We start from the raw sequence: 71,064 nt of genomic DNA, 5'->3' as shown, positions 1-71,064 counted from the left end.
GATCCAGTCAACGTTTTCCGAAATGTCACAAAAAAACGTCATAGTTCAGTATGTCGTCCAAAATGGACAAAATATGTCATAGTTTAGTATGTCGTCCGAAAATGGACAAAAATGTCATAGTTTAGTATGTTGTCCGACAATGTTTTCCTCAACTGCAGTCCAGTCCACGTTTTGCTCAACTCAACTCCGTTCCACTTTTTGGAGCGATCCGGTCCACGTTTTCATCAATTTCAGTCCAGTCCACTTTTTGGAGCGATCCGGTCCATGTTTTCCTCAATTCCAGTCCGGTCCACTTTTTGGAGCGATCCGGTCCACGTTTTCCGAAATGTCACAAAAAATGTCATAGTTTAGTATGTTGCCTGAAAATAGAAAAAAACGTCATAGTTTAGTATGTCGTCCGAAAATGGACAAAAAGTCATAGCTTAGTATGTCGTCCGACAATGGACAAAAAACGTCATAGTTTAGTATGTCGCCTGAATATGGACAATAAAACGTCATAGTTTAGTATGTCGCCTGTAAATAGACAAAAAACGTCATAGTTTAGTATGTGGTCCAAAATGGACATAAAACGTCATAGTTTAGTTGGTCGTCCAAAAATGGACAAAAAACGTCATAGTTTAGTATGTCGTCCGAAAATGGACAAAATGTCATAGTTTAGTATGTCGTCCGAAAATGGACAAAAAAGTCATAGCTAGTATGTTGTCTGACAATGGACAAAAAAACGTCATAGTTTAGTATGTCGTCTGAAAATGGACAAAAAACGTCATAGCTTAGTATGTCGTCCGAAAATGTTTTCCTCAACTCCAGTCCGGTCCACTTTTTGGAGCGATCCGGTCCACGTCTTCCTCAACTCCACTCCGTTCCACTTTTTGGAGCGGTCCGGTCCATGTTTCCTCAACTCCAGTCCGGTCCACTTTTTTGGAGCGATCCGGTCCACGTTTTGCTCAACTCCACTCCGTTCCACTTTTTGGAGCGGTCCGGTCCATGTTTTCCTCAACTCCAGTCCGGTCCACTTTTGGAGCGATCCGGTCCACGTTTTCCTCAATTTCAGTCCGGTTCCACTTTTTGGAGCGATCCGGTCCACGTTTTTCTATAATCCAGTCCGGTCCACTTTTTTGAGCGATCCAGTCCACGTTTTCCCAAATGTCACAAAAACACGTCATAGTTTAGTATGTCGTCCGAAAATGTACAAAAAGTCATAGCTTAGTATGTTTGTCCGACAATGGACACAAAACGTCATAGTTTAGTACGTCGCCTGAAAATGGACAAAAAACGTCATAGTTTAGTATGTCGTCCGAAAATGGATAAAAAAGTCAAAGTTTAGTATGTTGTCCGACAATGGACAAAAAACATCATAGTTTAGTATGTCGCCTGAAAATGGACAAAAAACGTCATAGTTTAGTATGTCGCCTGTAAATGGACAAAAAATTCATAGTTTAGTATGTCGTCCGAAAATGTACAAAAATGTCATAGTTTAATATGTTGTTCGACAATGGACAAAAAAGGTCATAGTTTAGTACGTCGCCTGAAAATGGACAAAAACGTCATAGTTTAGTATGTCGTCCGAAAATGGATAAAAAGTCATAGTTTAGTATGTTGTCCGACAATGGACAAAAAAGTCATAGCTTAGTATGTCGCCTGAAATGGACAAAAAAGTCATAGTTTAGTATGTCGCCTGAAAATGGACAAAAAACGTCATAGTTTAGTATGTCGCCTGTAAATGGACAAAAAAGTCATAGTTTAGTATGTCGTCCGAAAATGTACAAAAATGTCATAGTTTAATATGTTGTTCGACAATGGACAAAAAACGTCATAGTTTAATATGTGATCCAAAATGGACAAAAAACATCATAGTTTAGTATCTCGTCCGAAAATGGACAAAAATGTCATAGTTTAGTATGTTGTTCAACAATGGACAAAAAAAGTCATAGTTTAGTGTGTCGCCTGAAAATAGAAAAAAATGTCATAGTTTAGTATGTCGTCCAAAATGGACAAAATATGTCATAGTTTAGTCGGTCGTTCGAAAATGGACAAAAAACGTTCATAGTTTAGTATGTTGTCCGACAATGGACAAAAAACGTCATAGTTTAGTATGTCGCCTGAAAATGGACAAAAAACGTCATAGTTTAGTATGTGGTCCAAATGGACATAAAACGTCATAGTTTAGTCGGTCGTCCAAAAATGGACAAAAAAACGTCATAGTTTAGTATGTCGTCCGAAAATGGACAAAAATGTCATAGTTTAGTTTGTTGTCCGACAATGGACACAAAACGTCATAGTTTAGTATGTATTTCCTCAACTTCCAGTCCGGTCCACTTTTTTGGAGCGATCCGGTCCACGTTTTGCTCAACTCCACTCTGTTCCACTTTTTGGAGCGGTCCGGTCCATGTTTTCCTCAACTCCAGTCCGGTCCACTTTTTTGGAGCGATCCGGTCCACGTTTTGCTCAACTCCACTCCGGTCCACTTTTGGGAGCGATCCGGTCCACGTTTTCCTCAATTTCAGTCCAGTCCACTTTTTGGAGCGATCCGGTCCATGTTTTCCTATAATCCAGTTCCGGTCAACTTTTTTGGAGCGAACCGGTCCACGTTTTCCTCAACTCCAGTCCAGTCCACCTTTTGGAGCGATCCGGTCCACGTTTTCCGAAATGTCACAAAAAAGTCATACTTTAGTATGTTGCCTGAAAACGCACAAAAAAGTCATAGTTTAGTATGTCGTCCGACAATGGACAAAAAAGTCATAGTTTAGTATGTCGCCTGAAAATGGACAAAAAACGTCATAGTTTAGTATGTGGTCCAAAATGGACAAAAAAACGTCATAGTTTAGTATGTCGTCTGAAAATGGACAAAATATGTCATAGTTTAGTATGTCGTCCGAAAATGGACAAAAATGTCATAGTTTAGTATGTGTCCGACAAATGTTTTCCTCAACTGCAGTCCAGTCCACGTTTTGCTCAACTCAACTCCGTTCCACTTTTTGAGCGATCCGGTCCACGTTTTCATCAATTTCAGTCCAGTCCACTTTTGGAGCGATCCGGTCCTGTTTTTCCTATAATCCAGTCCGGTCCACTTTTTTGGAGCGATCCGGTCACGTTTTCCTCAATTCCAGTCCGGTCCACCTTTTGGAGCGATCCGGTCCACGTTTTCCGAAATGTCACATAAAAAACGTCACAGTGTACTATGTCGTCCAAAATGGACAAAATATGTCATAGTTTAGTCGGTCGTCCGAAAATAGACAAAAAAGTCATAGCTTAGTATGTCGTCCGACAATGGACAAAAAACGTCATAGTTTAGTATGTCGCCTGAATATGGACAATTAAACGTCATAGTTTAGTATGTCGCCTGTAAATGGACAAAAAACGTCATAGTTTAGTATGTTGCCTGAAAATGCACAAAAAAGTCATAGTTTAGTATGTCGTCCGACAATGGACAAAAAAGTCATAGTTTAGTATGTCGCCTGAATATGGACAAAAAAACGTCATAGTTTAGTATGCCGCCTGTAAATGGACAAAAAAAGTCATAGTTAAGTATGTCGTCCGAAAATGTACAAAAATGTCATAGTTTAATATGTTGTTCGACAATGGACAAAAAAGTCATAGCTTAGTATGTTGTCTGACAATGGACAAAAAACGTCATAGTTTAGTATGTGGTCCAAAATGGACATAAAACGTCATAGTTTAGTATGTCGTCCGAAAATGGACAAAAATGTCATAGTTTAGTATGTCGTCCGAAAATGGACAAAAAAGTCATAGCTTAGTATGTTGTCTGACAATGGACAAAAAACGTCATAGTTTAGTATGTCGTCCGAAAATGGACAAAAAACGTCATAGCTGAGTATGTCGTCCGAAAATGTTTTCCTCAACTCCAGTCCAGTCCACTTTTTGCAGCGATCCGGTCCACGTTTTCCTACAATCCAGTCCGGTCCACTTTTCGGAGCGATCCTGTCCACGTTTTGCTCAACTCAACTCCGTCCCACTTTTTGGAGCGATCCGGTCCATGTTTTCATCAATTTCAGTCCAGTCCACTTTTTGGAGCGATCCGGTCCATGTTTTCCTATAGTCCAGTCCGGTCCACTTTTTTGGAGCGATCCGGTACACGTTTTCCTCAACTCAACTCCGTTCCACTTTTTGGAGTGATCCGGTCCACGTTTTCCTCAATTTCAGTCCAGTCCACTTTTTGGAGTGATCCGGTCCATGTTTTCCTATACTCCAGTCCGGTCCACTTTTTTGGAGCGATCCGGTCCACGTTTTCCTCAACTCCAGTCCGGTCCACCTTTTGGAGCGATCCGGTCCACGTTTTCCTATAAACCAGTCCGGTCCACTTTTTTGGAGCGATCCGGTCACGTTTTCCTCAACTCCAGTCCGGTCCACTTTTTGCAGCGATCCGGTCCACGTTTTCCTACAATCCAGTCCGGTCCACTTTTCGGAGCGATCCGGTCCACGTTTTGCTCAACTCAACTCCGTTCCACTTTTTGGAGCGATCCGGTCCACGTTTTCCTCAATTCAGGTCCAGTCCACTTTTTGGAGCGATCCCGGTCCATGTTTCCTATAATCAGTCCGGTCCACTTTTTTGGAGCGATCCGGTCCACGTTTTCCTCAACTCCAGTCTGGTCCACCTTTTGGAGCGATCCAGTCCACGTTTTCCCAAATGTCACAAAAACACGTCATAGTTTAGTATTCGTCCGAAAATGGACAAAAAAGTCATAGCTTAGTATGTTGTCCGACAATGGACACAAAAACGTCATAGTTTAGTACGTCGCCTGAAAATGGACAAAAAACGTCATAGTTTAGTATGTCGTCCGAAAATGGATAAAAAAGTCATAGTTTAGTATGTTGTCCGACAATGGACAAAAAACATCATAGTTTAGTATGTCGCCTGAAAATGGACAAAAAAACGTCCATAGTTTTAGTTATGTCGCCTGGTAAATGGACAAAAAAGTCATAGTTTAGTATGTCGTCCGAAAATGTACAAAAATGTCCATAGTTTAATATGTTGTTCCGACAATGGACAAAAAAAGGTCAATAGTTTAGTACGTCGCCTGAAAAATGGACAAAAAACGTCATAGTTTAGTATGTCGTCCGAAAATGGATAAAAAAGTCATAGTTTAGTATGTTGTCGCGACAATGGACAAAAAAGTCATAGCTTAGTATGTCGCCTGAAAATGGACAAAAAACGTCATAGTTTAGTATGTCGCCTGAAAATGACAAAAAAAGTCATAGTTTAGTATGTCGCCTGTAAATGGACAAAAAAGTCATAGTTTAGTATGTCGTCCGAAAATGTAAAAAATGTCATAGTTAATATGTTGTTCGACAATGGACAAAAAAAAACGTCTTAGTTTAGTATGTCGCCTGAAAATGGACAAAAAACGTCATAGTTTAATATGTGGTCCAAAATGGGACATAAAACGTCATAGTTTAGTCGGTCGTCCAAAAATGGACAAAAAAACGTCATAGTTTAGTATGTCGTCGAAAAATGGACAAAAATGTCATAGTTTAGTATGTGTTTCAACAATGGACACAAAAAGTCCATAGTTTAGTATGTCGCGCTGAAAATAGAAAAAAAATGTCATAGTTTTAGATGTCGTCCAAAAAATGGGACAAAATATGTCATAGTTTAGTCGGTCGTTCGAAAATGGACAAAAAACGTCATAGTTTAGTATGTTGTCCGACAATGGACAAAAAACGTCATAGTTTAGTATGTCGCCTGAAAATGGACAAAAAACGTCATAGTTTAGTATGTGGTCCAAAATGACATAAAACGACATAGTTTAATTCGGTCGTCCAAAAATGGACAAAAAACGTCATAGTTTAGTATGTCGTCCGAAAATGGACAAAAATGTCATAGTTTAGTTGTTGTCCGACAATGGACACAAAATGTCATAGTTTAGTATGTCGCCTGAAAACGGACAAAAAACGTCATAGTTTAGTATGTCGTCCGAAAATGGATAAAAAGTCATAGCTTAGTATGTCGACCGAAAATGGACAAAAACGTCAAAGTTTAGTCTGTTGTCCGAAAATGTTTTCCTCAACTCCAGTCCGGTCCACTTTTTGGAGCGATCCGATCCATGTTTTCCTATAATCCAGTCTGGTCCGCTTTTTTGGAGCGATCCGGTCCACATTTTCTCAACTCCAGTCCGGTCCACTTTTTTGAGCGATCCAGTCCACGTTTTCCCAAATGTCACAAAACACGTCATAGTTTAGTTTGTCGTCCGAAAATGTTTTCCTCAACTCCAGTCCGGTCCACTTTTTGGAGCGATCCGCTTCACGTTTTCCTCAACTCCACTCCGTTCCACTTTTTGGAGGGTCCGGTCCACGTTTTCCTCAACTCAACTCCGTTCCACTTTTTGGAGCGATCCGGTCCACGTTTTCCTACAATCCAGTCCGGTCCACTTTTTGGAGCGATCCAGTCCACGTTTTCCGAAATGTCACAAAAAAACGTCATAGTTTAGTATGTCGTCCAAAATGGACAAAATATGTCATAGTTTTAGTCGGTCGTTCAAAAATGGACAAAAAACGTCACAGTTTAGTATGTCGTCCAAAAACGTTTTCCTCAACTGCAGTCCGGTCCACTTTTTGGGAGCGATCCGGTCCACGTTTTCATCAAACTCAACTCCGTTCCACTTTTTGGAAGGGTCCGGTCCACGTTTTTCCTCAATTTCAGTCCGTTCCACTTTATGGAGCGATCCGGTCCACGTTTCCTATAATCCAGTCCGGTCCACTTTTTGAGCCGATCCAGTCCACGTTTTCCCAAATGTCACAAAAAAACGTCATAGTTTAGTATGTCGTCCGAAAATGTACAAAAAAAGTCATAGCTTAGTATGTTTGTTCCGACAATGGACACAAAACGTCATAGTTTTAGTACGTCGCCTGAAAATGGACAAAAAACGTCATAGTTTAGTATGTCGTCCGAAAATGGATAAAAAAGTCATAGTTTTAGTATGTTGTCCGACAATGGACAAAAAACATCATAGTTTAGTATGTCGCCTGACAATGGACAAAAAAAACGTCATAGTTTAGTATGTCGCCTGTAAATGGACAAAAAAGTCATAGTTTAGTATGTCGTCCGAAAATGTACAAAAATGTCATAGTTTAATATGTTGTTCGACAATGGACAAAAAAAGGTCATAGTTTAGTACGTCGCCTGAAAATGGACAAAAAACGTCATAGTTTAGTATGTCGTCCGAAAATGGATAAAAAAGTCATAGTTTAGTATGTTGTCCGACAATGGACAAAAAAGTCATAGCTTAGTATGTCGCCTGAAATGGACAAAAAAACGTCATAGTTTAGTATGTCGCATGAAAATGGACAAAAAACGTCATAGTTTAGTATGTCGTCCGAAAATGGATAAAAAAGTCATAGTTTAGTATGTTGTCCGACAATGGACAAAAAGTCATAGCCTTAGTATGTCGCCTGAAAATGGACAAAAACGTCAAAGTTTAGTCTGTTGTCCGAAAATGTTTTCCTCAACTCCAGTCCGGTCCACTTTTTTGGAGCGATCCGATCCAATGTTTTCCTATAATCCAGTCTGGTCCGCTTTTTTGGAGCGATCCGGTCCACATTTCCTCAACTCCAGTCCGGTCCACTTTTTGGAGCGATCCGGTCCACGTTTTCCTCAATTTCAGTCCGGTTCCACTTTTTGGGAGGCGATCCAGTACACGTTTTCCTACAATCCAGTCCGGTCCACTTTTTGGAGCGATCCGGTACACGTTTCTTCAACTCCAATTCAATTCAATTCAATTCAATTTTATTTATTATAGCGTCAATTACAGTCAAATCGTCTCAAGACGCTTTACAGAACCCATATGCCTGACCCCCAGAGCAAGCCCAAAGGCGACAGTGGCAAGGAAACACCCTTTTAACAGGGAAGAAACCTCGAGCAGAACCCGGCTCTAATAGGGGGGACCCATCTGCCTGCTGGCCGGGCGGGTTGAGAAGGACAGAAGAGGGCAAAGGGGAGGGATGGGAGAAGAGGAGGGTGAGAAAGCAAGGAAAACACAACACACATTTGAATACATGCATGACAGGATATTGACACAGGACAAAGTATAAGCTAACATTGAAACTGACTCATAGTTTACTCTTATGATGTACGGCTCTGACATTAAACATACTCCTTATATAGCTAGCAGTAAAATTCAAACAGTATGTAAGTTAGCATAACAGTATATTGAAGGCGATGCAGAGTTGACTCGTGGAAAAAGGGAATTTGGAAGCAGAGGGCTGGTGGAAGGTCAGTAGCAGCATCCCACGTGGACATGGTGGAGACTGGACCAGCTGGTGGAACATCGACCGCAGATCTGAAGCATCCAGCTCTGGGACCAGGGACACTCGGGAAATAGGCACAGGGGAAACAGATGTGAATGTACTGCAATAACGGTATACATATTAAATGTAAAGGTAGATAGAGAAGAACTCCACTCCGTTCCACTTTATGGAGCGATCCGGTCCACGTTTTCCTCAACTCCAGTCCGGTCCACTTTTTGGAGCGATCCGGTCCATGTTTTGCTATAATCCAGTCCGGTCCACTTTTTTGGAGCCGATCAGGTACACGTTTTCCTCAAACTCCAGTCCGGTCCACTTTTTGGAGCGATGCGGTCCACGTTTTCCTCAATTTCAGTCCGGTCCACTTTTTGGAGCGATCCAGTCAACGTTTTCCGAAATGTCACAAAAAAACGTCATAGTTCAGTATGTCGTCCAAAATGACAAAAATATGTCATAGTTTTAGTATGTCGTCCGAAAATGGACAAAAATGTCATAGTTTAGTATGTTGTCCGACAATGTTTTCCTCAACTGCAGTCCAGTCCACGTTTTGCTCAACTCAACTCCGTTCCACTTTTTGGAGCGATCCGGTCCACGTTTTCATCAATTTCAGTCCAGTCCACTTTTTGGAGCGATCCGGTCATGTTTTCCTCAATTCCAGTCCGCGTCCACTTTTGGAGCGATCCGGTCCACGTTTTCCGAAATGTCACAAAAAATGTCATAGTTAGTATGTTGCCAGAAATAGAAAAAAACGTCATAGTTTAGTATGTCGTCCGAAATGGACAAAAAAGTCATAGCTTAGTATGTCGTCCGACAATGGACAAAAACGTCATAGTTTAGTATGTCGCCTGAATATGGACAATAAACGTCATAGTTTAGTATGTCGCCTGTAAATAGACAAAAACGTCATAGTTTAGTATGTGGTCCAAAATGGACATAAAACGTCATCGTTTAGTTGGTCGTCCAAAAATGGACAAAAAAAACGTCATAGTTTAGTATGTCGTCCGAAAATGGACAAAAATGTCATAGTTTAGTTGTTGTCCGACAATGGACACAAACGTCATAGTTTAGTATGTCGCCTGAAAACGGACAAAAACGTCATAGTTAGTATGTCGTCCGAAAATGGATTAAAAAGTTCATAGTTTAGTATGTCGTCAACGAAAATGTTTCCTCAACTCCAGTCCGGTCCACTTTTGGAGGCGATCCGGGTCAACGTTTTCCTCATTCCAGTCCGGTCCACCTTTTGGAGCGATCCGGTCCACGTTTTCCGAATGTCACAAAAAAACGTCACAGTGGTACTATGTCGTCCAAAATGGACAAAATATGTCATAGTTTAGTCGGTCGTCCGAAAATAGACAAAAAGTCATAGCTTAGTATGTCGTCCGACAATGGACAAAAAACGTCATAGTTTAGTATGTCGCCTGAATATGGACAATTAAACGTCATAGTTTAGTTATGTCGCCTGTAATGGACAAAAAACGTCATAGTTTAGTATGTTGCCTGAAATGCCACAAAAAGTCATAGTTTAGTATGTCGTCCGACAATGGACAAAAAGTCATAGTTTAGTATGTCGCCTGAATATGGACAAAAAACGTCCATAGTTTAGTATGCGCCTGTAAATGGACAAAAAAGTCATAGTTAAGTATGTCGTCGAAAATGTACAAAAATGTCATAGTTTAATATGTTGTTCGACAATGGACAAAAAAGTCATAGCTTAGTATGTTTGTCTGACAATGGACAAAAAACGTCATAGTTTAGTATGTGGTCCAAAATGGACATAAAACGTCATAGTTTAGTATGTCGTCCGAAAATGGACAAAAATGTCATAGTTTAGTATGTCGTCCGAAAATGGACAAAAAAGCATAGCTTAGTATGTTGTCTGACAATGGACAAAAACGTTAGTTAGTATGTCGTCCGAAAATGGGACAAAAACGTCATAGCTGAGTATGTCGTCCGAAAATGTTTTCCTCAAACTCCAGTCCAGTCACTTTTTGCAGCGATCCGGTCCACGTTTTTCCTACAATCCAGTCGGTCCACTTTTCGGAGCGTCCTGTCCACGTTTTGCTCAACTAATCCGTCCCACTTTTTGAGCGATCCGGTCCATGTTTTCATCAATTTCAGTCCAGTCCACTTTGGAGCGATCCGGTCCATGTTTTCTATAGTCAGTCGGTCCACTTTTTTGGAGCGATCCGGTACACGTTTCCTCACTCAACTCCGTTCCACTTTTTGGAGTGATCCGGTCCACGTTTTCCTCAATTTCAGTCCAGTCCACTTTTTGGAGTGATCGGTCCATGTTTCCTATACTCCAGTCCGGTCCACTTTTTTTGGAGCGATCCGGTCCACGTTTTCCTCAACTCAGTCCGGTCCACCTTTTGGAGCGATCCGGTCCACGTTTTCCTATAAACCAGTCCGGTCCACTTTTTGGAGCGATTCCGGTCCACGTTTCCTCAACTCCAGTCCGGTCCACTTTTTGCAGCGATCCGGTCCACGTTTTCCTACAATCCAGTCCGTGCCACTTTTCGGAGCGATCCGGTCCACGTTTTGCTCAACTCAACTCCGTTCACTTTTTGGAGCGATCCGGTCCACGTTTTCCTCAATTCAGTCCAGTCCACTTTTTGGAGCGATCCGGTCCATGTTTCCTATAATCCAGTCCGGTCCACTTTTTTGGAGCGATCCGGTCACGTTTTCCTCAACTCCAGTCTGGTCCACCTTTTGGAGCGATCCAGTCCACGTTTTCCCAAATGTCACAAAAACACGTCATAGTTTAGTATGTCGTGCCGAAAAGGACAAAAAAGTCATAGCTTAGTATGTTGTCCGACAATGGACACAAAACGTCATAGTTTAGTACGTGCCTGAAAATGGACAAAAACGTCATAGTTTGTATGTCGTCCGAAAATGGATAAAAAGTCATAGTTTAGTAATGTTGTCCGACAATGGACAAAAAACATCATATTTTAGTATGTCGCTGAAAATGGACAAAAAAACGTCATAGTTTAGTATGTCCGCCTGTAAATGGACAAAAAAGTCATAGTTTAGTATGTCGTCCGAAAAATGTACAAAAATGTCATAGTTTAATATGTTGTTCGACAATGGACAAAAAAAGGTCATAGTTTAGTACGTCGCCTGAAAATGGACAAAAACGTCATAGTTTAGTATGTCGTCCGAAAATGGATAAAAAAGTCATAGTTTAGTATGTTGTCCGACAATGGACAAAAAGTCATAGCTTAGTATGTCGCCTGAAAATGGACAAAAAAACGTCATAGTTTAGTATGTCGCATGAAAAATGGACAAAAAAAAGTCATGTTAGTATTGTCGCCTGTAAATGGACAAAAAGTCATAGTTTAGTTATGTCGTCCGAAAATGTAAAAAAAATGTCATAGTTTAATATGTTGTTCGACAATGGACAAAAAAACGTCTTAGTTTAGTATGTCGCCTGAAAATGGACAAAAAACGTCATAGTTTAATATGTGGTCCAAAATGGACATAAAACGTCATAGTTTAGTCGGTCGTCCAAAAATGGACAAAAAAACGTCATAGTTTAGTATGTCGTCCGAAAATGGACAAAATGTCATAGTTTAGTATGTTGTTCAACAATGGACAAAAAAGTCATAAGTTTAGTATGTCGCCTGAAAATAGAAAAAAATGTCATAGTTTAGTATGTCGTCCAAAATGGACAAAATATGTCATAGTTTAGTCGGTCGTTTCGAAAATGGACAAAAACGTCATAGTTTAGTATGTTGTCCGACAATGGACAAAAAACGTCATAGTTTAGTATGTCGCCTGAAAATGGACAAAAAACGTCATAGTTTAGTATGTGGTCCAAAAATGGACATAACGACATAGTTTAATCGGTCGTCCAAAAATGGACAAAAAACGTCATAGTTTAGTATGTCGTCCGAAAAATGGACAAAAATTGTCCATAGTTTAGTTTGTTTGTCCGACAATGGACACAAAACGTCATAGTTTTAGTATGTCGCCTGAAAACGGACAAAAAACGTCATAGTTTAGTATGTCGTCCGAAAATGGATAAAAAAGTTCATAGCTTAGTATGTCGACCGAAAATGGACAAAACGTCAAAGTTTAGTCTGTTGTCCGAAAATGTTTTCCTCAACTCCAGTCCGGTCCACTTTTTGGAGCGATCCGATCCATGTTTTCCTAATAATCCAGTCTGGTCCGCTTTTTTGGAGCGATCCGGTCCACATTTTTCTCAACTCCAGTCCGGTCCACTTTTTTGAGCGATCCAGTCCACGTTTTCCCAAATGTCACAAAACACGTCATAGTTTAGTTTGTCGTCCGAAATGTTTTCCTCAACTCCAGTCCGGTCCACTTTTTGGAGCGATCCGCTTCACGTTTTCCTCAACTCCACTCCGTTCCACTTTTTGGAGGGGTCCGGTCCACGTTTTCCTCAACTCAACTCCGTTCCACTTTTTGGAGCGATCCGGTCCACGTTTTCCTACAATCCAGTCCGGTCCACTTTTTGGAGCGATCCAGTCCACGTTTTCCGAAATGTCACAAAAAAACGTCATAGTTTAGTATGTCGTCCAAAATGGACAAAATATGTCATAGTTTAGTCGGTCGTTCAAAAATGGACAAAAAACGTCACAGTTTAGTATGTCGTCCAAAAACGTTTTCTCAACTGCAGTCCGGTCCACTTTTTGGAGCGATCCGGTCCACGTTTTCATCAACTCAACTCCGTTCCACCTTTTTGGAAGGGTCCGCGTTCCACGTTTTCCTCAATTTCAGTCCGTTCCACTTTATGGAGCGATCCGGTCACGTTTTTCCTATAATCCAGTCCGGTCCACTTTTTTGAGCGATCCAGTCCACGTTTTCCCAATGTCACAAAAAAACGTCATAGTTTAGTATGTCGTCCGAAAATGGTACAAAAAATCCCCATAGCTTAGTCATGTTGTCCGACAATGGAACACAAAACGTCATAGTTAGTACGTCGCCTGAAAAAGGACAAAAACGTCATCGTTAGTATGTCGTCCGAAATGGATAAAAAAGTCATAGTTTTTAGTATGTTGTCCGACAATGCGACAAAAACATCCAATCGTTAGTATGTCGCCGACAATGGACAAAAAAACGTCATAGTTTAGTAATCGCTGTAATGGACCAAAAAAGTCCACTAGTTTAGTATGTCGTCCGAAAATGTACAAAAATGTATAGTTTAATATGTTTCGACAATGGACAAAAAAAGGTCAATAGTTTAGTACGTCGCTGAAAATGGACAAAAACGTCATAGTTTTAGTAATTCGCTCCGAAATGCAGATAAAAACAGTCCATAGTTTAGTTCCTGTTGTCCGACAAATGGACAAAAAAGTCATCCACCTTAGTATGTCGCCTGAAAATGGACAAAAAAACGTCATGTTTAGTATGTCGCATGAAAATGGACAAAAACGTATGTTAGTATGTCGTCCGAAAATGGGATAAAAAGCATGTTGTATGTTGTCCGACATGGACAAAAAATCAAGCTTAGTATGTCGCCTGAAAAATGGACAAAAAACGTCACAGTTTAGTATGTCGCTGAAAATGGACAAAAAACGTCATAGTTTAGTATGTCGCCTGTAAATGGACAAAAAGTCATAGTTTAGTATGTCGTCCGAAAATGTACAAAATGTCATAGTTTAATTGTTGTTCGACATGGACAAAAACGTCATAGTTTAGTATGTCGCCTGAAAATGGACAAAAAACGTCATAGTTTAATATGTGATCCAAAATGGACAAAAAACATCATAGTTTAGTATGTCGTCCGAAATGGACAAAATGTCATAGTTATGTATGTTGTTCAACAATGGACAAAAAAAGTCATAGTTAGTATGTCGCCCTGAAAATAGAAAAAAATGTCATAGTTTAGTATGTCGTCCAAAATGGACAAAATATGTCATAGTTTAGTCGGTCGTTCGAAAATGGACAAAAAACGTCATAGTTTAGTATGTTGTCCGACAATGGACAAAAACGTCATAGTTTAGTATGTCGCCTGAAAATGGACAAAAACGTCATAGTTTTAGTATGTGGTCCAAAATGGACATAAAACGTCATAGTTTAGTCGGTCGTCCAAAAATGGACAAAAACGTCATAGTTTTAGTATGTCGTCCGAAAATGGACAAAAATGTCATAGTTTAGTTTGTTGTCCGACAATGGACACAAAACGTCATAGTTTAGATGTCGCCTGAAAACGGACAAAAACGTCATAGTTTTAGTATGTCGTCCGAAAATGGATAAAAAAGTCATAGGTTATGTATGTCGACCGAAAATGGACAAAAACGTCAAAGTTTAGTCTGTTGTCCGAAAATGTTTTCCTCAACTCCAGTCCGGTCCACTTTTTGGAGCGATCCGATCCATGTTTTCCTATAATCCAGTCTGGTCCGCTTTTTTGGAGCGATCCGGTCCACATTTTCCTCAACTCCAGTCCGGTCCACTTTTGGAGCGATCCGGTCCACGTTTTCCTCAATTTTCAGTCCGGTTCCACTTTTTGAGCGATCCAGTACACGTTTCCTACAATCCAGTCCGGTCCACTTTTTGGAGCGATCCGGTACACGTTTTCTTCAACTCCACTCCGTTCCACTTTATGGAGCGATCCGGTCCACGTTTTCCTCAACTCCAGTCCGGTCCACTTTTTGGAGCGATCCGGTCCATGTTTTGCTATAATCCAGTCCGGTCCACTTTTTTGGAGCGATCAGGTACACGTTTTCCTCAACTCCAGTCCGGTCCACTTTTTGGAGCGATGCGGTCCACGTTTTCCTCAATTTCAGTCCGGTCCACTTTTGGAGCGATCCAGTCAACGTTTCCGAAATGTCACAAAAAAACGTCATAGTTCAGTATGTCGTCCAAAATGGACAAATATATGTCATAGTTTAGTATGTCGTCCGAAAATGGACAAAAATGTCATAGTTTGTATGTTGTCCGACAATGTTTTCCTCAACTGCAGTCCAGTCCACGTTTTGCTCAACTCAACTCCGTTCCACTTTTGGAGCGATCCGGTCCACGTTTTCATCAATTTCAGTCCAGTCCACTTTTTGGAGCGATCCGGTCCATGTTTTCCTCAATTCCAGTCCGGTCCACTTTTTGGAGCGATCCGGTCCACGTTTCCGAAATGTCACAAAAATGTCATAGTTTAGTATGTTGCCAGAAAATAGAAAAAAACGTCAATAGTTTAGTATGTCGTCCCGAAAATGGACAAAAAAGTCATAGCTTAGTATGTCGTCCGACAATGGACAAAAACGTCATAGTTTAGTATGTCGCCTGAATATGGACAATAAAACGTCATAGTTTAGTATGTCGCCTGTAAATAGACAAAAAACGTCATAGTTTAGTATGTGGTCCAAAATGGACATAAAACGTCATAGTTTAGTTGGTCGTCCAAAAATGGACAAAAAAACGTCATAGTTTAGTATGTCGTCCGAAAATGGACAAAATGTCATAGTTTAGTATGTCGTCCGAAAATGGACAAAAAAGTCATAGCTTAGTATGTGTCTGACAATGGACAAAAAACGTCATAGTTTAGTATGTCGTCTGAAAATGGACAAAAAACGTCATAGCTTAGTATGTCGTCCGAAAATGTTTTCCTCAACTCCAGTCCGGTCCACTTTTTGGAGCGATCCGGTCCACGTTTTCCTCAACTCCACTCCGTTCCACTTTTTGGAGCGGTCCGGTCCATGTTTTCCTCAACTCCAGTCCGGTCCACTTTTTTGGAGCGATCCGGTCCACGTTTTGCTCAACTCCACTCCGTTCCACTTTTGGAGCGGTCCGGTCCATGTTTTCCTCAACTCCAGTCCGGTCCACTTTTTGGAGCGATCCGGTCCACGTTTTCCTCAATTTCAGTCCGGTTCCACTTTTTGGAGCGATCCGGTCCACGTTTTCTATAATCCAGTCCCGGTCCACTTTTTTGAGCGATCCAGTCCACGTTTTCCCAAATGTCACAAAAACACGTCATTAGTTTAGTATGTCGTCCGAAAATGTACAAAAAAGTCATAGCTTAGTATGTTGTCCGACAATGGACACAAAACGTCATAGTTTAGTACGTCGCCTGAAAATGGACAAAAAACGTCATAGTTTAGTATGTCGTCCGAAAATGGATAAAAAAGTCAAAGTTTAGTATGTTGTCCGACAATGGACAAAAACATCATAGTTTAGTATGTCGCCTGAAAATGGACAAAAAAACGTCATAGTTTAGTATGTCGCCTGTAAATGGACAAAAAGTCAATAGTTTAGTATGTCGTCCGAAAATGTACAAAAATGTCATAGTTTAATATGTTGTTCGACAATGGACAAAAAAGGTCATAGTTTAGTACGTCGCCTGAAATGGACAAAAAACGTCATAGTTTAGTATGTCGTCCGAAAATGGATAAAAAGTCATAGCTTAGTATGTCGCCTGAAAATGGACAAAAAAAAGTCATAGTTTAGTATGTCGCCTGAAAATGACAAAAAAACGTCATAGTTTAGTATGTCGCCTGTAAATGGACAAAAAAGTCATAGTTTAGTATGTCGTCCGAAAATGTACAAAAATGTCATAGTTTAATATGTTGTTCGACAATGGACAAAAAACGTCATAGTTAATATGTGATCGCAAAATTGGACAAAAAAACATCATAGTTTTAGTATCTCGTCCGAAATGGACAAAATGTCATAGTTTAGTATGTTGTTCAACAATGGACAAAAAAAGTCATAGTTTAGTGTGTCGCCTGGAAATAGAAAAAATGTCATAGTTATGTATGTCGTCCAAAATGGACAAATATGTCATAGTTTAGTCGGTCGTTCGAAATGGACAAAAACGTCATAGTTTAGTATGTTGTCCGACAATGGACAAAAAACGTCATAGTTTAGTATGTCGCCTGAAAATGGACAAAAAACGTCATAGTTTAGTATGTGGTCCAAATGGACATAAAACGTCATAGTTTAGTCGGTCGTCCAAAAATGGACAAAAAACGTCATAGTTTAGTATGTCGTCCGAAAATGGACAAAAATGTCATAGTTTAGTTTGTTGTCCGACAATGGACACAAAACGTCATAGTTTACGTATGTATTTCCTCAACTCCAGTCCGGTCCACTTTTTTGGAGCGATCCGGTCCACGTTTTGCTCAACTCCACTCTGTTCCACTTTTTGGAGCGGTCCGGTCCATGTTTTCCTCAACTCCAGTCCGGTCCACTTTTTTGGAGCGATCCGGTCCACGTTTTGCTCAACTCCACTCCGGTCCACTTTTTGGAGCGATCCGGTCCACGTTTTCCTCAATTTCAGTCCAGTCCACTTTTTGGAGCGATCCGGTCCATGTTTTCCTATAATCCAGTCCGGTCAACTTTTTTGGAGCGAACCGGTCCACGTTTTCCTCAACTCCAGTCCAGTCCACCTTTTGGAGCGATCCGGTCCACGTTTTCCGAAATGTCACAAAAAAGTCATAGTTTAGTATGTTGCCTGAAAACGCACAAAAAAGTCATAGTTTAGTATGTCGTCCGACAATGGACAAAAAAGTCATAGTTTAGTATGTCGCCTGAAAATGGACAAAAAACGTCATAGTTTAGTATGTGGTCCAAAATGGACAAAAAAACGTCATAGTTTAGTATGTCGTCTGAAAATGGACAAAATATGTCATAGTTTAGTATGTCGTCCGAAAATGGACAAAAATGTCATAGTTTAGTATGTTGTCCGACAATGTTTTCCTCAACTGCAGTCCAGTCCACGTTTTGCTCAACTCAACTCCGTTCCACTTTTTGGAGCGATCCGGTCCACGTTTTCATCAATTTCAGTCCAGTCCACTTTTTGGAGCGATCCGGTCCATGTTTTCCTATAATCCAGTCCGGTCCACTTTTTTGGAGCGATCCGGTCCACGTTTTCCTCAATTCCAGTCCGGTCCACCTTTTGGAGCGATCCGGTCCACGTTTTCCGAAATGTCACAAAAAAACGTCACAGTGTACTATGTCGTCCAAATGGACAAAATATGTCATAGTTTAGTCGGTCGTCCGAAAATAGACAAAAAAGTCATAGCTTAGTATGTCGTCCGACAATGGACAAAAAACGTCATAGTTTAGTATGTCGCCTGAATATGGACAATTAAACGTCATAGTTTAGTATGTCGCCTGTAAATGGACAAAAAACGTCATAGTTTAGTATGTTGCCTGAAAATGCACAAAAAAGTCATAGTTTAGTATGTCGTCCGACAATGGACAAAAAAGTCATAGTTTAGTATGTCGCCTGAATATGGACAAAAAACGTCATAGTTTAGTATGCCGCCTGTAAATGGACAAAAAAAGTCATAGTTAAGTATGTCGTCCGAAAATGTACAAAAATGTCATAGTTTAATATGTTGTTCGACAATGGACAAAAAAGTCATAGCTTAGTATGTTGTCTGACAATGGACAAAAAACGTCATAGTTTAGTATGTGGTCCAAAATGGACATAAAACGTCATAGTTTAGTATGTCGTCCGAAAATGGACAAAAATGTCATAGTTTAGTATGTCGTCCGAAAATGGACAAAAAAGTCATAGCTTAGTATGTTGTCTGACAATGGACAAAAAACGTCATAGTTTAGTATGTCGTCCGAAAATGGACAAAAAACGTCATAGCTGAGTATGTCGTCCGAAAATGTTTTCCTCAACTCCAGTCCAGTCCACTTTTTGCAGCGATCCGGTCCACGTTTTCCTACAATCCAGTCCGGTCCACTTTTCGGAGCGATCCTGTCCACGTTTTGCTCAACTCAACTCCGTCCCACTTTTTGGAGCGATCCGGTCCATGTTTTCATCAATTTCAGTCCAGTCCACTTTTTGGAGCGATCCGGTCCATGTTTTCCTATAGTCCAGTCCGGTCCACTTTTTTGGAGCGATCCGGTACACGTTTTCCTCAACTCAACTCCGTTCCACTTTTTGGAGTGATCCGGTCCACGTTTTCCTCAATTTCAGTCCAGTCCACTTTTTGGAGTGATCCGGTCCATGTTTTCCTATACTCCAGTCCGGTCCACTTTTTTGGAGCGATCCGGTCCACGTTTTCCTCAACTCCAGTCCGGTCCACCTTTTGGAGCGATCCGGTCCACGTTTTCCTATAAACCAGTCCGGTCCACTTTTTTGGAGCGATCCGGTCCACGTTTTCCTCAACTCCAGTCCGGTCCACTTTTTGCAGCGATCCGGTCCACGTTTTCCTACAATCCAGTCCGGTCCACTTTTCGGAGCGATCCGGTCCACGTTTTGCTCAACTCAACTCCGTTCCACTTTTTGGAGCGATCCGGTCCACGTTTTCCTCAATTTCAGTCCAGTCCACTTTTTGGAGCGATCCGGTCCATGTTTTCCTATAATCCAGTCCGGTCCACTTTTTGGAGCGATCCGGTCCACGTTTTCCGAAATGTCACAAAAAACGTCATAGTTTAGTATGTTGCCCGAAAATAGAAAAAAACGTCATACTTTAGTATGTCGTCCGAAAATGGACAAAAAGTCATAGCTTAGTATGTCGTCCGACAATGGACAAAAACGTCATAGTTTAGTATGTCGCCTGAATATGGACAATAAAACGTCATAGTTTAGTATGTCGCCTGTAAATGGACAAAAATGTCATAGTTTAATATGTTGTTCGACAATGGACAAAAAAACGTCATAGTTTTAGTATGTCGCCTGAAAATGGACAAAAAACGTCATAGTTTAGTATGTGGTCCAAAATGGACATAAAACGTCATAGTTTAGTCGGTCGTCCAAAAATGGACAAAAAAACGTCATAGTTTAGTATGTCGTCCGAAAATGGACAAAAATGTCATAGTTTAGTATGTCGTCCGAAAATGGACAAAAAACTCATAGCTTAGTATGTTGTCTGACAATGGACAAAAAAACGTCATAGTTTAGTATGTCGTCCGAAAATGTTTTCCTCAACTCCAGTCCGGTCCACTTTTTGCAGCGATCCGGTCCACGTTTTCCTACAATCCAGTCCGGTCCACTTTTCGGAGCGATCCGGTCCACGTTTTGCTCAACTCAACTCCGTTCCACTTTTTGGAGTGATCCGGTCCACGTTTTCATCAATTTCAGTCCGGTCCACTTTTTGGAGCGATCCGGTCCATGTTTTCCTATAATCCAGTCCGGTCCACTTTTTTGGAGCGATCCGGTCCACGTTTTGCTCAACTCCACTCTGGTCCACTTTTTGGAGCGATCCGGTCCACGTTTTCCTCAATTTCAGTCCAGTCCACTTTTTGGAGCGATCCGGTCCATGTTTTCCTATAATCCAGTCCGGTCCACTTTTTTGGAGCAGTCCGGTCCACTTTTTGGAGCGATCCGGTCCATGTCTTCTGATAATCCTGTCCGGTCCACTTTTTTTGGAGCAGTCCAGTCCACGTTTTACGAAATGTCACAAAAAAACGTCATAGTTTAGTATGTGGTCCAAAATGGACATAAAACGTCATAGTTTAGTCGGTCGTCCAAAAATGGACAAAAAAACGTCATAGTTTAGTATGTCGCCCGAAAATGGACAATAAACGTCATAGTTTAGTATGTTGTCCGAAAATGTTTTCCTCAACTCCAGTCCGGTCCACTTTTTGGAGCGATCCGGTCCACGTTTTCCTCAACTCCACTCCGTTCCACTTTTTGGAGCGATCCGATCCACGTTTTCCTATAATCCAGTCCGGTCCGCTTTTTTGGAGCGATCCGGTCCACGTTTTCCTCAACTCCAGTCCGGTCCACTTTTTCTAGCGATCCAGTCCACGTTTTCCAAAATGGACATAAAACGTCATAGTTTAGTCGATCGTTCGAAAATGTCACCAAGAAACGTCATAGTTTAGTCTGTCGTCCGAAAATGAACAAAAATGTCATAGTTTCGTATGTTGTCCGAAAATGTTTTCCTCAACTGCAGTCCGGTCCACTTTTTGGAGCGATCCGGTCCACGTTTTCCTCAACTCAACTCCGTTCCACTTTTTGGAGGGGTCCGGTCCACGTTTTCCTCAATTTCAGTCCGTTCCACTTCATGGAGCGATCCGGTCCACGTTTTCCTATAATCCAGTCCGGTCCACTTTTTTGAGCGATACAGTCCACATTTTCCCAAATGTCACAAAAACACGTCATAGTTTAGTATGTCGTCAAAAATGGACAAAATATGTCATAGTTTAGTCGATCGTTCGAAAATGTCACCAAAAAACGTCATAGTTTAGTCGGTCGTCCGAAAATGGACAAAAATATCATAGTTTAGAATGTTGTCCGACAATGTTTTCCTCGACTGCACTCACTTTTTGGAGCGATCCGGTCCACATTTTCCTTCATTTCAGTCCGGTCCACTTTTCGGAGCGATCCGGTCCACGTTTTCCTCAACTCCAGTCCGGTCCACTTTTTGGAGCGATACAGTCTGGAAACAGGCATTGTTCAGTATGTTGCCCAAAAATGGACAACAAATGGCATCGTGTGTCGTCCAAAAATTGACTAAAAACGTCAGTTGTCCAAAAATGAAGAAAAATGTTACAGTTTAGTATGTCGTCCTAAAATGATCAAAAAAATGTCATAGTATGTTGTTCGAAAATGGACAAAGAGTGTCACTTTCTTGTACGAAATGGGAAAAAAAACGGTTTTGTATGTCATCCAAAAATGGACAGAAAATTTCAAAATGTAGAATGCTGTACGAAAATGGACAACAAACGTCATAGTTTAGTATGTCGCTCGAAAATGAACAAAAATGCCATGGTTTCGTATGTCGTCCGAATAATGACAGAAAACGTCATAGTTTTGTATGTCGTCCGAAAATGGACAAAAAACGTCATCATTTAGTATGCATTCTGAAAATGGACAAAAAACGTCATAGTTTAGTATGTCGTCCAAAAATGGACAAAAAATTTCATTGCTTAGTATGTCAACCGAACATGGAGAAAAAAGTCATTTGTGGTCCGAAAATGGACAAAAACGTCATTTTTTTGTCCGAAAATGGACAAAAAGTCATAGTGTCGTTTGTTGTCCGAAAATGGACAAAAAACGTCATAGTTTAGTGTGTCGTCCGGAAATGGACAAAAAACGTCATAGTTTAGTGTGTCGTCCGAAAATGGTAAAAAACGTCATAGTTTAGTATGTCGTCCGAATATGGACAACAAACGTCATAGTTTAGTATGTCGCTCGAAAATGAACAAAAATGCCATGGTTTAGCATGTCGTCCGCATAATGACAAAAAACGTCATAGTTTTGTATGTCGTCTGAAAATGGACAAAAAACGTCATCATTTAGTATGCATTCTGAAAATGGACAAAAAACGTCATAGTTTAGTATGTCGTCCAAAAATGGACAAAAAATTTCATCGCTTAGTATGTCATCCGAACATGGAGAAAAAAGTCATTTGTGGTCCGAAAATGGACAAAAACGTCATTTTTTGTCCGAAAATGGACAAAAAGTCATAGTGTCGTTTGTTGTCCGAAAATGGACAAAAAACGTCATAGTTTAGTGTGTCGTCCGAAAATGGACAGAAAATTTCAAAATGTAGAATGCTGTACGAAAATGGACAAAAAAAGGTCATAGTTTAGTATGTTGACTGAAAATGGACAAAGAACGTCATAGTTTGGTATGTCACCCGAAATGTCACCAAAAACGTCATAGTTTAGTATGTTGTCCAAAATGGACAAAAAATGTCATAGTTTAGGGTGTCGTCCGGAAATGGACAAAAAACATCATAGTTTAGTGTGTCGTCCGGAAATGGACAAAAAACGTCAGTTTAGTGTGTCGTCCGAAAATGGTAAAAAACGTCATAGTTTAGTATGTCGTCCGAATATGGACAACAAACGTCATAGTTTAGTATGTCGCTCGAAAATGAACAAAAATGCCATGGTTTAGTATGTCGTCCGCATAATGACAAAAAACGTCATAGTTTTGTATGTCGTCCGAAAATGGACAAAAAACGTCATCATTTAGTATGCATTCTGAAAATGGACAAAAAACGTCATCGTTTAGTATGTCGTCCAAAAATGGACAAAAAATTTCATCACTTAGTATGTCATCCGAACATGGAGAAAAAAGTCATTTGTGGTCCGAAAATGGACAAAAACGTCATTTTTTTGTCCGAAAATGGACAAAAAGTCATAGTGTCGTTTGTTGTCCGAAAATGGACAAAAACGTCATAGTTTAGTGTGTCGTCTGGAAATGGACAAAAAACGTCATAGTTTAGTGTGTCGTCCGAAAATGGTAATAAACGTCATAGTTTAGTATGTCGTCCGAATATGGACAACAAACGTCATAGTTTAGTATGTCGCTCGAAAATGAACAAAAATGCCATGGTTTAGTATGTCGTCTGCATAATGACAAAAAACGTCATAGTTTTGTATGTCGTCCGAAAATGGACAAAAAACGTCATCATGCATTCTGAAAATGGACAAAAAAACGTCATTTTTTTGTCCGAAAATGGACAAAAAGTCATAGTGTCGTTTGTTGTCCGAAAATGGACAAAAAACGTCATAGTTTAGTGTGTCGTCCGGAAATGGACAAAAAACGTCATAGTTTAGTGTGTCGTCCGAAAATGGTAAAAAACGTCATATGGACAACAAACGTCATAGTTTAGTATGTCGCTCGAAAATGAACAAAAATGCCATGGTTGAGTATGTCGTCCGCATAATGACAAAAAACGTCATAGTTTTGTATGTCGTCCGAAAATGGACAAAAAACGTCATAGTTTAGTCTGTCCTCTAAAAATGGACAAAAAAGTCATGGCTTAGTATGTCATCCGAAAATGGACAAAAAACATCATTTTTTCCGAAAATGGAAAAAACGTCATAGTTTAGTCTGTCCTCTGAAAATGGACAAAAAAAGTCATAGTTTAGTATGCCGTCCGAAAATGGACAAAAAACGTCATTTTTTTCCAAAAATGGAAAAAAACGTCCTAGTTTATGTCGTCCGAATATGGACAACAAACATCATACACTCAGCAAAAATATAAACGCAATACTTTTGTTTTTGCTCCCATTTTTTATGAGATGAACTCAAAGATCTAAAACTTTTTCCACATACACAATACCACCAAGCCCTGTGACAGACTGGCGACCTGTCCAGGGTGTCCCCTGCCTTCGCCCGAGTCAGCTGGGATAGGCTCCGGCACTCCTCGCGACCCTAGTGAGGATAAAGCGGTGTATAGAGAATGGATGGATGGACAATATCACCATTTCTCTCAAATATTGTTCACAAATCTGTCTAAATCTAGAGGGGGGGGGGGGTCCCCCTTCCCTTCTTGCTGGATATTGGCGGGAACTGGTACACGCTGGTCTACGCCGATCCAGAGCATTCCAAATATGGTCAATGGGTGACATGTCTGGTGAGTATGCTGGTCATGCAAGAACTGGGATGTTTTCAGCTTCCAAGAATCCTTGGAAGAACAGATCCTTGCAACATGGGGCCGTGCATTATCCTGCTGCAACATGAGGTGATGTTCTTGGATGTATGGCACAACAATGGGCCTCAGGATCTCGTCATGGTATCTCTGCATTCAAAATGCCATCAATAAAATGCACCTGTGTTCTTCGTCCACAACAGATGCATACCCACCGCCACCATGGGCCACTCCATCCACAACATTGACATCAGAAAACCGCTCACCCACACGACGCCACACACGCTGTCTGCCATCTGCCCTGAACAGTGTAAACCGGGATTCATCCGTGAAGAGAACACCTCTCCAACGTGCCGGACGCCATCGAATGTTAGCATTTGCCTACTCAAGTCGGTTACGACGACGAACTGGAGTCAAGTCGAGACCCCGATGAGGACGACGAGCATGCAGATGAGCTTCCCTGAGACGGTTTGTGACAGTTTGTGCAGAAATTCTTTGGTTATGCAAACCGATTGTTTCAGCAGCTGTCTGAGTGGCTGGTCTCAGATGATCTTGGAGGTGAACATGCTGGATGTGGCGGTCCTGGGCTGGTGTGGTTTCACGTGGTCTGCGGTTGTGAGTCTGGCTGGATGTACTGCCAAATTTTCTGAAACGCCTTTGGAAACGGCTTATGGTAGAGAAATGATCATTCAATACACGAGCAACAGCTCTGGTTGACATTCCTGCTGTCAGCATGCCAATTACATGCTCCCTCAAATCTTGCGTCATCTGTGGCATTGTCCTCACTTGGGTCACGGGGGGTGCTTGGAGCCTATCCCAGCTGACTCGGGCGAAGGCAGGGGACACCCTGGACAGGTCGCCAGTCTGTCGCAGGGCTACATATACAGACACACAATCACACTCACATTCACACCTACAGGCAATTTAGAGTAACCAATTAACCTCAGTATATTTTTTTGGACTGTGGGAGGAAGCCAGAGTGCCCTGAGAAAACCCACGCATGCACAGGGAGAACACGCAAACTCCATGCAGAAAGATCCCAGGCTCAGGCCGGGATTTGAACCGGGGATCTTACTGCTGCAAGGCGAAAGTGCTAATCACTACGCGGTGGCATTGTGCTGTGTGATACAATTGCACATTTCAGAGTGGCCACCTGTGCACTAATCATGGTGTCTAATCAGCATCTTGATATGGCACACCTGTGAGGTGGGATGGATTATCTCAGCAAAGGAGAAGTGCTCACTACCACAGATTTAGACAGATTTGTGAACAATATTTGAGAGAAATGGTGATATTGTGTATGTGAAAAAAGTTTTAGATCTTTGAGTTCATCTCATAAAAACGGGGAGCAAAAACAAAAGTGTTGCGTTTATATTTTTGTTGAGTTTAGTTCAGTATGTCGTCCGAAAATGGACAAGAAATGTCATAGTTTAGTATGTCGTCCGAAAATGGACAAAAAACATCATAGTTTAATATGTCATCTGAAACTGGACAAAACACGTCATTTTTTGTCCAAAAATGGACAAAAAAGTCATAGTTTAGTATGTCGTCCAAAATTGGAAAAAAACGTCATAGTATTGTATGTCAACCAACGTGACAAAAACGTCAGTTTCGTATGTCGTCCGAAATTGGAAATAAACGTCATAGTTTAGTATGTCGTCCAAAATGTGACAAAAATGTCGTAGTTTAGTATGTCGTCTAAAATGTGACCAAAACTTTTAACAATCAGTTGCCTACTGATAATCTCATGATTGCGATCCTACTCCTGACTTGTCAGACTTATCCATCGGAAATGTTACAAAAAACAACTCATTAAATTGTGGGGGTGTTACTGAGTTTTCCTTTCTATCCTGACTTTTCGGCAGTCTTATGTTTAGAAACCGCTTCTTAAATGAACACTTACTGTGCTGCAAGAATGGCGACGCTCTCGGATCAGGGCATCATGCAGGTGGTGAACTACGTCTTGGCCCAGCAGGCGCTCACTGGGGGCAAACTGGAGGAGGCCCCCGAGGAGGTTCAGACCATGGAGGTGGAGGTGGCTCAAGTAGCCGAGGTGGAGTAACTCAGACTGATCGCAGGATTCCTTCAGTCTGTATAAAATGTTTAAGACTCCTATTTTTCTGAAAATGTAAATACTGTAACAGGTGTTGAGCTGTGAATGGTGAATTTCTGCACACGTTCACATTTGTTTGTGTAAATAGAAATTCAGGATACAAGTTGAATGATGACACTCGATTTGAAAGTAACTTTTCTTGTCTCCAGTCTGTTTTCCTGCTTTTGTTGACAGAAAAGCTGTGAAACTTTACTGACATCCAGGTTACAGCAATTTTTTGAAAGTTTCCTATAAAATCCTGTGGTGGGGCAGAAAATTTATAGGAAATGTTCATGAAATTCAAAATATAACTGGATATTTTAAGATGGAAATAATTTGACACACAGGAATGTTAACATGCAATACAGCAAATGTGGATATTTATTTCTGCTTTATATCAAAATACCCTTGGTTTATTGCAACATATTTACAATACATTGTACAAAAATATGAAACTGCAGTTGGTTTCTGTTCTGTGACAACGCTGGGCTGTGATTCGTGTGAAATATTCCAAACATTGTTCTTACTGATAAAGTCGGAGGTTTCTTACTGCCACAAAGAGAAAAATATATCAATATCATATTATAATGCAAAAGGTTTATTGTAATAACATAAATATATCTTATTACAAACTTTTGACATTATAACAAGACGTTTTTCTTTTTCTGGTGTGGCAGTAATACATGTTTCAGTTGAAAATGCACCAGATGTGTTTCACATCAGTATATTTGGTTCATGATGGAAATCATGCAGTTCCTTTAAGATGACTTTCCAAAACAAACTATACAAATTTATATACATTTAAATCAGGTTATCAAATGAACTAAACCTCTACCAAAACACGGTTCATGAACAAAAAAAAAAGAAAAACACTTGTGCTCCGCAGAGCTAAAAACCTTTTCTCAAAATGTGATCACAACCACTTTTCCACAGCAGTAAACAGGAATAAACAAAACATCATCAGTCATAGTATCACTTAACTGTAGAAACACTGGGTCAAGAGCATTAGGCCTATATATGGCTACATCAAATGAATGACCATCTGTCACTTTAACACACATTCTTCACAACCAGTCTCAATAAACATGAAGGCACTGCTGCATTGGTCTCAGAACAAACGTTTAAAAAAAAAAAAAAAAAAAATCAAAAAAGGCAAAACATAGAAGCTACAGTAGAGAGCAAACTGCCCATCGGTTGACATAATACTTCTGAGGGGAAATGTTTGACATGTATACAATCGATGCTCACTTCTGAAAACCAGTGTAGTCGACCACAAAAGTGAAATTATAAAAGTAGTACAAAGTAAAATACACTTGCTATGGCCCATAGCAGAAATAATCCCTTTAATGCTTAACATGGGAATGAATCATGAACATTTAACCTCGAAGAACCTCAAAGCATTTCTTAAGTGCTCTCAAGAAATCACAACATCATAAAAAAAAAATGCACCTTTGCTCAACACCATGAATCTCTCCTCAGCGAGAAGCAGAACAAACATGAAAATAAGTGCATTTTTGTGTGAATGCGTTTTGTTGTCAGCGTTGTCTGCACTAATACAAAGTTTGTTCAATTGAAATGTTCCGTCAGCAGGCGTGAAATGAGAAACGGGAACATTGAGAACAAGGCGGAGCTAGTCTTACTCTCCCTCCTCCTTGATGCGCTGCTGCTTGTTGCGGCGAGAATCGAGGTCAAAGGAGAAGTCAGACCACTCGTCGCGCGGTGGAAAGGAGATGGTCTGACGCAGGGTGAAGCGCACGGCGTCGATGACGCGCTCGCCTCGGGCCTCAGAGGAGCCCACACTGACGGTGGAGGCTCCGCTGGTGGTGCGCACTATGTGGGGAGGAGGGGAAAAATCCATGGCCTGTCGGTGCTCCATGATGCCCTTCCAGATGATGTGCTGGAACTCGGCGGGGATCTTCAGCCTGGACAGGTCCTAATGGTCATTACACAGGGGAGCGTTAGTATTCGCAGGGGGAGCCACTCTTCTCTCTAACCCATCAAATGACTCGTGTTGGATAGGCAAGGGCTCACCTCCATGTTATAGTTCTCAATCTGGTAGATGTTGTTTAGGCCCTGTGCTGTGAAGTAGTCCAAGCAGCCTGCACAGCCCAGCCGAATGAGGAAGCTGCAGGAGGAAGAGGAGGAGCACAACTTATACAGGTGCTTCATTTACAACATACACTGACTGCAGGTACATCAGCAGAGTTTTAACACTAAAGTTAGAGTGAAATAATCATATTCTGGTCTCTGAATGTATTTCAAACACTAAGCAACACTGTGGAATCTGGACTAACTGCTGTGAACCTCAGATAAAACATGGAGTCAAACTGCTCAACAATTCATTGATTTCAGATTTAAATCCCAAATTTTTCAATTAGCAAAGGCAAGCATAAAAGATGTGTGGCCGTTAAATGATGAGACTAAGGCTGTTAATCTATTTTTGTTTTTAATTGAAGCAGATTGAAACTGTCAGAGATTGTTGATGAATAAACACTACATGGTTCATGGTTCCACTGACATGAGCTCAGTCTCACTATCGGTACATTTCGCAGCATCAAAGTCATTTGTTCTGAAGTTCAAACTAATTTGTAACTTTTCAGTCCCATTTACTGTCTGCTGTTTTATGGCTTTAGTTCTTAGTGGCTAAAAGTCTTGATCCAAAATAAAACATTACTATATGGAATATATGAATAAATGGCAGAAAAACAACGATGTCATGGGACCTTATCGTAGAAAAACATGAACAGCAGTCAACAGCAGTGCCTTAAATGAAACTATTTGACCTTGTTTTAATTGTACCATGAATTGCTCAAGATTTTTATCAATTTCATTCTCAGAGTCAGGAAAGTTACATTTGTTGCAACAACAGCAAAAACACCATTTCTGTGTGTCTATAACTACAAATTTAAACAGCCTAATAGCTCAGAAGTTTTAAGAGCACTGTACATGTATATTCAGAGATAACCCTGTGGGGGGCGATGTCAGGAGCAGGACTTCTTTCTACAACAACCCAAAAAGAAGTGTCTTTCTTTACAATGGAAAAAACTGTTTGGTTGAACTTATTTATCTTTTACTTGATGTTTAGTCAAAGTCACCTCCGAACAAAAAACTGACAAAACAGTGGGCGATGTGGCTCCATATCGTTCAGATGTCCAAAAAGTCGAGGGTAAATTTTGCAAACATTTAGTTTGTATATCAACAACCAACATGAAATATTGTCTGAAAACAGCTGACAAAACTGTCTGCATTACATTCTTGGTTAGATCACCAGTTGATATAGTTTTATATATTATATATAACTTCACTGTAAAATAAGGATAAATTATGTCCTATGCTGTAAACATTAGCTGTTTATTTTTATTTCAAATTCATTTAGGCAAATAAGGCCAACCAGGTATCGTGAAATAAGTGCTATGTGGCTGATTTAGCTCATTTAGTGATAATGTGCAGATGTTTTTGAACTAGTTAATACAATTTAAGTTGACTGAGAATTTCGTTGGTTCACTGCAGCCATAAATCCTAAACACGTTAGACTCCACGTGTCTGAGGATCTTCAAAATGGACCAAGAAGAGTAAACAGAGTGGTGGCTGTGTGACGCTGTGGTTTGAGGAGGTACCTGGAGATGCTGCTGTCCATGGGGTAAGGAGGGGGGGGGGTGCAGTGGGAGGAGGGCACCAGAGGCAGCTGAGGCTGCAGTGCATGAGTGGGGCTCAGTGAGCTCATGTCAGCATTCATGGGGATGTGAGTTCCCATCATAGGAGTCACTGCAGAGACAAAAGGAGCGACCGTGAGGCTTCTTTCTGCTGCTCTGAGATTTAGAGATTACATAACGTGGCAGGGGGACGAGTAGAGGTTCCTCCTAACATGACACATGATGCATCATAACAGGTCCTGTGGGAGAATCTCACAGGGATCACATTCTTTTAAGGAGGAAGCCGTCTATCGGGTTGGGGGGCTGAGAGGCGTTCAGGTCCCATCCTGCCTTTTTGGACATGCTGACCTTACAAAAAACCCTGGAGGGACGACGGGTGGAAGGTTGGGTGGCAAGAGACAGACAGGAAGAGGAACAAAAGGGCAACACTTACTGTCAGTGAGGCCTCCAGACATGCTGGATGGGGTGAGTGTGTTGCGCTGCTGGGGGTTGATGAGCTGGCTGACGGAGGGAAGCTTGTTGACTTTTCCGTGAGTCGGGGAGCTGGAGCCGAAGGAGGGCTGAGACTGCATCGAGGTTCTGAAGGAGAAAGAAGGACAGACGGTTTCTATCAGCAGGCTCATAACGGTCCTTTAATTTAGCCTTCTGAACCCCAAAAAGTACTGGTGGGTTTGACAGGAATGTTCTCTTGGGGAAAAAAATTTAAAAAAAAAAAATCACAGATATGACACCATTTATCTGCCTCTATAAAATGTGAACCTTTGGATGTTCGTCTTTCCACTAATCATCTCTGACGTGCCATTCCATCAGAAACCGTATTCAAATCTAAGCTTAAAATTGTGATAATTCCTTAAAATCATTTTATTATTTAGGTTTCATTCAAACATTAACTGAAAAATAAAGTTGTTGCAACGTACTCTGTAAAAAAAAAAAAAAAAAAATCAAAATTCTTTGCTTCAGGAACTTTTCAACTGAACTGCAGGCAGGCCAAAAACTAACCCTAAAAACAGTACAATATCTAAAGTATGTGTTGCTGGACATGTTGGTTTATTTATTTTTTTCTATTTCCAAAGACATTTTTGAGTTGTTTCTACTTTTAGGTATTGTTGTGCCGTTTCCAACGAGGTGCAGGATTTCATATTGCAGTGAAAAATGAGCTAACAGTGGAAAAAACTGTGACGGGAGCGAAACTACAGGGGTTCAGAAGGTTAAACAATAATGTCTCTGAACAACATGAAAACATTCACACTACTACCTCATACTGACCACATTCCTTTCATAAAAAGACCAAGTTCAAGCAAAAAAAAAAAAGCCATTTATTAAACTCTGACAGACAAAAGTGCAGCAGCCACCAAAATAAAACAATCTGTTTCAAACAGAATGGTCACAAATCTGCTCTGTACATCACAGAGTGCACATCTGCAGCTTCCTCTATTAAAAGACATTTGGACATGTGGATGAAAGTTAAAAACAAAACACACAAACTGTCCTGCAGTGACTTTAGAAAACATGACCAGCATCAGCAAAAAGTTCTCTCAATAATAAAGTCTCTCCCCCCCATGAAACCCCGCAAGAGTTTGAGTCCAGCTCTCACGAAAATGCAAAGGCACAAAACATTCATGTGAAGAAGCTCTGTGTCTAAAGTAAGATAGAAAACAGGCTGAAGCTTGGTTCCTGTCCAGAGCCTGTCAAACAGCCTCAGCGCAACAGGCAACCCTTTAAAATAATGTTTTAACGGACAAAAATAATGCATGCAAGTCAGTCTACTGATTCAAAGAGCAGTTTCAGTGGAGCCGGCAGTCACAGTCCGTCTATATTGGCTCAGTAAAAGTGGTATTTCAGGATCTTGCAGCAGCAACAGAGCACAGAAACATAAAGTTCATCTCCTCGGTGCAGAGTCCAGCACAGACAGCAGGAAGTAGATGGGAAAAATCAGGGTTGATAAGGAGACAGAGAGGAGGTCCGTGAGATGTGAGGGAGGACGAGGAATGTGGAGTTTCAGGAGGAGCTGCAGCGCCGCCTCTGATCTCCTGCAGGTTCCAGCAGCTGGCTACCAAGGCGAGCTTTTATCAGGCTGCAGGAAGGAACCAGAAAGAAGAGAGAGAGCAGAAATAAAGGCTCACTGACAGAGGAGAAAAGAGGCCCAGAGGTTCAGAAAACACCAGACATAACTGGAAAATACAGTGGTGAAGAAAGAAACAACAAACAACTGGACAGAGACTCTGTGACAGACAACAGATCCAGTATCACAGCGCTGCATTAACGCCTGTGTCCAGAAGATGGCAGTATGAACACACAAATGACAGCACTTCATTACTAGTACGGAGTGGCTTTGTTTCGCATTCACATCGCAGAGGGAAAGAAAAGGTCTGAAACACTCGCTACTGACAGAACCTTTTATTGCAAAGGCTGCGAGGGAGTTAAGAATTACAGAAGACAGTAACAAGCAGCATTAACTCGACGAATATACAAAGAAAACAAGGAAAATCATGCAAAATAAACAAGGAAGGCTGAACACAGCAAATCCTTTCAGAAATGTTTTCTTCTAATGTTTGAACTGCGAGTTATGAGGCTAAATATACCAATACATTCCATAAAACTCAATCTATATGGAAATATTTAGGTTTACATCTATTTTATTAACCCTTTAAATCCCAATCAGTTTCTAAAACCTATTTTTATTCACTGTGGGCTCATTTACCTGCAATATGAAATGGAAACAGCAAAACCACGGCTAGATGTAAAGACAACTCAAAAATGTCTGACAGAAAAAAATGCCATGAATCTTAAAAAATAAAAGCTGGATTTGTTTGATTATTTTACAAAAATTTTAAAAACTCAGAAATGATATGTACAATATTTGTCCAAGGATTAGGGTTAGCCCACAGGTGTTACCAACACTAGAAAACATTGTAGCGCTGCATACTATAGACATTTTACTACTTACATTTTTATAAATTCAACAAATTAGTTTTTTTTTGCGGTACTCTCCACAGAAGCTCTAGAAAAATATTTCTCCATGCTGAATGTACCATCCAACGACTCGCTGACAACTTGCTCCTCAGAGCCATTTATGTATTAATCAGGTATGTTTAATTTCCCTCCCTACCTTTCTAATTTGTTTACATACTAGTCTCCTCTGTGTACACAGCCTGCAGTTCAGCTGAAGAGTCTCAGATTTTTGTTACGTGACTTGGTCAAAACTCAGTAAATCACGGCTTCTAAAATGGGCTGAGAAGCACAGATTTTTTTAATAGTATTTGGTTTAAACAGTTTACTTTCATACCATTTTTAAAAAGACACAGAATTTAAGTTTAAATTTGGTTAATTTTCCAGATGGCATCATAAGTCACATTCAGTTCAAGGATTATCTTAAAGTTGAAAATTTCATTTTATTTTCAGTTTTTACAGTGTCTGACTCTGATAAATGGTGCCAATTTGGTGATTGTTTATTTCATACCATGTTGGCAGGTTTTGGGGTTCGGAGGGTTAAATGTTTTAGGTGTTTTGGGACCCGACAAGTGGCCGGCAACAAGTTAAAAAAACAAACAACAAAACAGCGAATGGAAGCACTACCTCGCTGTGAGGCATCTGCCAGTGTTTTAATGGGAAACTATAACATAAGCAGTAATTATGGGCTGTCAAACTATCACTTACACGTATCTCCTCGTTTCCATAGCTTATAGTGAAATGAGGGAAAGTGTGTGCGAACCTGTGAGACAGTTTTAATTATGCTGAAGCCAATAGATGAGGCTGAGGCACGGATTTTGTTTGGTGCTGTTGTGCAAAACCTGGCAAGGCACCCAAAGGCGTTACCGTGAACCTTTGGAAGCTTCTCCCTAACAAAGCATAGCCAGGTACATTTGTCACGATTCATCAGCTTTGGCTCATGTCCCATGAGAGAGGGGAAAAAAAGAAAAGGAAAAACAGCTCTACTTGATGCAAGGCTCACCCTCATAAGTTGCCAGCATTGAGCAAATTCTGGGAAAATTCTCAGCTGCTGGCAAACACTGCATAACAGCCATTTTAGAGCAATTATTATCAGCTTTTCTCGAGAGCTGCATTGCTTCAGTGGCAGCAGTAAATACAATCAAGAATCTCATGCACAGCCTTTATCTGTGAAATCCACTTTTCCAGCAACAAGTCAGTAATGTTAAGTCAGGTAGTCATCACTACACTCTAAGCAATTTACCCTGCAGGGTAATTAAAAATCTTCCTGATTATTGCAAACAAATTCAGCTAAAACAAAGTTCTACAAGCAAACTATTTAGTAAGATGAACACAGGAAGGAACACTTAAATTCAAGGGTGAACCTTGCAAGTAATGTAGTTCTGCCTTTGAGAGTGCACCAGAGAACAAATGAGCTTCACTTTGTCAATAATCTGAACTGGTACTCACTGTTTTTGTAGCAGGTTCTGCTGCTGCTGTCTGTATGACTCTATTGTGTGCTGTGGCAGAAACTGCATGAGTTCCAGAGACTCTTTGATTTTTACCAAAATCTCATAAATTTCACGGCCTTTGATCTATAGGAGGGAAAAAAGTGACAGCGGTCAGTAAGCAGCATAGACACACTCAGAACAGTTATATAAAGAGCCCATATAATGCACATTCACAGGTTTATAATTATATATTGTGGGCCTAAAATATGCTTATGTTGTTTAACATTCAAAAACATTTCCTCATACTGCACATTCCTGCAGCACCTCTTCTTCGTCTGAAGTGCTGATTGGTCAGTTGGATCGATTAAAGCGAGTGAATTTTGGCTAGATTTGATAACCAGAGATTTATGAATATAGGAATGTAGCTCCTGCAGAAGCTGTTCTAATGCAGAATGTGAGGCAGCTGCTCCTGCTTTCATTTAGGGCATCTAAACTAGCTGCAAGGCAGACGTCTTGCAAATGTTACATGGTGACGTAAATAACTAATAGAAAAAAGTCTGGACGTGAACAAGGTGTTTCAAGCAGGTCAGGAGTCGTGCTTTGAGAAAAAGAAAAGCATAACATGGGCTCTTTAAAGTAAACAGCACAGTGACACTTACAGGCAAACAAAAAACCTCCTCATCTGTAGATCTTCTCTTCTTGATGGTGGACATCTGTATGCCCTGGGAAACATGGCGGTAGGCTGGAAAAAGGAGAGAAAAGAGTGAATACAGGTGACCATGTGTGAACAGCTAGCCATAGCAGGCGGGGAGACAAGCGAGGGGAGAGGCAAGCATGTAGCTGACAGTAGGAGGCATTCGCTGAGCTCTGAGTATTAGTGAGTGCAGAGGTTGATGGTCCTCGACACTGGCAGCAAGTCAGATGAGACCAAAGCTCGTCAGCCCGTCACCAGCCCCAGCGCTACTTACGGCGTTTCGTACCATCACTGCTCTTTGTAGCGTCTGTTACGTGCTGCTTGCGGATGCTATCCTCGTCCGCCTTCCGGTCTCGGCCCGGGCAGGCGCAGATCCTGGCCTCGAAGCAGCGGCGGCCTAATACCTGACCACTAGGAGAGGACGAGACACACAGCCTCGGTCACAAACAATCCACTGTTTAACAAGCAACCGCAGAGAATGATGAAGGTGATGACAGTGCGTCTTACTCTCTGGTTTCCAGAGTGACGATGATGAGGATTGGGCGTCTGTTCATTCCACCCACGCAGCTCGAGTTACACATGAAGTTATATAAAATTGTGGTAAATTCTGTCCCAACCTGAGGAGGAGAATGACACTGAAGGTGAGCAACAACATCTGCTAATGCCAAAAGAAAACTCTGAAACATGACTAAAATTGCAGGATCTAGCAAGAGAAAAGTCATATTTAGACATATTTCAGTATCAGCTTCAAATTTAGTTGTATTTTGGCTTTAATTACTTTGGATCCAAGGACACGTCAACTCTTTTATTCTTTCACTCTGCTGTTAGTGAGTTTTGTCCTGTCTTTGTAACATACAGACATATAAAAGCTCTATTTGAGAGGTGGTTCACTTTATGGTGAGGTCGTAACAGGTAACAATTCTTTAACTACATATAAATACACTGTTAAGTCAATGCATACAGGATTTTTTTGCTCTCCTCAAAGAGATTTTAGTCAGTGCCAAAATGATAAAAAAATAGCAATTCACCTACTCAAACAGATCAAATGTTTTTGTTTACCAAAAAGTAAGAAATAACAGATTACACAGATTTCTGTCAAATAAAGTAAGAAAGCCTCTTTGCCTTCACAGTAGGTGGACTGCTGTGTGTAGCCTTTTTGAGCCAGAAAACTGTTTTTTAATGGAATACATTTAAAATATCCAGAGATTTATGATGAGCCAATGACACCAATTACTGTATTTTCATCAGACAAATTTTACTGATACAACCAAAAATGTTTTCAGAAGAGATGGTGTTGAAAGTCCATTAAACTCCACAGTGAATCATGTGAATGTATGTTTTTTTCTTTTTCATATTCAACATCGTTGCTACTGGATAGTGTGAAACAAAATGTGCCTTCTCATTATCTTGACTGAGATGTTTTTGCTTTGGAATTTAGTTAAGGGAGCTTCCTAATAGTTGCTAAAGTTCTTTTCTAAAAGAGGGAAGGCCTGTTTGTAGTGTGTGGTGGCACTGCCTTCTAAAGAAGATTTTTAGGAAGAGAACTACTTTCTGCCGAGGCCTGCGCTGAGCTGAAGCACTGATCACACAGAGGGCACAGTGTCAGGACTGAGCGTCTGGACATGAGAGGCTGTCAGCTCCGAGTCTGTCGCCGCTCTATCAGTCAGAGTGAGGCGGAGGTGTTGAGGTGTCGCTGACAGAGCGTTCAGCGGTTAAATGATGGACAGCTCACCTGAGGAGGCTCGTAAGGAACTAACACGCTCTGTCTTCCAGTGATGGAGTCCTCCACGTACTGGGCGTGGCTGTTTCCCTCCACACGGATCAGATGGCTTGGAGGAGCTATCTGGCCTGGAAGCAACACAAGCCGTGCCATTAAATGTTGACAGCAAACAATAAATCAAAATATGTGCAGGGATTTGATTTATTTCATCAGTAAATCAAAAGAACTGACCGTCATTGAACTCGCGGCTGAGCTCGTGGTTCGGGCAACGTTTCACCACTTCAGTGACATGTTCTGCTTTCTTGTAAACAGGCATGGCCCTGATGACGGCCCCCTGTGGTGGGGTGGTCAGAACTTTGATCTGAATGGGACATGTCTTGGCAATTTGGCAGTACAACTTCTTCAGATCTGTTGAGTACTGGAAAGTAGAAAAACACACACACAAAAAAGTATAAAACAGTGTACTTTTGTCCAACAAAGTTATTAAGTAAATGTTCATAAACACACAGCCTTCAGCTTCTGGAAATGGTCCAACAAATAATCAAAATATTACTGAAGAAGCAACAGGACCAAGTGGAAAATCCAAAGCACAGGAATTGCAATTTTTTGACAAAAAAACTGTCACAACATATTATTATAAATGCAGCATTGTGGTGCTACAGAGATGCCTCGGCCTACAAATTATATTCACCAGATTCTCACGTCATCATGACTTTTGATGAAAAGAAATGAAAAGGAATTTCACTAAAATTGTGACTTGCAATATCTTCCATGAAAATTGCAATGTGACTTATTTTTGCAATAAGACTTATTTTTTTGCACAGCCCCACATTTGAACAGTTTTTGCTTAAATTTTAAAGGTTCACATTGATCTTGGTAACACCTGTTGCCTAGACTGTGCACTTCTGGTTTCCCTTCAAGCAATAAAAGGTTAAATACAAGACTGTGATTATGACCTACTTAAATAAACACATACACACACGTTTTGGTGTGTGTATTGGACAACCTCAAAGATGTCTCAGAGAGAGCCTCTGGGACTTCCGAAGAGCGCCATAAAATGGACCCTTCCAGGAGCAATTAAACCGGGCCTGGCTTTCATCTTCAAGGGGGGAAGGACTCTGAAAGCGTCTGATGGCCACTCATCATACAGAGCAGAGCTTCTGAACTGAGCTAAGTGCAGATTTCCTTGTGTGGTTGGATGAAAATGGCTCAGCAGAGTACAGGAGTGAAGGACTAATCACAGGAGATCCATCCATGGCTTGTGCCAAAATGTGATGGTTGCTCACACAAGCTGGCTCAAATTCAAGTTTGCAAGCCAGGAGTCATGAATAATGGATGCACCTTGATCCCTTGCACTGTTAGAATTGATAACCAGTAAGCCATCAGAAAGACTGAATTGTTACTAATAGGCACAACCCAACTGTGTAAACAAGCCATTGAAATCACCGCTGTGTAAGCAGCGCTTTAAATCCTTTCTGTGCAGAAGACACTGGGTGGGGGTGGTGGGGAAAATTTTCCTGTCAGGTTCATTTGGAAACCGCTTGGGGCTGTGTTCGAGAACAATGCAACATAAAATTCCAGCCCTATTAAGTGCGGTTCGAATGAAAAGGAGCTCATCCCAGTACCTGCCTGAGCTGACTTTAAATATTACACAAGCTTGGCACGGACATTTTCTACTCTGCTCCCCAGGCACAACCTTTTCTTTCATCAGGACAAACCCAAAACAGCACCTTCCCGTCTTTCGCTCCCAAATTCTCGCCCACAAACTGCACATATTACTGCTGTTACTGCATTTCGGAAATAAAGGCAGGTTAATAATAACCCAAACTTTCTGCTGCACTCCTTTCTTTGAGTGACCTAATTATAATAACACAACAGTACATGTGTGTTACTAATAATCGCTGCTAGAAAGTTAGTATTAAAGCAAACAGCAAAGTTACACCAAAACAGTGTTTATGTGTGCATAAATACAACTAGTTAGCAGGATACACTAAGTGATAAGCACAGCTCAAGCTCTGGGACATGTATGTCAACACAGTGACTGAAGTGATTCTTCCTTACAATCAAAGCAGCTTTCCAAAAAGTCTTCTTAAAAAGGAAAAAGTCTAAGATGAATGACTGCAGTCGTCCCCCCACTCCTAACCTGATACTCCCCGTACGCCTCTGTCAATCTGCTAAATGAGGTGGAGAAGCCGAGCCGACAGACAGGGGAAAGAGCAACAGTGTGAACAGGAGATCATGAGGCAAACAGAAAACAGGAGAAGTGCTGCGTAAAGGGTCAGTACGTAGTGTCTGAAATAATTACAGGTTGCTGACTTTGTATAGCTGAAGGTGAAAACAACACAATTCAGAGATTTAATCAGAGATTTTTGTGAGGCAGGAGTTTGTTTAGACGACATCCTACTGTCTCAAACTGCCATACAAACACAAACACACATACACGCACACACACACAGCAGAGAACCATCCCAGCCCTCGAGCTACAAACTTTGAGTACACAACTATGTGCTTCTGGTGCTGTGTTTGCTCAGCAGTGAGAGCAGGAGCTGCTGCTGATTGCTGAAAGCAGCAAACGGTTAAAGCCAACAGTGTTCAGGGTGGAGGACAGCCGGTTGACTGATGGGATTCAGTGGCTCACACAGGGTGCGGTGCTCAGGTGTTAACATGTAATTATGAGCCTTTCATTGGTCACAATGTGAATTTCACAGTCGACAAACACACAGCGCACAATGAAGAGCAGCTTAATCAAAATCATGCGAAAGAAAATTTTTGTAGGAACCACACGTGACATATTGTCCGACTGGCACATGTGCACTGAGGCTAAAAAAAAAAAAAAGAATGACCTGAAAACGTATTTACAAAATCAACTGACTGCTATTGTACAACTGAGCTGAATGACAACAACACTGCTGTTTGCAAGCTGGTGCAATAGTAAAAATATACACCTGTATAATAATCTGACTACATGCAACACACAATTTGTTCTGATGCTTGGACAGTGCTGCATGTGTGCAATTACTTTCTAACACACAAGCACACACTTCCTGTGCAGTGCAGGTTGAGGCAGGCCCACAGCTGTAGCGTTCTTTTCTCCCTGACAGGCGCTGCGGGCGCATGCAGAAGTCAAGTCCTGACAAACATCAGGCCTTAAACAAGCACTGTTTGGCGCCTCTGGTCTTGTCTTCTTCATACCTGACATGTCATGTCATGCCTACAGCTTCTCCCAAACCTGTTTAATTCAACCATAATCCAAAGGCTTTCCCCCCCCCCTCTCTTCTTCTTCTCTCTGACACAGAAGTAAATCACCTGCTTCTTAAAAGAAAATTAAAAATTGGGTAAAATTTTACATTTTAGAGGACAACTACATATTTCTCACACCTCTCTAAAGAATGAAAGTTTGGCTGCAGCCATCAGCACTAATCTTGACCACCCAAACTCAGTGATGACACCTGTCACAAGACAAACCAGAGTGCTCACATGTGGCATCATGTATCCGGTGTTGAAAGAGTCAAATAGGTGTCTGTCTCTCCTGAGGTTTGCTTGAATGTTTAATGTAACCATCACTAACTAAAACTGCATTGAAAAATAAGATCAACAGCAGAGAAGAGGTTAATAAAAATATTTCTGGGGCTCTGGAAGCAGCATGAAGAAAAAAAACCCAACACATTCTGTCCTTTTTTGTTAAATGCAGTATAGCTGAAGTTTGCTAACCTACTAAAATAATTCCACAAATTATGTTTGATCTGCTTATCCTTCAAGGAAGTAATAAAGCTGCAAATATGTTTGTGTTATCCCAACCTTCAATTATCCCACAACAATGATTTCTGTGTTGAGAGCTCATAAACTCAGCAAAGGTTTGGTTGACAGACTAATATCTGCCTATTGTATTTATACCACTGCAGCATGATCCTGTTTTCTGTGGAGGTAAATCACTTCTGCAACTATCTGTATGGTGGCGTCTGTTAGAGGGAAAAAGAATCTTGTAATTTAAACTGTAAGAGAAAGGGCTTTTCCATGAAGATTATGAAGAAATCCCATAGCCCATATCATAAAAACCTTTTCAACTCTGCCTTTTTTAAAAAAAAAATTCCCCTCTACCTTTTCCCATCTGTAGCACTCAGGGCTTGTCTCTCTGTGAAGGGCGAGTCGTGACAAGCTTCTTGACACAAACAAGTCTCAGCCCCATCTCGTGAGGCGTGGGACGGGCCCGCAGATGTTCCAGGGGCAAGCTGTGTCTTGCTGCCTTTCGCTAGAACCCTCTTCTCTTTGAGCATTCAAGGACTCTCCTCCTCCTCCGGCGCAATGTGAGATGCAACCATCAAGCTTAACTCTCTCAAAAAGACAGAGCCCACTCCAAGAGCACAGGGTTCAGGAAAGAGGCACACAGTATTTACACAAGTATTATCTACAGGCCCTCAATCCATTACTGTAATCCCCCGGAGCTCTACTGCGTCCCAGTGATAGCCCAAACCATGACATTCCTCTCCTTTGACTATATGTAGTGGCAGTTAATACACAGGGCAAACACAACCAATCTTTAGCCTCACAATAGCTGCATCAATAGCCGACAATGGCTGCCTCGTTTGCAACACTCCATTAATTTAGTAAAGCAAAGACGACAAAACATCTGTATTCACTGCACCCGGCCCAGTGTTTTTCTCTGAGTGAACGATAAAGGAGGGAACACCATGGAGACTGCAGGAGTGCCAACGAGGAAACTGTGTGGGAGCAGTTCTGGGAAATGTTGACGTGTTGCACCTTACAGTCATTCTAGACAGGAAGAGGTTAAGGTGTGGGTTAGGGATTAGGTGTGTCTCCAAAAGAACAGTCATCAAAAAGTACAGTACACAGTCCACTAAGTCCTGTGGAAGATCCCACAGGCCTTCAAAAAGGGGGCATTAGCAGATCTATGAGCAGAGCAAAGCTGTGGTGGTGACATCTTCAGTGGGTCTCCGCCTGCAGTCCATCAGTCCAGCAGTTGAGCTACTGGGTTGAGATTATAGGAGCTTTACCAAAGATCTCCTGAGATCAGGTGAGGGAGCCTCCTGCGAGATGGGAACCAACACTATAATCATTGCTTTTTAAAAGGAGGTCGAGTGCTGTAGCAGAGCAGTGAAAATGACTTTCATCAGAAAAACAAAATAATGTTCAGTGAGGCGAAGGTGTGACAAATGCTCTTTGATGGGAGTGGAGAGAGGAGCAGTTAGAATCACTGGTGACATTTACCTGGTTATTAAGTGAGAAAACAGCTGAGACAGTCTTAGTATACTGTGTCAGTTAAAATGTTGCAATTTTTTATTTTCTTTTAAAATAAATGTGATTTACATTTGTTTACATTTGCTGCTTTGGAGTGAATAAACTATGCTGCATAGAGTCATCAGAAGGTGGCGCTGTAGGCTACATGACATATGGCTGCAACAAACAGTAGAAGAAGAAGCCTGTCTGAAGACATCCAAAGAAACACTTGATCAGTCATGTGAGTAAAGTCGGCTGTCAGAACTGTGTTTCCATCTCCCATGAAGTACATGAACTCGTTCTACAAAAAGAGTGGCATCAAGTGGGTCTAAAAAATTTTTGCGAAATTAAGGATTTTTTTTTTAAAAATGTTGCCGTTTCTATAAATTTTTTCTAGAAGGCAGAAACCAGTAAACAAAGGATTTATAGCTCTTCCATGAACACAGTGCACTACTTTAAAACAAAACAGTGTTTTAGGCATGAATCATTTCCCAGTCAGGCTAACAGAAGTAACTTCACTCATCTTAATTATTAGTCATATATTGGCTATGAGTCATTCAGCGAATAGCCATTTGTCATAGACTACAGATTTTTTTTAATACTTTTTTTGAGCTACTTTTGTCTTTGTATTATACAGTGAAGTTAAAATATGGGGAAAGAGATCAGGAGAATGACGTGTAGTAAAGGTGCAGACCGACAGATTCAAACGAGGGGCTCAGTGCTGATGGCATTTGTGCCTACAGGTTGCCCCAGGCCTCTCTAATTTTATTCATATTTTTTATTTTACTGTTACACTTTCAACTCTCATAGTTGATTTTTATCTTTAAAGAGACTATATTCAAAACTGTCAAAGGCCACAGACAATAAAACTGAAGTCTAACTGAATTTAGATAGAAAGTACTGATGTTTTGTTTTCTTAAGTGTTGACTGAAAATGTACGAATGAACACATCGGTGGGAGACATATGCATTTTATTTATTTAACCAGATAGGTCAATTGAGAACCAGTTCTCATTTACAATGACGGCCTGGCTTTAGACAGTGCAATAATAGGAAGTAGCAATCCACTACTTTTCCATGTTAAGACAGACCAATCTAACCTGTCTTGCATCATGTGTTATGACTGTGGGACACAGACTGTTTTACTACATGTGTCTATAATGGGATGGGTCCTAAACCTGACTCTGGGGCGTGCCTCTCACAAACCACACTCTTAGCTGCCTCACAGTTGCACATCAGACAAACACTTTTGTTTTTGGACTGTGAAAATGAGAGGGATGAGTGAGGCAGTGTGGGAATTGGGTAAATGTCACAATCCCACACTTGGCGTGGCAAAGGAATAATGAGAGATGGTGCAGCACTCCCTGAGTTTACTCTGAAGGCACAGAGCATTAAATTCAGCGCATTAACCTCAGCAGGTTTTTCAACAGTTCCCTTCTGACATATTAAATAGGGAAGACTTGGGTCAGCTGCTAATTATCAATTTTACCCTAATGATAGACCTTTTAAATGGCAATTTCCTTTAAGGATGCCTCATTCATGTTGACATTTGTAAATAATTTTTAGTAAAGTAGCTCCATTACGTAATTATCAACATGTCACACAAAGCCAAAGACACATGCTACATAGTCACTGTGCCCAACTCGCAGAACCTTTTAACGTCTTATCAAAGCTGTCCAATAAAAGCACGTCACCCAAACACGGGCAGAAAACTCGTCATGTATGATGTCCACTAGGGTGCATCCATACGCTGCATGGCTGCAACAGTGTCTGCACAGGTTAAACATACATACAAACAAGCAAGCAGCTGATGCAACAGCTGTCCCTCAGCCCCGTGATGCATAATGACAGAGCGGGAGGAGCTGGTTGTGTGGCTTTAATGAGCATCACATGGTGACATCTAGCTGCACAGGGCATCACCACACCTGGAGCAGAGATTCAACCTGTTTACTTCTGTCATCAACAAAGCACCAGAAAACTTTGACCAAGTTGTGACTAAGTTGAAGTTAAAGAACACGGTCATTGTTGGCTACATAAAGGTTTTAACCCTCCATACACTTTTTTTTATAGTTAGGATTACTTTTTAAGACTTTGGTTAGAAAATGCCTCCCATAGTGAGATCATACTCTGCAGCGTTTTTTTTGTCAGCATGAGAAGTTCATGAAAAATGCCTGAGGTTGAGTCATAATTTAAAGCTATACATCTCAGGTGACATTCTACAGATGCGGTTGTGCAATGCAGGACTTTCAAATAATGTGCACCTAAACCTGCCTCAAGCACAGACAGTCAGATAAGGAGTTCATGGGTAAAAGCGTCTCTTTAACCTCTACCCTGACAAATCAGTGCCTCATACGATGACAGGCAGTACATTAATGTGTCTCTGGGGGTCCATATATCTATGACAAGTAAAAGCTTGCTCATAGAACACAAGGAACTCTATCAAACCGCACGAAGTGCCAAAGAATATTGTTAAAACCAGTCATACAAAGCAAAGAAAGAAAGAAAACAGAATTGTTCAGTACAACAAGTGTGCCATTTTAAACATTCACTCAGCATGATGAATGTTTAAAATGGCACACTTTTGTTGTTGTACTGAACAAAAGTGTGCCATTTTAAACGTTCACTCACAGCATGATGTGATTCATAACTTACCTGACTCTACCTGAAACTGTCCTAGAAGAGCATGACAGCATGCTGGTGGAGAAGACACATAAGAGATACAGTGAAACTATTTTTTATTAATGTTTGGACAGAGGCCGTCCAGCTGTTTCCCCAATTACAGTCTTTATACTTAAGGGGAATAGAGTAAAATATTTAACTAATAGATGACACCATGAAACTTCTCCAAGTAATGCAAGTGCTGCTGACGTGGACATTTTTTGTTTAGTGTATGAGGACAAAATGCATTTTGAAACAACTGCCTTTCAAGATATGTATTGTAATTGAAATCTACAGATGCAAATAGACAACATGTAGTGAAATACATAAATAAAGAAAGACCTGGTATAGAAGTGAAATATCAAAGTCTGAAAATTGGCAAGTGCTTGAAAAGAAATTTTTTTCCTGTAAACTCAATTTTAGAAAGTCAACCGGGTCTATAAACTGATTATTCATCCGCTTTCTGACTCAAAATGCTGTACATGCATGAGTCTCCTGGAACACAGATCAGCTTTTTAGGAAGATGTTTGAAAATATGTTGTGATGGTGAAATGTTCTGAAGGTTGGTAAGGAGCAGCAGCAGGACTCAGGCTATCTATACATCATGCAATACAGAGGTTGGATCCAACTGACTTTAAACAGATTGCATAAACTGCTAAATGAATGAAGGGTCTTACCGTCCAGGTGGCAGACTTTGCTGTACTAGACTGCTGGAAGGACACATCAAAGGTGTGGGGCCCAGCGTAGTCTGTGTTAGATGGGATGGCCGGTGAGGGGGAAAGGGCATCAAAGGTGGAGCTGGGCTGGGCGTAAGGTGACGGAGCAGTCACGTTGTTCTGTGCATGGTCGTTGTTGTAGGGGCTGGTGGAGGTTGAGCCGCCATTCTGAATGTTCTGATCCATGCTGTTCAGGAGCCCCAGGTTGGTATACTGTGACTGAAAACAAAATGGAGGGAATGGCAACAAAGGAATGTGTTCAGTCAGATGCTGCAATCTGATAGACTGTTTAAAACTAATTAATATGAAAAAAGACTGATGAATCTTTTTCCATTCAAACAGACATACTCATGTGAAAGTGAGATATTGAGGGACCTCAGTACCTTTGTTACCTTTAAGGCTGAATTTGAATATTAATATTGCAAACATGAGAAAATTTTAGCTTTAGGTGTCAGGTGTTCTAGTTTTAACTGCAAATATACCAAGATACAGTTGGAGAATTACTTCAGAATCCCATGGGGCTGGTAGCTGAAGATTTTTCTTAGAAATAAATAGCCATGGTTAAGTACAGAAAAGTGGCTGCCATGAACTTTAATTTAGGTTAAAACAACAACATAATCATAGAAGATATAAAATAAATAATAAAATGTATATCCAAGCCTTCTAATTCACCTTTCCACAGCCAAAACTATTCAGACAGGAGGAATGGTATTAAAATATCTGCCTTTAAACAGGATGGAGAGTACGCCTGGGTCATAGCCAGCCCCTTCCTGCTTGCTCTGCTTGCCATTCTCCCCATTCCTTTCCATTTATAAATGGCACATTCCTGGACGAGGTGCCATGGCTCTCGCTCTTTAGACGGCCATTAATCTTTTCCAGGGCCTCTTGTTTATTTCAAGCACGGCTGACCACAGCTGTCCTATTCACACCCACCGGGCTGCCAGGTGTTAGTGTTGTGCCAGATGACTGACAAAACACACATCTTGGTAGGTTATATAACTATTAGTCAAGATTGCGACTTATGAATCAATAATGCTGCTTTATTGCACACTGAGCCACGCAGACTCATGCAGCCAGAGAGACACACCTGAAAGAGGTCATTCGAGTCAACATACTTGTGCAACAGTGCCACAGGGTAGTGAGCTGCTAGGATGAGGGTCACTGTGTGTGCGGTGTGAAGCTGCTTAACCCCCTCCCCCCGGAAACAATGACAACAGAGCTTATAAGAGCCTGTCTGGAGAACAATTATGCTGGGCATGCAGGTGTTAGGAGACAAGTGCTTTGTGAATAGAACCCACAAACTCAGAAAGAAAGAAAACTTGACTCTGGTGGAGATCCTTCAGCCTCTAGCAGGGAGAGGCTTCCCCAAAGACATGCTCTTTCACAAAAGGCTAATTACACACATGTATTATACAGGTTTAAAGTCAATGGGCTGGAGATTGACCCTGTGTGTCTGATCTCTGAGCAGAAAATGGGTATGTGTTGAACTGGTGTGACTAAAAAATGTCAATGTAATCACCTAGACAAAGTTAAAAAAAGATCATTTTCCTTGTTTTCCATGGGAACTAAGAGTGACTATTTTCCAGTTGGGCCAGTGTTTTCCCGTATTTGAAGAGTGAGCAATCATGATATCAGCGTGATTCTTTTGAACTCTGGTGCAATTTCACTGACGCGCTCAGCCTTCGGGAGATGACACAGCCCTCCTCCCCCCATACCTGATGCTGGCAGCTGCGACGGTGGATGTGACAGGCACCAATTATCAATGCCAAATTATTATTGTAAAGAGAAGTTGATGCTGGCCAGAGAACAAACACAGATAAAAGCAGGGACACAAATGCCTGACACAGACTACTTAGCATTAAATACAGGGGCCAAGGTAATTCTTCTCGTACTCCAAATGAATATGAGGATCAAAGTTGAGGATTTAAGGATAAAACCATAATTGACCTGATAGTGCAGCTCAGCAGAGTTTCACCTAAACTTATCATGTTTAAATGTTTAATTGGCTGGAAGTGGGATATCAGCTTTTAAAAAGAGCCGAGAGAGGGAGTTTGAGGGCTTCTCTTCGTTTCCTTTAATCAGATCTTATTCCACTATAATACAGCAACCATTTAATAACCACTTTAGCAGCTCTTAAAAATTCCTTCTGTTTATAGCTGAAGCTGTGTTTAGGCCTTTGGGATGTCACGCTGCTAAGCAGAAGCACAGTAAATCAGTAGCCTTGACATCCTCAACAGCCTTTAATAAAGTTTGTGAAAGGTTGTGCTGTCTGTTTGAGGCTTTCAAGCTCATTTCTTTGTCTGAGATAAATGCTGGGGTAACCATTTCAGGCCAAGAGGAAAAGGACACTGTTGACCTTCACAGCGACTGCTTGTTCATTTCAACGAAGGAATCCGAGTTATCCATAACACATATCAGAGACATTTTAAATACACATGACAACACTAAATCAAAACTTACTGCTACAGCCAACACATTGGCATTCAGTAGTGGTATGGCATGCTAACACATTTAAATTACTGTCTTTTTTTTTACTGCTAGACCAGTGCCCAACAAAGACCATTGAGGTGCAGCTGATTTTCTGCAGTTTGAGATACTCTGCACCTTCTGTCAATGCGGATTTCTGAAAAGTCTCAGAAGTTACGATTTTGTCTGATAAAAGGGTTAGTTTGAGTATCATTAGCAACAGTGACTTGAGAGATTCTGTTATCTGTGTGAGCACTGTGCATGCAGAACATCTGCTGGAAAATACTGCACGTCTGCAGACATACAGCAAAATCTGTGGATACTATCTGAAGAACAGTACATTTGATTTCCACTGAATAACCAAGAGATAAACATCGACAATTTATATCTAAAGCTACATAAATTCTCCTGTTGTTGCTGATGTTTAGCTACTGCAAACACTGATAAGGCAGGAATCACAGCAGTCCTGGCCTGAGGGGGGTAAAATAGCTCCCATTCCAGGCTCTCTGATGACCTGCTGCATGTTCCTCTGGTCAGCACCCAACAGCATCAAGGGGACCGTGATGAGTGACCACAGGGGAGGGAGGCATTAAAGGCTCAGTGGGGCTGGGGGATGAGGAGGAGCTGGGTGATGAGGTGGGGGTCTATCTGCACCTCATACCTGCTGGGGTGGGCAGAGCAGGTGATTGTATCTACATCAACATACCATTAAAGCAATTACGACCCCGGACTAAACACCAACGCCTGAGCAGCCACATTCTAATGGCTGCAGCGGCTCCCAGGAGACTGGCGATGGGGGAACCTGATACCTCACACACTGGAGGGATTGAGCCGGACACCACTTAAAGACCCTCTGCTCAACAACTTTAAAGACAGTGACCCGACACACCTGCTATCTGCAACCTGCAATCTGAGAATCTATCACCACTCACTTGCTCCACAACTAAGTTTAAATGCGAAATTTGGTTGGTGAACAAAAATAAATCAAGAAGTGCAACCCAACAGTTCACAAAAGGAATCAAAAATGGGAAAAAGGAAAATGGGACAAAAATGAACAGAAAAAAAAATCATCTGAAAATTAAAGAATGTATTTTGGACAACGAACAGATACAGAAATTGACAATAGTTTGTGTTCTCAAACACGATAAGGACCAATTTTAAGACCTATTTTAAGTGGGCGACCCATGTACAAGGGCTGGTCTCCGACGCAGCGGCCCGGGTTCGATTCCCGCTTGCGGTCCTTTGCTGCGTGTCTTCCCCCTACTCTTTTCCCCGTTTCCTGTCTATCTTCCACTGCGACTATCAAATGATTTTTTTTTTAAAAAAGGCCAAAAATATAAAAGCATATATTAACTTCAGTGCAAGCTTATTTAATTCACCTTTGTAGTATTTGCCATCAAGCTCTGCAAACAGATCCATCAATTAAGCTTGCACTTTCAGAATAAAAAAAATGGATTTTTGTTTAAAAAAGAATTTTGAATACTGATTAATGCATTTCAACTGTTTTGTGACATCTCTGACAGAAGACCCTTTAATGTAAACTTTGATATTTTGCGGAAGGGCATTCAGTTCAAATGGAGCACAAAAAACTCCTGATCCCACAAGAATCGTACAAACCCTTTCACGGCGTTAGTATAGTTTCTCATCATTAAAATAACCTACATGAAGGTGTTTTCCCCTTTTATTTCCATTTCTTCATCTTTTCCTGACAATTTCCATTAAAGTCCTCAGAGAGCAGAAAGAACTTCTCACCATAGAAAATCCAAACCATCTAAATCCTGTTGGAAACCTAATTTTCTAAGATATGGATTGCTTGTTGAACAGCAACCAGACACTGAAAGTAAATCATATGAACTGACTATCGACCACAGTGGACAGCAGCCATTTCATGAGAAGAAAACATTTGAAGAGATTCTCCAAGTGTTTACATTCCCCAGCTCTCTGGACTGTCACACGCACACAGATGTGCACAAAAACACACACATACTGTCACATACTGCAACACAGAAGAAAAAATTCTTCATTACACACTTCCTTGGTATTTGCTTGATTAAAAAAAGTGTTTGTCTATTTGCTGTGTAGTCTTTTTTTAAGCTACTAAGCAGTGAATACCAACAGTTGCACAGAAACATAATACACATCAGTCCAAATGATTGAGTATAATTCAAAAAGCTGACATAAAATGGGAAAAGGCCTTTTACTCTGTTGTGGCCTTTGTGCCATGGAGTTCTGGAGAACCCACTACAGTAATGAGATCAAGTGAAGATTCTCCATTATCAGCTCCTCCGTTGGTCTTACCTCGCTGTAAGATGGTGTGGTCCCCGTCTCCAGGTACAACATGTTGGCGCTGAGATTGAGCAGAGCTGCTGCTGTTTGCTCCACTGGCTCCAGGATTCCACAAATCTCTTTTCCTCACTCTAAAGGAGTGATGTGGACTACAAATGCAAAGTGGACAAGCAGAAGCTTCTATAGGAATCTATTGGGAGGTCATATATACCTGGAAGAGAGGGGAGGGGTCTAAGGATACCTGTTCAAAACCTGAGTCCACACCCATCTCAAGAAGAGGCACTGGCTCCTTACCCCGTCTTTCAATCTCTGCAGAGCTCCTCAGAGGACAAACAAATTACTTTTAGCAACTTGGAAGCTGTGCTGAGATTGTCAAAGCATTGACAATTTCTGTCTCAAAAGCAACAAAAATTATGCACGTTTTCCTTGCATGGTTGTATTTGAGTTTTTTCATATCTTACTTATTAACCATCACTTTGCTGCACATGCCAATGCATGTAAGGCAACTTAGAACACTGGAAAAAAGAAATACATTTAATTTAATGTTTTTTGTGGGGGCGTACCTTCATAGCACTGCTCTCAAAACATCCATCCATCCATCCATTCTCTATACACCGCTTTATCGTCACTAGGGTCGAGGGGGGTGCGGGAGCCTATCCCAGCTGACTCGGGTAAAGGGAGGGGACACCCTAGACAGGTCGCTCTCAAAACAATTTAGAATTTAATTTTAGCAATTTCAACTACATGGAATGCATCTTTGAGTGGGTGCACTGCAGGAGATAATGAAAAGAAGTTTTAAAAAAGTAAAAATACTATCAATGTGAATGACATTGACAACTAGTAACACAAAATTCTTTATAACTACAGAGTGAAAGAGGCCGCAGGGTGAGAGCTGTAGTCTTGCATAAGAACTGCCCTCCTCTGCATTCTCTAAGCAATCTGAATGTAGAAGCCCCCAGAAAAACAATGTGGCTCCTGGAGATTCCTTGTATCCATCAGAGATGACTGATGTAGATCTGTTGTGGAAACATGCATGGTTTCTCAGATAGTCTAATGGTGGTGGCACTGATCAGCTCACTCTCCTGCTAATGCAACAACTCCAGTAAACCGAGTAAAATTTAGCTTTCAATTACAAATGTACATACATTCTATTTTAAATTTTTCAGCTGGCAAATTGAAATAAAAAAAAAATCAGTGCAGAAAAGTGTGTTTTTCAACTGTGTAGAGTTGAAAACTAAAAATATTACAGAGATTTTTAACCCAAAAATCTCACAAAAGTCAGATTGTTTTGCTAAACAACAAATGAAAAGCATCTGCAGGTTTATATATTAATCTCTTAAAATCTCAAAGTAGTTTTGGTTTTTCAGCTGCAAGAGAAATATGGAGTGAAGTCAAACTGCAGCTGTAAACATGAGTGGAATCACTGCCAGCTGTCCTGCTACATAACAAGGGAGGAGACTAGTCAATACAGTGCAAATCACTTCAATTACTACAGAGCGAGAAGCCGAAGACTCCTGCCCTGTGGGTCAGAGTGGTTTGAGAGCTGTCTGAAAACTTGAGCACATCTATGACGTGAAGTCAGTGTCTCCAATCACCAGCCACACCCCGTTCGGGCCCTGCAGGCAAAGGGCCCGTAGGTCAACCTCTCACAAAAGGCAAATCAACACTTAAAAGCTTGATCCGGCAGCCTCCCAAGGTACTGGCCTCAGTGAGAGTCAAACCAAACCTTTTGAGGGTGAAAATTAGTTTAGCTAAACAAACTTTGAATTATGTTAGAACAACAATGACATATGAAAAGAAGTGCTTAGTGTAATGCTAATACAGCAGTAAAATATAGAAAGATAGCTGCATTTAAGTGGGACAGAACAGACAAACCATAGAAACATAGAATACTGGCTGTATAATGTAGCTGAGACAATGGCTGCAATAGATTCCTATAGAGAGATTAAAAATACATCTTAAATGTCCTCAATCACATTTTTTTTCTAAATAAACTGACAAAACAATTTTAAACTAATGACTGAACAATTTTACAAAGTCTGTCACAGCAAAAATTAAATTTTTCACTTACTAGCGTGTTTGTTTTAAGCTGTGTATTGAAAAAATAGCTCACTGATAAAAAAAACTATACACTCAATGAGAACAGTCACATCTCTATTAACTTCATCAGCTCAGATGCTGCAGTAGTGAGAAACTAAGTCGACCAGGCAGCAGCTGAAGGTCTGCAGATCCAGGGGCTCAGACAAAAGAGGCTTTACTAAAGTTTTTCCTTTTAAAGAGCCTGTTCCTAAAGTCAGCTAGATTAGTTTAGTATCAGGTGTCAGGCTGCAGTGGCTGGGAAGGCGCAGACACCTGCCCTAAAAACAGAGGAAGCCAACATCCACACTGACAGACACAAGCGGTCAACAGAGCAACAGAAAGCATTACTTGGGTGGCAATTCCTAAAATCCAAAAAACAGATGTAAGCTGCCTTTATTTAAATTAATTTACCAACTTTACAATTTGACTGCAGAGCATTTTTTAAAAGATTTTTAAAAGAATAAAGAACCTACAAAAGGATCTATCAGTAATCATTTTTGCTATTACTTTGTATCTTTTATGGTCCAGACCACAAGTATACGTGGTTTTAATTTGCTATTAAAAAAATCCCACATGCACGTGAGAATGCAAAAACTGATTTGAAGCACTGTCAAGAACATATTAAATCAACAGGCAACAATATAAGCCTCCCCTTAAAGCCATGTTGATCAATCAGAATGTTGAAAAAAAATGCAAGACTCATTCTGGTTGTTGACTAAAAATGGTGCATGGAGGCACAAGCGTAGATTAATAGTTATGTCCCTTAATAAAGAGGAAAAGTAAATGTAGCTTTATGTGCAAATATGTAACAAGTCCTGTTGGCGAGGTTAGCACAGGCGTTACAGTGGCCACATTCATGATTGCACAAAACTGTTTCAGCACACACCGTCATAGTGCAACCCAAAAACTACATGCCAACAAGGGAAACTGCCTCTGGATATCTTCACTCGAAGTTTTCCAAAAGCTCAGTAGTCAGCAAAGTAAAACTTTGCATGTGCAAAAAAAGGTCAAAACGTATAGAAAAAGCTGTCGGTTAAATAAAACCTGTGTATGTGCGGACAAGAGCTGTCACTAAGTACACGGCTGCAGAAACAAACACGATTCTGTATCAGCTTTTGTGTTAACTGAAAAAACCGTCAACAAAATTTTTAAATAAACAAAAATATTCATACAAGTTACAAAGTACTACAACACTCATCAGACTTCCATCTTGCCATTAATCTTTCAATAAAAGTACTGCTGATGTTTTTTCAACATAGCATTGTACTACGTATGAAAAATTGCTTGGATGAATAAAAGGGCTCGACTGGGCTGCAGCTTCTGTTCTCTAAAATTCTCAGATTAGTGCTTTGCAACAGACAATGAACTAACAGGGTGGAGATGAAGTTTGGTACTGAACATGGCTGACTAATCAACAGCCTCAAGGCCCATTCAACATTCATTCAGAGGCTGCAGTTAATATCAGCATTAGGACTACGGATCATTTGCTTAAAGCTGATGTTTAAAAAAAAAAAAACAGTCATGCACACAGTTTTCGAAAAAAAATTTGGAACACCCCATGTGTTATTGAAATTTTACATTAAGAATCACTTCCAGGTCTTCAAGTGTAATTTCTTTCAGGACAGTCACAGCCAGAATACTAAATAAATCCTAAAAAAGCCATTAAAAACCTAAAATTGATAGGTTCCATAAAAATACGTAAGAATTTTTGAGTATTGGGTCATTTTGGCACCAGTGATCCACTAATGAAGGTCGTGCTTTTTATTAAAAGTAGGACTGGATACATTAACTCATTCTTAATGCGTTAACGTGGCCGACAATTATTTTATTGTGCGTTAATGCAGTTTTTAAAAAAATATATTATTGCTGCTGCTCCCTGATAGAAGAAAAATGTTTGTGCTATATAAATGTTACCTTGCTGTTGCCGAGAAGGTCCCCGTTACAATGCTATGATTAATTTTATGTATAACACTGCAATTAACCATGATTAATCTCAGAACATCATGTGATTAAAAATTTGAATAGTTCCCCAGCACTAGTTAAAAGACAATTTTTGTTGCCGTGCTTTGTGTCTGCTTAAAGCTAGCACATTCTAAAGTTCTTTGGAGACAAAAATGGCTAAAACAAGGAACCTAACGCAGGAAACATGCCTGAAGGTACAGATTCTTAGCCAGGAAGGGTACAGCTGCCACCAGATAGCCAGAAAGTGCAGATGCAGTCCTTCAGCAGTTGGATACACTCTGCAGAAAAACAGATCAACCAACAGCTTGGAAGACAATTTAAGATCTGGGAGTCTAAGGGTGTCTTCAGTAAGAAATGACTATATCCTGATCCGCATGTGCAGGAAAACTACCAAATGACATCATAGGAGCTTCAGCAGCAGTGATCAAATCAATGTACGTGACCGACTTTAGATCATGGCATAAGGTCCTACAAGGCTGTTAAGAAGCCCCTGATCAATGAGGGACAGAGATTAGCCCGGCATCGTTGGGCCCAAGCACACAAGAACTGGACAGACAGGAACTGTAAGAAGATTCTGTGATCAGATGAGTCTAGTTTCCAGCTTTATCTTCCTCCTGCTAATGTGAGGGCATGCAGAAGGCCAGGAGAATCATTATCTCCAGCATGTATAGTACCTGCTGTCAAGAGCATGGTGGAGGCAGTATCATGGTTTGGGGATGCATGAGTGCTGCTGGTGTTGATCATCTTACTGTCTGTGATAGCACATTGAACTCTGCCAAGTATTGTGACATTCTTCAATCCCCCATGCTCCCTTCTGTATGTGCTTTGTTCTGTCAAGGTCAAACTGGATGTCTCAACAAGATAATGCCCCTTGAACACATCCAGGGCCAGTAGAACTTGGCTGCAGGAGCACAGTATTCAGGTCTTAGAATTAAAAGCTCAATCACCAGACAGAAGCCCCATTGAAAATCTGTGGTGGATTATCAAAAGGTCTGTTTCAAAGCATAAACCAAGTAATTTAGAAGAATTAACAGCAGTGACTAAAGAAGAACGGAACAAGATCACCCCTCAACAGTGTGAAAGGCTCATGGGGAACACACCAGCCAGGATTAGAGCTCTACTGCATGCTAATGGCAGGACTACTAAATACTAAGATAAGATAAGATAAGATAAGATAGACTTTATTAATCTCACAAAGGAGAAATTTAACATTACAGGGCTCTTAGAAACAAAAACAAAAAACAGGAGTGCAAAAGTCACGAAAGTGTAAGAACAAGATAATAAATATTGCACATATGTAATGGTTTATTTTTGTTGAGTTCAGTTTTGAACACATTCTCTGTTATTTGTTGTTTGATACCGAAAATGTTGAGAACTGACATTCTGAAACTGAAGAATTCAGTTTTGTTAATTTTTTCTTGTAAACAAACAAAAAAATCATTTGTATTTGTTTGTGTCCGTCTAATGCAGCCACACCTTTTGAAACAAAAAAGATTTTTCACAAATATTTCATGAGACTACTTGAGATTGTGTAAAATTTGAATGGTGAAAAGTTTCTTCCACCACTGTATGTTTTCGTGAGCAGTCTAAATCCTGAAAGGGTGAGAAAAAGAGAGGAACGGAAAATTTAACATAACTAGAGAAGCTTTTGTTTTTCTAGTTTGCATAAGTCAGTAGAAACAGAAGATCACTTCTTTAGAAACAGGTGTCTTCTCTTTTTCCGTTTTTCCAATCTGTCTACACATCTGTTTTCTAGTATCTTTTCAAACATTTGTCAAACAACAAAGAACACAATGATGCTATGCTATTTGGTTGCATGCAAAACCTATCTGTCAAACAGAGCCATTGCTTTTTAATTTGTCTAATCACAGTCAGTTGGGTGCAGTGAGAATGGAAACGGTAAAAAAAAAAAAATAAATAAAAAATAGGTGCCTAATTTTAATGTCTAATCCTAGAAACAAACTAAAAACAAATTTTCCAACTAAAACATTCCTTAATCAGCAATGACTATGTTCATTTGAAACAAAATATTAAAAAATCTTGAAGTAAACATCTGCAACTACACAACAAAATGTGTTCATTTATAGTAAAAAATTAAATCTTTTCTTCTCAAGTGCGTCAACTCCAATTGATTTCTATTTTCACAGTCTGGCAAAAAACTCTGGATTCAAATCTAACATTTTTACGAAGAAGAATACTAATAGCTGGTATTTATTTATGCGAGCAAGTTTTTCAGGTCGATCTTGACATACAATACTGCAGAGTAATAATACAGTTAAGAAAATGTGCGAAAACATATGGTTTGATGGTGTCAATAGGGACTTTTACTGTTACAGGATTCCTTTACATGCAAATTTTTTGCACCCCAAACCCCTGCAAAAAAGCTTTAGGGGCTCCCTAAAGACAGCTTAACCAATGCAAAAGAAAAAAATACTAAGGCTAAAATATTAAGAACTGAGAAAACCTGTTTTGTTAGATGGGGTTTTCATTTAGTCAAGCATAAAAGACATTTATGTTTATGAAATGGTCACAAATAAGAAAATCCATTGATTTCTGTCAAATGAGTTAACACAGACTCACTGCCTTTACTGTACAGGGAGCAACTTTGCATGTTGTTACGCCCCAAAGGCTCATCCTGCAGCAGGAAAAACCCTGTGCAGCATCACCACAATCAGACTGCTTGCTGCCTCAGTTATGTATGTGGACCACAGCAAGTACTTATTCTCTGGTGTTACGCCTTAAAAACACATCTTTATGTGCTGGAGGCAAACTGGTGGAGCATTAAAAAATAAAAGAGCATATTATGGTTTGGGATTTCAAGCACAGGTTTATCTTAGATTAAATAAAGCAACGAGCCCTGGTGATTAATCCAAGTTAAGCTTAAAATTGTTGTTCTTAAAAATTACGATGGGAAGTGAAGGTACCTTAAATGTCTGCTTAATGAGACAAATAAAGGGCAAGAAGGACTTCGTGTTAAGATACTTTCCTTCAGGTAAAATGGAAGTAATGACTAATAAAGAGTGTTAAGAAAATGACAAAAAGAAACATCCAAAGTTGGCATGATAATGCAAATAACTGCACCAAATGTTGGCAGATTTTTTTTAGAGGGATGCATGAAGACTGGATTTTAGTTCAGTTACATTTAGGAAACCAAACAGAAAACTGCACTGAACAAACACTGAACAAAGTGGCAATCACACAGTAGACACACAAGGTGTGGTGAAAAAGCACAAAACCAAACACAAACATATAATTAAATCTCAGAGAAGTGGAGCGTCAACTGAGCTACTCTGCTGCAAAGTTGTTTAAACTTTAACCTGTGAGAGAAAAGACCTTCAGCCCTTGTGCTTAACACTGACTTTCCACAGCTGATCAGAGCTGATCAGGTGTAAAAATCAGCTGTTTGGGGTAGGATATAGTTTCTCCTACCACTTTCCTGCTACATTCTTTCATGTTATTCTACCCTCTGCTTGCTCCTCTCCTTCTCCCTTGTTGCCATCCCCCACCTTTACGCAGAGAAGACGCGTACTGATAGATGAGAGCTGGGACATCTGTGAGAGAGGCAGGTGCTGCGTTAAATTGTTGCCCTGCAGCTACAGAAAAAAAATCCAGAAGAAAAAGGAATTTCAGATTAAACATAAACCCTACACAATACAAATAAGTCCCCCAGGGCACTAAACAGTGAGCTGCATTCTAATGACTCATGAAAGAGGCACACCTCCACATGGCTGGAAGAGGAGAGGGGGGCAGGGGTGAGGGTGGGTTTGCCCACCACAGATTTTCATCTAAGCAGACGCTTGACTTGCTAATAAAGACTGGGGCTTGGTGATTGGAAAGCCGCCACGGCAGCGAGCTCTCAGCCCCACACGGATGCTGCCTGAGTTGTTGGCGTGCCAATCACCCCACCACGCCCCTCTCTGTGTGCAGAGGAAAGTGGGTGGTGGGGGTGGGGCCATTAATCACCAGTTCAAGAGAGCACAGGCCCCCTAGGGGGATGTGCAGGGTAACATTACTCAGCTCCTTGAACAAATTTTTTATTTGCTATTTCTTTCCACTCTGGCTGGACAACGGCATTCCTGCACTGGGAGGGGAACATGCTCATCATCTCAGAGTAGCAGAACTGACAAAGATATGTCCCTCAGCACAGGTCAAACAGAAGGGAGCTCATATAGACACCAGTTTATAAACTAGAATACATTGTTTGTACAGACTATAGAGCTGAGCAATGCTGCCAAAAAACTACATTTGAATGACGTAAACCTAAGAAAAAATTTAAATAGTTTTTATTCTTAAAACTATGCATCTTTCAAGAATCAAGCTCCCAATCATGGCTTCAATCACAATCTCACAGCGGCCACCCAGGTCAAGCACACAGCTCAGGCTAAAATGAGATATTATCAGCACCTTACAGACAACATCTCAGACAACAACAGATAAACCGGTGTTCTTTGCTGGCATGTTGAACTGCTCTGTGTCATATTTTCTCAACTGTCCCAGGGAAATTCCATTGTTAATATGAAAATTGAAAGTAGATTCTCTATTTAACAACACAAGGGATTTACCACTGTAAGTCCCATCAACTCAGAATGAAAGTAATCTCAGATATATATTATTAGGTGTATAAACTGACAAATTTAAAAATCACATCGAGTTCCAAGCTACTAAGCGTCATACAAAAACCATGTTGCTTTTTTTTCCTTCAGAGAGAAATATAAGCGCTCTGTGTGGTTTCATGACATAATTTGAGTGGAATTCACTGGCTAAAAAAGAATAACCATTAAAAATACAAACATTGGTAAAATGTCAAAAACATCTGTATTGTTTCTGTTAAAGCTACTAAACCGGTATAAAAAAGCTGTTTTGCCTTTGCATGAACCAGGCGGTTTTGTAATTGTTAGCAGTGTAAAGTAGCGAAATACATTTATTCAAGTACAATATTTAAAAACAATTTGTTGTACTTGTAATTTACTTGAGAATTTCCATTTTATACTAATGCACACTTACACTACATTTCAGAGGGAATTTTTGGGGCTTTGTACCACATTACATTTACCTGACAGCCTTTGTTACTTCTTAGAAGAACATTTTATACATAGGAGTATATATTAAACTTTTCAGTAACAACACATTGGTAACGATCAAACCAGTGGTTTAAAACCTTTTTGGCTTCCCAGAAGAAGCAGTGTGCAGTCAGGCTCACAATTCAGATGTCTATGAATTGTTGACAGCTGCAGTAATTATTCACCCTAAACTTCTCAGGGTTCATGTTAATAAATGTTCCAATGATCAAATATCTATCCAAAAATAGAAGACTAAAGAAGTCTACAAACAACCTTTAAATTTTATCAATCATGGAATGAGCTCTCAGTTTTATCTGTTACTTCTGTATATAAACCTGGATATGAAGAAGTTACGATTTCAGTAAAATGATGCTGACACACTGATGATTCTCTATTAATAATCCCACAATGTCGTATATAATAATACAATTAAACCAAACAAAAATTTTTACTTTAATACTTAAACTACATTTGCCTGATAATACTTAAATGTTCCATGTTCTTTTACTTATGAAGGATGTTTTTGCAGGACTTTTACCTAGATTGGAGCATTTTTACATGGTTTTATTGGTATTTTTACTTATGTAAAGGAGCTAGGCTTGTTCCATCAATGCTGGTTGCACAGATACATATAAAATGAAAGGGGTCACATGAGCAGGGCATGCAATTGTTCCTGTACATATTTTTAAAATCTGGTCATGGTGGGTTTGAGGCAGAAGGAGCTGCTTGTGGAAAAACAACATAAAATAAAACTGCTGTTTTCCACAGAAACCTACGTACTTACAGAATGCATCTCGTCTGGCTCATGCATGGTTATGCAGTCCATGCTGATCTGAATGGTGTTTCCTGCAGACCCATCTGTTGGCCCCTCAGTGAAATTCAGCTCAATGGGCTGGACTGAGTGAAGAGCAGATCTGCAAAACAAAAACATTGGCGCCACTGACAAATAGTTGATATGCACATTACCTTTTTTTGGTCAGTCACAAAAAGTCGCTGAAGTCTGTGTGTGCTTTTGTATTTTTGTATATTCACTTACTGGTCCAGCATATCAAATAGTTGGTTAAATACATCTTGGCTGAAGAGGTCATTTGTCTGTGGTGACTGGTTCTGGGACATGGTGGTGAGGAATGAGCTCTCTCTCCAGGACAAACGAGATGAGGGGTCCCTGAGTCTGCAAAGACACATCATCAATCAGCTACTATAATTATACATATTCCAAATAAGCAATACTTACTTTACTGTTGGCATTTTGAAAAAGGAACAACTATTTTAATGGTTGGTTTTAAAAGTTGCAATGTCAGCGAACACTGAGCATAAATGTTGATGGGCAGGGCTGACATTTGGCCACCCAGCCAGAGGAGGAAAGGAGGAGGAGTTGTCCTGCTGGCAGCCATTCATGACGAGCGCTTCCATTGTGGAGAAGTCAGCCTGCATAATACTGAATATTTGTACTACACATAATGGTGATTATGCACCATTCAGACACAGGCACTTTGACCTGCTCCCTTGAAACATTACACCTGCTTCAGAGCTCAGCCTGCCATTGTTCCAGCTGAAGTGGCGCACGCTGCAGTCTGAGACGAGTGGAATTCCCCCCACAGTCTATATGATAGTACTGCTACAACTTCTGGTATGTGTACAGCTGGACGAGCTTGGGAGGGGGGTTGATGGGGCGGCCATAATCTGAAGCTGGCACTATTTTGGGTTTTGGAATTCCCCAGCACTGCGTGATGAATGATATTAATACCTGACTTACAAACACAGGCATATCTAATGAAGGAAATAATTTAACTTATGCAAAAGGCAGACATCAGGGAGTGTGGAGAGATTAGATGAATTAAAGATGCCTTAAGTTTGCAATGCTAAAACAACATTATGGGTCACATGTCATAGATTAGATCGACAGATTATTCAAAATGAACTTAATGTAATATACTTAAACGCTTGTGCAAAATTAAGACAATGCCAAGGCTTGAACGGATTAACAGCAGTGTTGTTTGGCCTGAGCATCTGAGTTAGCCCCAAATATTTTATGAATAGTCAAGGATCTATATAATTTTGTTTGCTTGTTTTTTAAAAAAAATAAAAGTAAGAGCAATTCAAAAAATCCATTAATCAGTCATTCTGACCATGCTATAATTGCTGAAAATGATATGACAAGGTGAAAAAAATAAGTTGTTAATTCTATTCTTCATAAAGTAAAACGTTGACTGTTTCATTACAGAGATTTTTCTTTTTCATGGTCTCACAGCAGGATGTCTGCAGCACTGACATTATTGTGTGTCTGGAAGCTCCTCTGTAATTACATGTAAAATGTGAACCATCTACCGTAATCAGTATAAGAACTAACAAATTATGACAATAGCTTGCCAAGTAACAATGACAAAACATTTTAATGATTTATTATAGGTTGCTGTACTTGGACAAGATATCATTAGGCAATGGACAGAATGTTTTGTCAGCAACATGGACAGCAAATTTGGGTTATTGTTTTAGGGAATTTATGGGTCAATTTTATCCCTTAACCATCACCTGTATGTCTTCTACTGAACTCAGGCTCGGTCATTTTAACAAGTATTAAATAAACTTCATGAAACAAGTATTTCCAAGGCACACCTCAACAGTTATAGCTTAGTAAATGTCACTGTGCACACCCTGTGATATTACTGTGGAACGCAAACAGCACATAGAAAGAAAATGGCATGAACTTACTTTGCCTCGAGCACATCGTCTTACATTTTATAACACAATTTTACTCTGAAATAACATGAAAGTAATGCAATTATCAAATTAAAATAAATAGATTTCTGGGATGGGCTAGACCCCCAGTGTGTCAAGATTGTAACAACACATCTGCTGATAAAAAAGGAGCAATGATTTACAACTAATGGCAATATGGATATCTTTTGTAGCCTGTAAAGCACATTGATGAAAGTTGTCATTTGTAAATGCTGAAAGTAATATATTCTAATTTAGCTAATTAGCTAATTTTGACAGGTTAAACATACTTAAACATTTGAGTATGGTACACAGACTGCAAAAACACAATAAATTTACAAAAAGTAGAAATTAAGTAAAATATTTAAAGCAATGAAACCTTAAAAGTCATGTCATGCTTATTAACAAGGCACATTTTTAAACGCTGCTGTTGAGCCAAAGTGCTTTCCAATAGAGAAACAAGATTAACACCATAAATTTACCGAACAAGTTCAACTATTAAGTTTTTAAGCTGGTGCAACAATAGTAGTAAAGCAAATTTATCTGTTTTTTTAGACATTACAACAAGAAACTCCATATTCTAAAAAAATTAAATTAATTTAGACAATTAATGTTAAACCCATGTGAAAATATGCATGAAAAATCCTATGAAAAAGACTGAATGCGTCAGTTTAAGTTTTGTAGTTAGTGCCAATTAAAAACAAATTTAGTTTTTCGATAATAATAGGCAGTTCAGTAGAAGTAGCAGCTAGCTTAAGACGTTTTGTAACACCAGGAAAAATATATTTAGCGGCCTAAATGTGTTAAATTTTCACCAGGAATCAGCTACTAAGCTAAGTGAAAGTTATGCAGCTAGCTAACGCTGTGCTAAAACGGAGTTAGCTAACTGAAGCCTTTAGCAACAGTTAGCCGTTATATAACTGTTGGTCATTTTAGCTGCGCTTCCTACAGCTAGCCTCGGTATAATTACAAATTTCTGCCTTGGATTTATAGCATCATTAGCTCTGCCTGCTGAAGTTTATTCATTCCTCAAATATTCTCAACATTTTAGCCTCTTACCGTCACTGCCGCAGGTGTTCTCATTTGATTTTTAGTGCCTGTTGTCTTCAAAGTCCTTCTAATTGTAAACGACAGAATCTCGCGAGAGTACAGGGTGTGTAAAAAAAAAAAAACTTCTGGTTTGTTTTACTTAAATTTAAAATATAAATTAAGAACTTGTCTTGCGTGAGATGGTAATTTTTTGTGATACTTAAAAGTATATATAGTTTATAGTAATTATTAGTTCTTTGTTTTGTATTTTTATCTTAGTTTGATTTTGGAACTGTCTGACCTACTTTCTTTGTTGACTTTAAAAGAAAATTAGAATGGGGTTGAAAAGCACATTAGGCTTTTCCAACCTGTTTTAAATTTTTTAGGTCATTTTCCCAAACATTACAGTTGATAATGAGGGTAATTGGAGAAGGAAGGCATTTAGAGCACAAATCCAAATAGTATGGCTTCGTTTTGCAGATAAGTCCATTTGAACACAAATAGCATACTTTTTAAAAATCATTTTACATATTTACTCCCTGCAGAAAACAAATCACTCCAATACTTCCTACAGTATTTTGAGTTACTCTGAAACATCGCTTCAGATGAACCATCACATAAAAGTTAGTTAACAATATAAACCATACTTATGTCCACACATCAGCAAAACCCAAATCGTAAGGAGAATGTACCCAAGATCTTTGTTTTCTGCTGTTTGGTAAAATACTACCACAAAATCTAAATGCAAAATTGAGAGCATTTCACAGAAAAAAAATCATAGAGAGAAGAAGGCTCAACTGCATGTCTAAAAGAGTTAAGGTAGCATTGGCAGCAGGCTATACTGCTTAAATCAAACTGCAGTTGAGTAACAACTGCAATGTGATCACAGAAGTTACATTATTGCATTACCGACAAATATAATGTGACTGCTTTGGAACGTGTTACCCCAACACTGCCAGTCACAAGAAAAACAACAAATCGTAACATGACTCAAATAATAAAAGACAACTAGACTGCAGATAGAACAGGCGTGGTGTCGCCTCTGTTCAAAGAGGAGGGAGGATTTAGGTGCAGTCACTTTCTGAGCCAGGTCAACTGCATTTGATTTTGGCATTAATATTGCTTTAAAACTGACTATTTGGCAGAACTAGTTTAACTGTCTGACACCTCATTAACTGCCCAAAAGAGTTTTGAGCTTTGTTTCTGCATTGTTTGTTGACCAGTCAGCTTCCAGAATATAATCACCAAAGTTGTGCTTCAGGTTCAGCAGCTGCAGCCGTTTAAGTCAATACATAGTGAATCATTTTTATAGCAAAACTGTTGAACTCCTGATGTCCAGCACACTTAAACATGTTTTATGTTAATAAAAAGGCAGATATGTGCACTTTCACCTGCATGTAACACTAATCCTATTTAAATATTTAAAGCACCAGCACCTTAGTAGATTACTGGTAAACAACAAGGTGGAAAAACATAAAAATAGTGGATTTTAATACCAAAAGCTGGATTTCATTGTTGCACATATGCACACCATACAGCAATATAGGCTTAGTTTTAAAGTTTACATCAAAGCTTTCATCTTTCTATCATCATTTAGCTGTTCTGTTTCTCTAAGACAACATTCGGTTAGATGGGTTTGTCCCTTTTCTGGCTGTTGTTTGTCTGCTATTAAGTGTCTGGTTACTCAGAGAGTTTTTCAGTTAGCCCGAGGCAGAGGCTGTTCAGCATCCACTTAAACACAGCGCAGCGCCTCCAGACGAGACTGGGGCAGAGGTCAGCACTAAACAGGGATGGCCATTGTCTCCTGGCAGGTTGGGCACACCGACCGATGAAAATGCAATCAAAACAAACAGCCCAGCCGATCGGGGCCCTTCTTCAGTGTCTTTATTAATCATCCGTTCAAAGGCCTAAGACCCTCTCCCCCTCATCTGTCAGTCCCGACTGCAAGAGGGACATGACTGCTAAACAATAGAAAGCCCCCAAGTTTCTCCTCCTCTTATCCCTTTACTTTTATAGAAGGGAAACATTCTGAAGTCAAATCCTTCGGGGGAAGAGGACAGGCGCAAATTCCTTGAAGGTTTGGAATGTAAAGAAAACAAGGCAGGAGGGAGAATCAGTGAGCCAACAATGATACCTGGATACCTGAGAGCCAACAGCAACAACACAAAAAGTTGGCTAATGCTAAAAACTTTGCTTGCTCAAAAACAGATTAGAGCACCACTGGTAACAGGTTTTATGTGAAAACACACTAGAATGCATTTAAATGTGCAAAGCGTTGCACTTGACACACTGATAAATTTAAGTGTTGGAAAGAAACTAAGTAAATTCACTGAAGTACTGTGCTTAGGTTCAGTCAAGAGTTACTTTTACTGCACTTGCATTCTTCCATTTCACTTTATACTTCTACACCACTACATTTTATAGACAAAAAATTTTTACTTTTTTATTCCACTACATTGATTTGACAACTTTAATTGAGCTGCAGATTAATTTTTAGAAGAGAAAATATAATCAAGTATCAAAATGTGATGAAATATTATAGTTTCACATCCAACTTAATTGATCCTTGAGATGAAATTCACAAGCTGTCCGGCTGATTAAAAGTAGTTAAATCACATCCATTAGCTCCAACATTAAAGTCGTCAACACATTATTGAGCCAATAATAATAATCCAATAAAATACACTTTCATGAAACAATCCTCTCTGCATCATGAATACATTTATTTTTAGTATGTTAACTATATTTTGAGAGTAAATGTAGGAGTTTTACTTGAGTATTTCTACACTGTTTTACTCGTACTTTTCCTTAAGATTTGAACATTTCTTTCAGCTCTGGACTGGAAAACATACTTGTCCACAAGGACACTGTGAAAAAGACTTAAAATTTTAACATAAAAAGCATGCAGAACACACTAGATCTGCACACAAAAGAGGAAGAAACTAGAATTAAATGATGTCTACTAAATTCATAGATAGATAGATAGATAGATAGATAGATAGATAGATAGATAGATAGATAGATAGATAGATAGATAGATAGATAGATAGATAGATAGATAGATAGATAGATAGATAGATAGATAGATAGATAGATAGATAGATAGATAGATAGATAGATAGATACCTTTTCACTGCTCAGCTAATCTTATAGCTTGTTTTTTTGTTTATCTGTCATTGATTGATTTCATTTTGGCCAAGGTATCATTATAAACCCTTTGTTTTGCTTTATTTATTGTTTTTATCTTTTACTGTGCTCTATTTTAGCTGCTTTTTCATCTCAGAGTTGAAGAGGCAACATAATGTTCTCACATATTGTTTATATCATGGCTTTGTTAAACATGTAGATGGCATTTATGCGGTAAAATACATAAAGTACAATATTGTGCTGTCACTGAATTGAATGCATCCTACATTTTTGTCATCACGCTTTCTCAAACCTGAACATGACCCACAAATCCTTTACAGTAAGGTTTCGAAGAAGAGCTCCAGATGTCATGTAATCTGTCTGCCATCAGCCCTGATTGCCCTTTACACATGCATTGTTGCCATAAGTATGCCACACTTATAAATATATCAGGACCGAGCGACAGCAGCTGAGGATCCAGGCAGACACAACTGTTCTCAGGTCATTTTGGACCCTCAGACAGCATCAGCAGGCCAAACAAGAGCAGGGAGATTCCCAGCCAGTAGCTTTGATATACTTGACTAGGCTTAAATATAAATGCTAAACAATCCAGCAAAATACAAGTCCAATGTTAAATCCATACAGTAAATGTTGTTTATCGTGAGTTTGCATAAAAAAAATAGATCATGAGATCAGATCATATCAAGGAAATCATCAATTTGTGCAACATGTAGGTACTTACCGATGAAAGGGAAACTCTGGGTAATACTGCACAGCTGTGTAAGGTGAATTCATGTTGTCATGCCAAACTTCACTTGCGCTGAAATCTTCAAAATGACCAGCTTGTCATAAATGTATCAATAACTGTGCTTGAGCTACGAGAATAAAAACAGCAAATGAACAGAAAATAAAAATGAAAGAAAATATATATAACATAGAAATAAACAAACAAACAGGCCTGGATTAAAGTGCCGGAGGGTACAGTGCAGAGTGGAGAAAGTTTGAGAGATGTTTTGAATTTAGGTATTTTTTCTTAGGCTACGCTACAAATAGGCGGGGCCTGTGTCAGCTATCTGACCAATCCCATGCTACAGTTGTACAAGATATCACTCACTCTCAGTTGCTAGGATATAGATATCAAGCAACTACATTTGACCCTGCAGCCCCCTCCGACCTCCCCCCACTCACCCACACAAACAGCCACTCTCCTGAAAACCTACCCCCCCGTACCCTACTCCTGCATGTGTTTCTCTGGCCTTGTCCTGATATTTCCACCCGGATTCCGGAGAGGTTTTTTTTGCTGGTCGAGGGCCTATCTGTTGCGTCACGCTCCTCACCGAGGTCTGATCATTTCCATAAATACTCTCCAAATGGCAGAAATAGTTGATTCTGTGCCGATTCAGCAAAAAAATAAGCCGAATGTTTGATTTTAGGGAAGTGAAACATGCACTTGGATCAAGATTTCAAGTCTCCTGAGACATACTAACAGAAATCCTATTCAAGCTTGAGCAGACATAAACAGACACCAGATAAAAATATTTTATCTTTACAGTAGCCTATATAAAATCTTATTTAGGCGCATACAGATATCGTGCCACATCCTACTTCCACCCCCCCACTCACCAGGCAGTATGGCGATGTAAACCTAGAGGTGTTGTGTGGTTTTTAGAGATGAGCAGCACATGAATCAGCATGCTAAAATAAAAGGTAGGGTCACAGCAGGGGGAATGATAATAAATAGATGTGGTGTATCCAGGGAACACAAACCTCTAAGCTGCTCTCTTGTACTTTTAATAAAGACGTGCAGCCTCTCTCTGCCTGCCGAGCGCCAACTGTGCACCTGTGATGGACAGCGGACTCAAACTGTGTGCCAACCTGGTGACGAGACACTGTGGTCAAACAGAGGCTATTTTTAAAAGGAACATTTGACAAAATAAAAGAGGTTTCATAGTAGAATTGTCACACTCAGCTCGTAAGAGTTCATCAGGGATGCAACTCTAAATCTAAAGCTGCACACCTGCATGAATCTATATTGTTTTGATGATGTATAAAGGATTGCACATTCTATGTGTCTTCTATTCTCATCTATCAAAGCCCGAATCATTTGACAGTCAGAGCATAACTGTGACACATCAATATTTAGTCATTTTCTGTAGACATGTGACACCAGGATATTTTCTGTGTAGAGAGTAAGTCCGTTTGCTTTTATCACCCTCAGCCCTGCATGAAAAATGCAAACATGGCTCATTTTTTATTTGCAACACATCATCCAGATTTGCACGTACACATTCCTATATGTCACTTGAACACGTAAATGCTACAAACTGCTGTTTTGTTGTCTTATATGTCTTTAAATGCATTCATCTGTTACTGAAATTGGACTTCATACATTGCATTTCACTGTGACGCTGGTCCTTTAAAGCACAACAATGATGCACTCTGCATGTCTTGCAATGTATGAAAGTGAAAGACTCTGCAGGCCATCACAGCATCCTGGTCATTCACCCTCTCGTTTCTAAAGTTTGCACTGCATGTGTGCCATTTTGCATTTTGAGATGAATAGTTTGGAGGTAGACTGGCTTAATAGGTAGGAGTACAAACAGTATGACCCCGTTATGAGAGACCACATGGACAAACATGTGGAAATAGACAATGACCACAAGCTTGGTGACCATAAACATAACAAAAGCACAGCAAAAAGCCATGTTTAATGACTTTCTTGCAGCCACTTGACATAATACCATTACTAATGTTTGTGTTCTCCAGGGTGTTTCACTGAACAATGCAACTAAGATGGCATAGCGTATACAAGCTGGTGTACACGCTCAAAAATCCACGTCGGTGAAGGCCTGCACCACAGTAGCTTCAACAAGGCTTGACAAGACAACAAAGGTCTTTAGCTACTGTAAATGCTAATGTTAGCAAGCTAAACTGGTCAAACTGCAAAACTGGAAGTAAACAAGAACAATGGAAGACAATGAATGGGTTAAATCTATGACTGAAACTGCTGCCTTTAATAGTAAATATGTAAAATAAAGAAGACAAAAGCAAAATTTAAGCCAGTCTGAGACGATTTCCCTAATTCTAAACTTGGGAGGATCAAGACTAGAAGTCACAGGTGAAAGTGTTTTAAATGCTGTAATGGCCAATCTGTTATTTTGGTTGGGGTTTTTTTGGACAGTTTTTGTATTGTTCCATTTTTGTTTTGCTTCCTCTTTGATTGTGTGTGTTTAAAAATGTTCACTTGTAAAACTAAATATTAACTAAAAATAACTACAAATAATGTGGATGTAAAATGGCATATTGATAAAAAAATGTATAAAAACCTATGACAGAAAAAGCTAGACATGAGAATATTAACATACCCTTTTGAGTTTTTAATGTTTTTTTTTTAGCTTGTACAAGATCTTTACAATGGTCACCATTTTAGTTTAGCAAGTTAGCATGCTAATAAAAATCAACAAATCGAAGTATTGTCTTGATGCTGAAGTTAGACGGACACTTAAGGTTCTATTGCAGTTAGCACTTTTAATTTACTGTCTTATTTTACTGTTTAACTATATCTATTCCACTATTATCTGTGACGTCTGTACAAGATGTTTGGCCAATCAGCATAGTAGCTGCTGACATACTTCATAAGATGTGAAAACGCTGACCTGTTGGGGATATTAGAGGATCATCACAGTCATTAGGATCTGTCCTCTTGGCACCATGGATGCCTACAGAACTGTACTGCAAGTCAGCCAGAAGCTGTTGACATATTTCAGTCTGGGCCAAAGTGAACAAACTGAAAGACAGAGTGCCTGAGTGAAAACCATGACAGATTTTATTATTAATGTGTGTAACTGTCCTGACTCCTGCTACTATCTTTGTATATGCGATGACCACTGGGACAAACACTGAAAACAAGAAAAGCACTCATGGAGTGCTCTGCCAAGCCTGCTCAGTCTTTGTGTCATTTCCAACGGATGAAATCTTGAAAAAATTAGTGGCAGAAATCAAAGCATCATAGAATGAGTCCATTTAATATAGATGTACCCACAAACAAAATGACCTTGTGCTGAGCACAGATGTGTTATGCATGTATACGTTGTGTAGGGATAATGTGACCTAAATATGTAGCAGTCACAGTTATTTGATGGGACTTGGCAATACCCCCACAATTTAATGAATTGTTCTTTGTATCATTTCCAATAAGTCCCCAGTGGTGGATTTGTAGCAGGATCACAATCATGTGATCGTCAGCAGGCAGCCGAAGTAGCGTTCGCTTGTCATAGTTACAGTGAGACTGTGGATCCAGACTGTAAGCTGCATCACTGCCAGAATCAAATGATTTGGTCCTTCTGTGATTTCTAACCTTCCCTGAAAATTTAATCCAAATCTGTTATTATGTTTTTGAGTAATGTTTCATACAGACGGAATGACAGATTCACAGATGGAAGAACAAACGTATGCCGATCCTCACATAACTCCGCCGTGTTCCTTGGCAGAGTAAAAACATATCATCATGTAGGAAACTGCAGAGGATTTGAATTGAGACTTATTAATCACCCAATTTCTTTTCACATTTTTGTTAAATCACAACAGCAACAACTGTCTGAATGTCTAAGCAACTATTCCCCAGGGTCACTTCTGGAAATACCAGGCATTGCTAATCAGCTTGCACAGTTAAAAAAAAAGTCTCTTAGC

At 40.1% G+C, this 71,064-nt stretch overlaps 1 protein-coding gene across 4 annotated transcripts; it reads right to left on the bottom strand.

The window, feature by feature from the left end:
- Window positions 1-26,944: 26,944 nt before the first annotated feature.
- On the bottom strand, window positions 26,945-67,347 carry tp63 (tumor protein p63). Of its 4 annotated transcripts, XM_051947251.1 has the most exons (14): window positions 67,118-67,347; window positions 60,539-60,673; window positions 60,287-60,416; window positions 45,611-45,868; window positions 37,273-37,459; window positions 37,054-37,169; window positions 35,829-35,938; window positions 35,608-35,732; window positions 35,287-35,369; window positions 34,647-34,771; window positions 30,682-30,827; window positions 30,213-30,360; window positions 28,627-28,720; window positions 26,945-28,528 (listed from the first exon to the last, which is right to left on the bottom strand). In XM_051947251.1, exons 1-14 carry the CDS (start codon window positions 67,168-67,170, stop codon window positions 28,232-28,234), a joined length of 2,007 nt encoding a protein of 668 aa, XP_051803211.1. In that variant the 5' UTR covers window positions 67,171-67,347; the 3' UTR covers window positions 26,945-28,231. The 4 variants fall into 4 exon arrangements, with proteins under 4 accessions (XP_051803211.1, XP_051803209.1, XP_022055337.2 ...); XM_051947249.1 differs by lacking the exon at window positions 67,118-67,347 and having other exon boundaries at window positions 60,539-61,337; XM_022199645.2 differs by lacking the exons at window positions 60,287-60,416; window positions 60,539-60,673; window positions 67,118-67,347 and adding an exon at window positions 50,414-50,558.
- Window positions 67,348-71,064: the final 3,717 nt, after the last annotated feature.

Source organism: Acanthochromis polyacanthus, chromosome 4 (assembly GCF_021347895.1).
Source record: "Acanthochromis polyacanthus isolate Apoly-LR-REF ecotype Palm Island chromosome 4, KAUST_Apoly_ChrSc, whole genome shotgun sequence".
NCBI classification, from domain to species: Eukaryota; Metazoa; Chordata; class Actinopteri; family Pomacentridae; genus Acanthochromis; species Acanthochromis polyacanthus.
The sequence above is the reverse complement of the archived record's forward strand: the minus strand, read 5'-3'. Positions and strand labels throughout refer to the sequence as shown.

Bases quoted from the DNA above. Each gene is read 5' to 3' on its own strand.
- tp63 (XM_051947251.1), bottom strand. From the start codon at position 67,170: ATGAATTCACCTTACACAGCTGTGCAGTATTACCCAGAGTTTCCCTTT. The intron at 37,460-45,610 runs GTAAGACCCTTC...TCTACTTTCCAG, and splicing joins CAAAGTCTGCCACCTGGACG to TACTCAACAGATCTGAAGAA. The intron at 30,828-34,646 runs GTGAGTACCAGT...TTTCTCCTTCAG, and splicing joins CAGAACCTGCTACAAAAACA to AACCTCGATGCAGTCTCAGC.